Genomic DNA, 72,089 nt, shown 5'->3' with positions numbered 1-72,089 from the left:
GGTTACCTACTTGCAAAGTGCAAAGCTTATAGAACTGGACATTGGATTGAATATACACTATACCTGGACATATTGTCGTCGTAGCTCCTTGACCCTCTCACTGTTCCTCTCAAAGGGAACAGTGTAGAGCTGCTTCATCCGCACTCTGTGTTTGGACAATGTCCGCGTAATGGTTGTGAGGCTGATTCTATCGATATTGTCAAATATCTCATGGTCCGCCACAATTCTAGTTTGAATTTCACGCAGTTTTATTGCATTATTTGCAGTAACCATTTCTACAATGGCAAGCTCCTGATCATTACTGAGGAGCTTTCCTCTTCCCCCAGAGGGTGGAAGACGTTGGATTCTTTAGAAAGACAAAAAATTCAACATATGCATTACTGTATGACCATATTGACATGTCAAGTGAGAATAGAAACAATCCATGTAAAATGCAATACTTACCTGTTGGTTTGTTGAAAGATGCGTATAATGGAGGCAACCGTTGACCGCCTCAAATTGGGCTGCACTCTTTCACCAGCCTCTCTTAGTGAAAGACCATGGTTGATTACATGGTCAACGATAGTGGCACGAATTTCATCACTGACTACTGTTCTTGTAGCCCTTGGAATGCCACCACCACGCATTCTTACACCTCTACCTTGCCCTCTCCTTGGGCCTGCTCTTCTCCCTGGGCCCCTTGCTCCTACTCTTCCTCGACCAGACATTACAGTGTTTGTCTTTTTTTTGTTTCCAAAAACATCACTCCTCAAGGTCTTGCCTTATAAACCCCACTGACTCTAAGCCAGAATGGAAGAAGCTGTGGTTGGCCCAATTTACCCAACATAAATCAGCTGTGTGTCAATTATTCAATTGTTTGTTTATTATCAGCTGAGATATAGTTTTGATATTGATATTGTTTTTGTACTGATATCATTGCAGAGGCAGAGGTTTTTATACTGTATCTAAGGTTTGGAATATTGTTTTTGCTATTGTGGGATGTTGTGTGTTAACATTCGTAGATACTACAGAAACAGTCCATAATTTTGTTGGGAGGTATAGCTTGTCTGTTAAGAAAATGTAAGCATTGTGGAAATGTGTTCACTGACTGCATATTGGGTGAACACGACATGAAATGTGTGAATGGTATGGCCACAACAGACCAATGCTGTGCTAATTGTGTTTAGAGTTTTGCAAATGTGACAACTGTTTGGACAAACGCTTGTTAGCGACTGAAAAAAACTGTAAATCTTTTACACCACTGGCTCCATTCAAACCTTCCTAGAAACAACACCTGTGTGTTAACACTAACTTCATTTTAAAACTCACATTTCCTGTGTTATAACATGTTCTTGATACAGCATATTTTGATTTCATTTTGCTCCTCTTAATGTAACGTTACATTCTAATTATACTTTACCAGACTTAACCAAAATATATATGCTTTCCTTACTTTGCTCCTGCTTTAAAGGAAAAAACCTTGGTCACTTCAACAAGTGTTTGTTATTCTATAACTGCATGTTATATGAAAAGTCTAGCAATCTCCTATGCGACTCATAAATATTACTTTTGTTTTAGTTATTTTCCTCTATAAACTTTATTTCTTTAGTGGCCTATTTTGTTAATGGCAAGAGTTATATCGAAAAGTTTCTCCCCTTTAGCATTTGGCATTTTCCCAACAATATAATCTAGTACCATAATCTAAACCCAGTCAATAAAACAGAAATTTTCTTTTTAAAGCAATCATCAGCAACCCAAAATCCGCAGAGCATCCCCTTTCTCTCCCCAACAGAGTCAATTGTTTGTCCCTCTTTATTCATGCTAACCCTCATTCACTTATTCACACGCATTCACTCAAAAGAAAAACAATTGTCTATAATTTTTGGTCTGGATTGACACGCGGCAATCCTTTTAGACAGGAACTTCAGGTTCCCACAGACGGCCTTCTCCTCAGCAAGTTGTAATCTGGAAAAGGTCACCTTATATTTGCTCTCCCGAAAATTTTTTCAGCACTGTTAATTCAATCTTGCTGGCCTGCTTACAAAAAATGAGAAAAAAGAGAGCTGATTATTATTAGCTCATCAAAACACGACACATAATCACCTGACAGGTTTTCCCTAAGTGCACTGTTACAATTTTAAAGGGCCCAATTCTAGACATGTCCAAGTTTACTAAAACTCCCTCTATTAAAATAAGAAAACAACACAAACCTAACTGACACAATCAACCCATCACTCAAACAACAAACCCAAAGATCTTAAACACAAAAAAAATTCTTATTAATCTATCGATATGTTATGGAGATTAGAACTTCAGGGCCACAAAAGTTTTGCCCTACTCTTGGTTTAATTAATACTTACATAGTCTGAAATCAGACTTAAACTCACTCCCTCTGTTCATTTTCTGACATAATTTCACGTGCTAAATACACAGAAAATTTTGTTAAAAGCCACACAATTTGCACACAATAATGTTCCCCTTTAAGCACTTTAACATACTTAGATTTAGCATAACATATAAACCCATTATAACAATGTGTCATCACTAAATTATAAATTTCTTGTCCAACTCTGCACCTCTGAAAAGGCCTGACCACCTAATTTAAATATCCTGTTACTTTACCATTATATATTTCACCAAGTAATCCTCCTCAGTCTCTGCTATGTTTCCTCCATTGAAAGCCTCTGACACCCAGCCACACAGGAAGCTTCTTTCTCACCACTCATTTCAGCTAATTTATATACTGAGTCATATCTCAAGAAGTTACCATGACAAGAGAAAAACATATTTAAATCTTACCACATTATTAAATTCTTTTCTTTTCTTCCTAGAGTAATCACTTGTTTTGCTCAATCGACACAAGAGCACTTCCAATTCACTATTTTAAAACTACTTTAAGCTTTTAATCACTTTTTCATTTTCACAAATGTCACTCTCTTGTCATGAAACTTTCCTGAGTCATTCCTCAACTTCAGGGTTTAAGTGTGTTCACACTATTTTAACACTAATAAACAGACTCACATGCTCAACATGCTGTCTAATCTTCATGAGCTCTCTCGTAGTTGTAAGGTTAATGCATTTTCTGTTTGTGTGTGTGATTTTGTATATGTTTCTTTTTGCAGTGTTTCAGACTCCTTCACAATTTTCCCACTTAAGCAGTCAGTTTTTTCTTTCCCAAGTTTGCTAACCCAAATTTTGCTTTCCCACCTTAAATAACAGCATTCCTTGCCTTCAGCCAGGAGTTAGAGCTCACTTGTCAGGTTTAGTGATGCATGGCGCTGTAAACAACCAGGCCTGAATGTTTACAGTGATGTTAACCTATAACTTTCTTCTGACCGCCGCATGTGAAAATTGATCCAGGTCTGCTTTGGACCTAAAAATGACAAACTTAGACACTCATTATTATCATCAGTGCTTAAATGACCCACTTCTCTCTCTCTCTCTCTCTCTCTGGCCAAAAATACCAGTTTATTTCATGTATTCACCTTGATAAATGTAAGCGTGTTCTTCCTTGCGTTCATGTTATGTGGTCATGTTAATGGAGTGTAAGCTGCTTCTACATTGCATATGTATTTTATAATCAGGTTTAACTCTGCCTCTTTGCACTGAGCTGTGGATTCAAACTATCTCAATTCTGCTTCTCCCCCAAAATAATTTCACATGTACCCATTTGTATATGTGTGTTTTCTACCTTTTTAACCTCATTGTTGTGATGTGGTGAAAATTTCTAAACCTTAATAAGTTCAGCCTTTGATCCAATTTTCCCATATGCATTCACTATATAATGTCCAGGTTTACCTATTACTGTTCTCACGGTTTCCTGTGGGGCCTCGCAGATCAACACAGGCCCAAATCAGGGGTTTCTTCTCTCCATTTCTTCTCTCTTGATCTTTTCAGTCTTTTCTTTTAAGGATTACTCCAAGCATGGCAAATATGAAACTCAGTGTTCAGTGCTTTCACACAGTTATTTATCCCACTGTTCTTATCAGCCTGTAATTCACCGTGCATGTTGCATCACGTGCTTTCTTACATGCTGCTGCTGGCGTCGTCAGTGTTATAGTTCAGTTGCACTGACTTTTTCGCCTGCTGCTTGCGGCATGGGGAGGCGGCGGGGGATTCTCTGGCTGGCTGGAGCAGCATCTAATAATGATCAACTCGCAAAATAAAACAAAATAAAAACAAACCGACAAACATGAAAACACTAGACATTATAATACAGACTTATAATTTGCATCAATGTTTTTTCGAAATTCTGTACACGAAAAGTGAGCACGAGAGCCCTCGGTGCGCCTGCTTGCTGCTGAAGTCAAAGTAAACTTTATTGTCATCTCCGCTACATACAGTCCAGTATATAGAGAGACGAGGCGACGAGGCTCCAGTTACAGCAGTGCAAGTAAACAAACAATATATATAAGAAGAGTAAGAAAATAAATATACACTTTAGGACTTGGTGTAAAGGGATCAATAACAATTTAAAATTTATAGTTTGATGATTTAAAGTCTAACACACAACCCATCGAAAGAGGGGGGGGGGGGGGGGGGGGGCTGGCTGCTTCCAAATAGAGCACATTTCATTTATAATGATGTAAATCTAAGTCCATTATGTATTCATGATTTGAACCTTGGGTTGTGTGAAATCCCAGAAATAAACCCTAGACAAAGTGAATCTGTGAACTAAGGTGTAGGTCTATTAGGTCATGTTGTGGTGATCCTCATGTTGAGGGATGGGTGTTCATAATGGAGTGCAAAATTAAAACCAATGGAAGATGGAAGATGGACAAGAAAAGTTCAAAGCCATCAGGTGCTCAGTTTAGAAAAAAGAGAAAAGAAGAGGAAGCGAAACGAGCAAAAGATGCAGGTAAGCAGATGTGTCATTAGATAATGGCAGGTCATCCTGAAACAATCAGGATCAGAATACTTTATTAATCCCTAAGGAAATTATGTGGGTTACAGTTGCTCTAAGAAGAAATGGTAAAAATAGTAACAGTAACAGACTAAACGCCAAACAATACATTATATTACAGATTTTAATATTAATTAGTCATTGTTAATTGTTGATTTGTCCTGTTCTCATTGTATGATGAATTATGATGGCTGTTTGGTGGCAATTTGCATACTATGCATACTCTCTCTCTCTTCACATGTGTGTGTGTGTGTGTGTGTGTGTGTGTGTGTGTGTGTGTGTGTGTGTGTGTGTGTGTGTGTGTGTGTACAACAGTTTTATGTTAATGTACAACCCTTAAAATATTTTGTGTGTGTGTGTGTGTGTGGGGGGGGGGGGGGCCGCCAGAGGGAGTGTTCGCCCAGGGCGCCTAACAGGCTAGGATCGCCACTGCATCAGCCAGTTTCCTTTTATGGGCATGCAAAGTTCCTGTCCCACACACAGCTTCCTGTCACACACACACAGCTGATTAGTCTGTAGAAACAGGAAAGTTTCTCTCGTTCCTGTTTCTGCAGGCTAATCAAACTCTTTTTTTTAATATTTACAGTCTATAAACCCTCTATAATTCTGCTAAGTGTTGCTCTAAAAACAATGCACCCTTATTTCACGCACACACACTTAAATATACTAAGCTCTTTGCATTTGCAAGCATTCACATCACAATCTTCAACGTGCTCAGCAGAGCTCTTTCAGACATCAGGACAATTAACAGTTTTCCACACATATCACCATTCTTTCAACTCAGTTTCGTAGCATCATCCACACAATACTTTCATTAGCATTTTACACACTTCCCTTCAATGAACTTCGTTGTCTCCCACACACTTTTCTCTCAAAACAATGTGCACCTTTAATCATTCATCCCAATAACAATTTCACACTTCATTTATACATTCACACATTTATATATATATAACAAAAGACTGCCACTGAGTGCCAAGATAAATCTATTAGATAATTTCTATATTGGTTAGAATTAAGATTATTTTTATTTTTCCATTTCATGAGGACTGTTTTCTTGGCAATGCCTAGGACAGTGAAAACCATATGGGCGATATTCTTTTCTGTAGTGACATAATCTAAGCTGCCCAACAAGCACACTAAAGGGGAAGTTGGAATGTTACATTTCAGACACTTTGATAACTTTAACACATCTCACGCCAAAACTTCTGAACTGGTGGACAGAACCAAAGCGCGTGGATATAATTGTCCGGTATATTGGTTTGACAGTGTGAGCAGCTGTTGGAAGACGTAAAGCCCATCTTGAACATTCGATGACCAGTATAGATATGAGATGAGATGATGAGATAGCCTTTATTTGTCAGTTGCAGGTCTTTGCCCACAACCGAGATGACAGACCTTGCCGACCCTACATACAATACACAAACATCACAATGGGGTGACAGGTCAGGCTAGGTAGCGAGGAAAAAAAACATCGAAATGTGTAACACAAAAGGATAATACAGGAATGCACAGATATCAACACACCATAGCACAATAAACACAGACAGCACCATGGGAAAGAGTTCCAGTGTGTACATCTGATCTGGGATCGCTGCAATCTTTCGACTGTGCCTCCAACTGACCCGATGTCCACATCAGAGGGGAGGTAAGCGTTGGATGTAGCGTTGGATCCGGGGTAGGGAGGGTGATGCGTCAGTATCAGTATATGTATGTGTGTGCGTGTCCTTCACCCTGCCAGGCTAAGTAAACAGTCTTCCAGCCAACCCAGGTGGCCTTGCATGGAATGGGAAGGAACAGACTAAGCACAGTCGTTATCAGGGTGTTTTGTTCAGCTCCGGCCTTGCAGCTGGCGCCAAAGGGGTATCCGCATAAGTGATGGTATTTTTTACTTTAGTGCGAACAGCTCATATGAATTTCAAAGCAGTTCTACAGTCCAACACTGGTCTCTCAATCTACCGTTGGAGAGCCATACTTGCTGTGATGCTGTCATTTCTTGTGCTCAAGGAGCCAATTTCTGAGAACTCACGGCTGTGTGCCTCCCCGAGATGTCATCCAATTTGCGCCCAGAGATGTTATTCCGGGCTAGCCCTTCCGAGATGTATCCAGTCTGCAGTCAGAGATCTTATTCTGAGTATTCACAGCAGCCGTAGCCTCTCCAAGATCTTATCCGTGCTGACTCAATGAGCCCATTTTGAGAAACTCACACCTCTCCCATCGTTCCAATCCCAGCGGGCAGCTGGTTCTGCTTTCTTGATTCTTTGATAAGTCAGGGCCAAGCCAGCTCCGACCAGCCAGAACCCTGTTACCATGGTTCCGAATAGGTAGATATCTTCAGCACTCAGGCTCACCCAAGCCCAAACTTCTTGTTGAGAAAGGGGTGTCAATTGCATTTAGGGACCACTTCAACATTTAGGTGATCACCTAAAACCACTGGGGGAAAGGAAAATGAGCATCAAACACTGCCAGGACATTACCAGGTAAATTAGTCTCTGCAAATTTTTAATGACAATGTAAATAAAGTATGACAAAACCACAGACAAGTAAAATATATTGAAATTTTAAGTTAAAATTTTGGTAGTTGTACTGATCTTTGGAAGAATCTGTGTTATTCTTCTGGGATTGCAGAGCTGCTGTATGTTACCAAAACTATAAAAACACAAGCTGACAAGTTTAGTTAAATGAAAGACTGACAAGTTAGAAGATCAAAGAAAATCAATTTTCGAAAATATTATGGACTTCCACCCGATCAATATATATTTGATCCACCTACACTCAGAAAAATAAAGGTGCCAACTGGAACCAAAAGTGGTTCTTTAGACTGATGCCATAGAAGAACCTTTTTTGGTGCCACAAAGAACCTTTCAAGCAATGGTTCTTTGAAGAACCATTTCTTTCAGTGGTTCATTGAAGAACCTCTAAAGGTGTCCCAAAGAACCATCAAGAAATGGTTCTCACTACCATCTTGTAAACCTTCCCTTTCAGTCTTGCTGCTATCCTTCTCTCACAAATCACCCCTGACACTTATCTACGCCCACTCCACCATACCTGCACTCACTTCTGTGTTTAAGTTTACTTTTGTCTCAGTGAGTCTGTATTTGGGTCCTTCCCTGCTTGCTGGACAGCTGATTTTTTAGCTTGAATGTGTTTGGAATATTTGTCTATTATTGCTGTAGTATTATTTAGTCAGGAAAACATTGTTTATAATTATTAAAAGTAAATTATTTGCCTCTTGTTGTTGAAGATGACCTGACTGACCTCTGCCCTTATTGTGGGAAACATGATAGTGACGCTCACTGGGTAAATGCTTATGTTTTATGTGTCCTTCTCAGGTTCTGCTTAAAAAAGATCGTTTTAAAAAACCCAAAACATTTTTAAAAATTGACCATGTCAACGCTGAACAGGACTTACTCTAGTTGTAAAGCATGATAGCCTGCTTTATGATCTGAGCATTTTGCAACCTTTTACATCTTTTTATAACCATTTTACCATAATACCTGTGTTTCCTTGTTTGTCTCAGTCAGAGTGGCTGTGACAAAAACCCATTTGTTTGTGAAAGATGCCAGTCAAGGAGTTAGGGTCTCTGGGTTTTGTGTTTCGTATCCCAAATCATTCATTTATTTATTCATTCGTTTATGTTTTTGATAAACAACTTTTGAATTCAGCTTTGATTGCTGTTTGTTTGTTTGACTATTCCAGTGTTTTGTCTTTCTTCACATGTTTGAATTGTAATAAACTGAGGCAAGGAATTAGGCAAGGAAGCTGGAAATGAAAACTGATCTTTATAATAGTTCTCCATGGACTTGATCTGATCCTAGTGTCGTCTCTGCTATTCCAATCGCTGCTCCCTGGTGTGAGCTCTCTGCTCTCTCAGACGATTCTACTGTATCTCCAAACCCTCGTCGAATAGCTGACGAAACATCCTGTCCTCTTTGGAGAGTGATCCAGTCAGGTCCATAAATATTGGGACATCAACACAATTCTAACATTTTTGGCTCTTTACTTCACTACAATGGATTCCAAATGAAACGAAAGAGATGTGCTTCAACTGCAGACTGTCGGCTTTTATTTGAGGGTATTTACATCCAAATCAGGTGAGCGGTGTAGGAATTACAACAGTTTGCAAATGTGCTTCCCACTTCTTAAGGAATCAAAAGTAATGGGACAGAAAACGAACCATAAATCAAACTTTCATTTTTTAATACTTGGTTGCAAATACTTTGCAGTCAATCATAGCCTGAAGTCTGGAACACATAAACATCACCAGACGCTGGGTTTCATCCCTGCTGATGCTCTGCCAGGTCTCTACTGCAACAGTCTTCAGTTCCTGCTTGTTCTTGGGGCTTTTTCCCTACAGTTTTGTCTTCAGCAAGTGAAATGCATGCTCAATCGGATTCAGGTCAGGTGATTGACTTGGCCATTGCAAAACAGTCCACTTCTTTCCCTTCAAAAACTCTTTGGTTGCTTTTGCAGTATGCTTTGGGTTATTGTCCATCTGCACTGTGAAGCGCCGTCCAATGAGCTTTGAAGCATTTGTCTGAATATGAGCAGATAATATTGCCTGAAACACTTCATCGTGCTGCTTTTGTTAGCAGTCACATCATCAATAAATACAAGAGAACCAGTTCCACTGGCAGCCATACATGCCTATGCCATGACACTTCCATCACAATGCTTCACTGATGAGGTGGTATGCTTAGGAGCAGTTCCTTTCCTTCTCCATACTCTTCTCTTCCCATCACTCTGGTACAAGTTGATCTTGGTCTCATCTGTCCATAGGATGTTGTTACAGAACTGTGAAGGCTTTTTAGATGTCATTTGGCAAACTCTAATCTGGCCTTCCTCTTCCAAACAGTTGTTTTGGCCACACCTAATGTTTTTGCTATCTCTCTGATGGGTTTGTTTTGTTATCTCAGCCTAATGATGGCTTGCTTCACTGATAGTGACAGCTCTTTGGAGCTCATTTTGGCAGTTGACAGCAACTGGTTCAAAATGCAAATAGTACACTTGAAATGAACCCTGGACCTTTTATCTGCTCATTGTAATTGGGGTAATGAGAGAATAACACACACCTGGCCATGGAACAGCTGAGAAGCCAATTGTCCCATTACTTTTGGTCCCTTAAGAAGTGGGAAGCACATTTGCAAACTGTTGTAATTCCTACACCGTTCACCTGATTTGGATGTAAATACCCTCAAATAAAAGCCGACAGTCTGCAGTTAAAGCACATCTTGTTCGTTTAATTTTGAATCCATTGTGGTGGTGTATAGAGCCAAAAATGTTAGAATTGTGTCGATGTCCCAATATTTATGGACCTGACTGTGTGTGTGTGTGTGTGTGTGTGTGTGTGTGTGTGTGTGTGTGTATATATATATATATATATATATATATATATATATATATATATATATATAAAAATTCCATAAATACATATCTTTGCCTAATAACAAACACGTAAATATGATTGTTTGCGCGCTTGCGAATGGCAATCACCTTCTGGCAGCCAAAAACTCTCCTGACTTCATGCAACCACAAAAGGTATACCCAGTTAGCTAGCAGAGATCTCACATATTACAAAACTGCACGTTGCCCACGCTCGGACTAAAAGTAACTGAACCAGCCGCAATAAAGGCCACAAAAATGTGTAGTGTCCAATATCTGTTAAGACAGAAATTCGGACCTGTGATAGCCAATAGCAGCTGTAGCTATTGACAATCCAGTCTTCAAGTGATGACGTATGAACCATGCTTCTGGGTCCAAACTACTCTGTTTTTATCAAGGCTGTTGTGTTTTTAACATGTTTTAATGCTTTGTATCTTGTTCTATTTAGTCTGAACAAGCCCCTTAAAAAAAAAAAAGTCAGTGATCACCGTCAGCATCTATCAGTTTTTATTAAAGACTGGTTTTTAAACCCTTAGATGTAACTACAGCCCCATCATCAGGAACCAGGGCTGGACTGGGACAAAAAATCGGCCCGGGCATTTTGACTTAGAGACCGGCCCACCAGGTATTATAGGAAAAACCATAAAGCCTTTGAATAAAAACAAATGCTGTTGTCACAGTGATGCACACTGTCTTGTTGGTATATATGTAACAATCTAATAAACTTAAACCTACACCATCCTCCCTGTTCTGGTATTCTAAACAGTACCAAAAGTAGACTGCTTGGTTGAGTTAACCTCCTAAACTATCTAGAGCACATGGTGAAAACCTGAAATTAAGACAGAGGAGACTAGAGGTGAGAAATGATCATTACTGTTTACTGATGACAGATTTATATATATTTTCATAAACCATTCATTTGCCACATCAATAAACAGCATGGCAGGGCAAAATATTTTTTCTGACATGGCAACCTTTAAAAAGTGAAAGGAGACAGAAAGACAGGTGAGAAAGAATAAAACTTAATTGACTTTTTGATGGCATTTTACACACAGTACTGGTACAGTATCTAGAAAATGTGGGAAAATACTGGCATCATATACAGTACTTAGCTACTTCTGAAGAAATTATGTTGGGACCCTCAAAAAAATTACTATGTACAATAATGGATTTCTATACATTTTACATCAGATGAAAACGTTTGTTGTAAGATTCAGATAATTATTTATTCAAAGTTTTTATATGACATAAAAAAAGAAAAGTATTTCTTTGTTTCCCCCTTTCCCTGTTAATGCCCTACATGCCCCCTGACAAAACTGCACAGTTACCAGCTGTCAGCTACTTAGAAAAAGATCCTGGTGTTATTTGTCTCTCAGAAACAGTTCATAACTTTCCTTCAACTCATTCATGTCACCTAAAAGGTAAACCTGTTTCTCCATCACCTGTTCAGCTCTGATGATCCAGTAAGGACATCTCCTGGTTTCATCTTCATGTTTCCCTCTCACCACATATCCAAACCGACATCATGACCAGCAGCTTTTACAGCTGTGGCTCCAGCAAACATCAGCTGATACTAGAAATTAATATTAAATAAATTCTAACAACAGTTGATCAAGCTTAAATGTGCTGCTGTTGTTTAGCGCGACATCCGCCGGTTTCTTCTTTCTGGCGCAAACTGGGCGATAAACAAGAGAAAAAAGCAAATCAGCTGATCATTGATCAGTTTCATGATTGAAGTAGAAACAGGAGAGAGAAGGGGAGAGAATGAGAGAAGAAGAGGCAGCTGTGCAGCTCCAGCTTTATGTCTTTTTCATTGTAGCTGAAGTACGGGACAAACTGTGTTCCTTTTCACCTCAATACGAAACGCGCAATATTTTCTCTGAATACGAGACGATTCCGTTTTTTACGGGACGGTTGGAAACTCTAATAACTAACCTTATAAATAAAATAAGATAAAACAAGTTCAACATCAATAATATCATAGCACCCGCCCAGCTACAGTATATATAAACGCCGTCATGCTAGCTAGTACGCAGTACGAGTTATTGTAACTGACTGTAAAAAGTCAGCATAACGAAAACAAACTCCATCTAAACTTGGTTTATATCTGACCCAGATAGACTGCAGGTCAGAACGTCTTACCTGAAGTTCAGTTCACCGCCTCGGGTCTCTGCTCCTCCTGCCTTTCCGTCATCCACCTGCCAGCATGTTGCATCTGCTGGCCTCCACAACTTGCTAATGTTACTGAATCTGTGGAAGCTCCGCAATAGCCACCACCAAACAACTGAGTTATTTTTACACATCTCCCTTCATCTGGGCAATCCACGACCTTTCAGTGTTTATACCGGCAAATGCCCGGTATGCCCGATGGCCAGTCCAGCTATGTCAGGAACCGTCATGTTAACTTTTATCAAGTGGAAAAGTTAGCGTTCATCCTACAGCTTCACTGTTTATATTATGCTAACCATAGGTGTGTAGCTAGCCACTACATAGCCCAACTTCAGTAACCCTTCAAACGTCACTGCTGTCTAGGTTTCTGTCTCCATTTATGTTGGAAGTGATAGCAGAGTTGGATGTTTTAATTTTTCTGAAATCTCTCAGTCAGAACATGCTCTATCATGTTTCGGTGGAAACTAGCAAGCTAACTTCCTGCTAACTTCTAACTCCATTAAATTTAATAAATTCAGTTTTCATAGATGCCTGGATGGTAAACTTAATTGTTACACCAGGTAGAGCAGCAACGCTGATGATTTAATTAAAGAATTTAGACAGTTTGTAACTCTCAGTGATGCCGCAGTGTTCGTTTGACTTTGGGACCTAAAGCGGAGTTTGGACCCGGAAATGACTAATGACGTTAGACTTAAAAGACCGAATGGCAGCACGAACATGATGCATCAGAGCCACTAACGTCAACAATCGCCATTTTAAGCCCAGCTACAGATATGTGTCGTAAATTTAGTGTCACATGGAGTTTTCGTCAAGGTAAAAAGAGGTGTCAATCATGCAAATCAGCCAATAAAAGCAGACGTTACAGCGCCTCAGAATTTAAAGCAACAGAGTCCATTTAAACTGTCTATGGCACACAGGAGAATGAGCCTGCTGGATGACAGTCTGTGGGTAATTCTTCAAAAATATATTTAAAAAAAAGCATCTTTAGGCATGTAAATGAAATTAAATAATTACTGCGGGTTCAATACCTAAAAAATGCAACTCAGACATGGTGACCAAAGTGTGCCAAAATTGAGCAAGCTGCACAACACCTGAATATTTATTTATTAAAGGTGCAGTAACTTTTCACTATGTTGCTTTAGAAGCATAAATCTTTGCACGGATGATGTTTATACATTCATTACTGATTTTCTGGATTAAAATGTGAACAAAGCATAGTTTTATAGGGCTTATATTAGTGATGGGAATGCTGGCTCTTTTTAGAGAACCGGCTCTTTCGGCTCCCAACCAGCTCTTAAGGTTGTTTTGTTGCTTTAATTAATTTATCAACAACAATATAACATTATGCACAAAATGAATTACTAATGTAAAAAAATGTGTTTTTATTTATATATGTTTGTTATATAAATATGCTTTTATTTATTCACTCCACATTAAATTAAAGAAATTATAAAATACAAAAACCAACTATTTACAATTCTACTTTTAACTATTTAAATTTTCAGCTTTTTCCTTTTAAACAAATTTAAAGTGAAACAACAGAAAACACTAGAGGTGGGTTTTAATAATCAATTCATCGATTAAAATCGATTCTGGCTTGGATAACGTGATATTGATTCATTAAAATCCTGAATCGATATTTTTTATCTAAATGTATTTTGCCCAAAATTCCAGAATCTCAGGCGAAACGTCACAAAATTTAGGCAACCACCAAACATTTAAAACAGTAAATGAGAGCAGGTACACGGCTTCTGCACAAAGACGTAAACACACAGCGCGGACCCGCGGATCAGAATCAGTGAGATGTCGCCTTTCTCACCCGACAGCACGGACACGGCTGAAAACCGACAGCTCGCTGATTCCGATGTTTCGGCGGGTCCGTGCTTTGTGTTTACGCCCTTTTTGCGCTGATTCTAAAGCTGTTAGTTTTATCTCTCTCCAAACAATACTGACTGAACCAGCAGCAAAAGAAGATCCAAACTACGCTTCACATAAACATTGTCATGGACTCCCTCTTACTTTTTCTTTTTTGCTTCCACCACACTTCATGCACAGCTCTCTCTCTCTCTCTTTCTCAGTGTACTTCAAGAACAGTTTCCTGTCTATCCCCAAAATCTGTTTTCTACATTATTCGCTTGCTTGTTACGCACAAGTCTACCATTATTTACAGCGGTGTCGGCCGATTTTTTTTTTTTTCCTTTTAGTTACTTCCGAAAAGAAAGCCTAATTTCTGCTGTTCAATAGGTTTCTGAACAAATTTAAACTTTTTAAAATTATACAAAATGCAAAACGCTTAGCTGTGTCTCTAATAAAACCGCTGTAACTTCAGAGGTAAGTTACAGCGGTAAGGCCAGGAAAATCACCATGTTTTTCTGTGTTTTATCTTCAGCTACTTTGACACAAAGCCATCTGCTGTGATGCTCACACCTTTGATAAAGTCTGGAAAGTGTCAGCTTCTTTTTTATAGATACAAAAATATGTAAATGTACTGATCTGAATTATAATATTTCTGACTGTCTGAGGCAAAATTTCCCAGATTCAAATCGAATTGAATTTAATTGACTCGAATTAAATCGAATCGTAGATCGAATCGATTCAGGACCTTGTGAATCGGAATCGAATCGATTCTAGAAATCGACAATACCCAGCCCTAGAAAACACTGCAAACCACAACACAATAAAAAATTAATATGCAAAACAAAAAGAAGATGCATGTTCTCTGTGATATGGGCCTGGGATGATATTTTGGGAGAGCGTTTTTTCCTGCTTTGAATTGCATACATAGGATTCAGTGCATGAATAAACTTTCTGAATCCTTTAACATCCACAACTGAAAATAATTGGAAATCAAGTGCAATCATTTTGCCAGGTCTTTATAAATTGAGTTGTCACAGAGGGGCCACAGACGTCTGCAAAAACTCTCTAATATAGCTCTGGGTTGGTTTAGGTCAGGGGTGGGCAACTCCAGGCCTCGAGGGCCGTGTCCCTGCAGGTTTTAGATCTCACGTTGGGTCAACACACCTGAATCACATGATTAGTTCATTAGCAGACCTCTGGAGAACTGCAGGACATGTTGAGGAGCTAATTTGGCCATTTAAATCAGCTGTGTTGGTTCAAGGACACATCTAAACCTGCAGGGACACCGGCCCTCGAGGCCTGGAGTTGCCCACCCCTGTTCTAATGAGAACACACATATGATTTTTCTCTTAGTATTAGGTATGAACAAGTCAACAACACAAAGCAAAGGCAATAACCAGCATGAAAAGACGTTAAAGTAGAATCACTGTGGCAACTGCTTTGGAGTAGAATTAACATGAACTGGTTGAAACAGAGGCTTAAGCCTGTTTGCTCATCTGTTCGTTACCAGTAGAAGTTCAGGGTCTATCTGCCATGTTTGGGTCTGCGTTCACTCAGCTTTAAAACTACTCTGGATTCTGTCTGTGTAGATGCTTGCAAAGCCAAAGTTCTGTTAGGAGCTGAATGCAGTTGTTTCTTTTCTGGATGCAGTTTGCACCTTACCAACAATACAGTGGCTTGCAAAAGTATTCAGCCCCCTTGAACTTTCCCACATTTTGTCACATTACAGCCACAAACATGAATCAATTTTATTGGAATTTCAGGTGAAAGACCAACACAAAGTGGTGCACACGTGAGAAGTGGAACGAAAATCATACATGATTCCAAACATTTTTTACAAATAAATAACTGCAAAGTGGGGTGTGTGTAATTATTCAGCCCCCTTTGGTCTGAGTGCACTCAGTTGCCCATAGACGTTGCCTGATGAGTGCTAATGACTAAATCGAGTGCACCTGTGTGTAATCTAATGTCAGTACAAATACAGCTGTCCTGTGACGGCCTCAGAGGTTGTCTAAGAGAATATTGGGAGCAACAACACCATGAAGTCCAAAGAACACACCAGACAGGTCAGGGATAAAGTTATTGAGAAATTCAAAGCAGGCTTAGGCTACAAAAAGATTTCCCAAGCCTTGAACATCCCAATGAGCACTGTTCAAGCCATCATTCAGAAATGGAAGGAGTATGGCACAACTGTAAACCTACCAAGACAAGGCCGTCCACCTAAACTCACAGGCTGAACAAGGAGCGCGCTGATCAGAAATGCAGCCAAGAGGCCCATGGTGACTCTGGACGAGCTGCAGAGATCTACAGCTCAGGTGGGGGAATCTGTCCATAGGACAACTATTAGTCGAGCACTGCACAAAGTTGGCCTTTATGGAAGAGTGGCAAGAAGAAAGCCATTGTTAACAGAAAACCAGAAGAAGTCCCGTTTGCAGTTTGCCATAAACCATGTGGGGACACAGCAAACATGTGGAAGAAGCTGCTCTGGTCAGATGAGACCAAAATGGAACTTTTTGGCGCTATGTGTGGCGGAAAACTAACACTGCACATCACTCTGAACACACCATCCCCACTGTCAAATATGGTGGTGGCAGCATCATGCTCTGGGGGTGCTTCTCTTCAGCAGGGACACGCTCAAAAAAATGAATGAGGGGGATTGTTCAGTGTATATTAATTATTTATTTTCATTTTACTTAAAATATGTTTTTGTTAAGTTAACATGTGTTTTTCTAATCAAGTCTACGTAATTGTGTCTATTATTCAACGTACATAATACTAATGTGTTACTTGATGGCATAACATTTAAGTTAAGTCAATTAGGATCGATATACTTTGTATATCCACAAGGTGGCAGTAATGCAAAAACAGTTGTAATAAAACCGCGAAGAACAACAAGGTTTCATGGCTTGGGCCTGCTCATGCGCAAGACTTCAAATTTAACTTGAAAACGTTGTTTTGGCGCCAAGCTGCTGTTTCTTTGAGAGGTTAGACCACTTCTTTCTTTGACTATGTTGTGTAGTATCTATATGTCCAGCATGGTTATATTTTGCGTTTGTCTTACAAGCCATGTTATATCGTTTGCGTGCGCTTGTTCTACATTAGTTTTACTGGGTCCTGGACATGCTTATTTTGTGGAGTGTGTAAGAAACATTTTTATTGTTTTTTGTTTTATTAAGGGATTAGCTACAGGGGTTCATGGGGTTATTTTTTCAAGGGGTTATTTTTTTCATTTGCTTTCTTGGGATTCCTTTACTGTAATCCAAGAGTCATAAATATCGACTAGGATAGCAAGGATAGCATAAAGTGACATTTAAAATCCAAAAAGCCAAGAGCGAAAGCCACTGTGACACCATTGTTATGCTCTATCAGTAATCGGTATTATGTAAAAATGGTCTGTAAATACAGCATGTTTCCTAGCGGAGTTATACATATCAACATAGTTATAAATTAGTTTGTTAAATCACACACTTAATTTTTTAAATAAAATTATTCACAACATATGAGTGGACAGACAATGGAGGTCGACAGACCTGGTGATAATTGCTTCTATAGAAAGTTAGCACATGGCAGTGTCAATCTCTTGCTTTTCTTCTGAGTAGTATTTTATTTAGCTGTAATTCAATCAATAATTTGCTTCTTGAAATTAAGTAATGAATTTCTTGTTTTACTTTATAAATTTCAGATCCGGGCCTTTACCTGCTCCCTCCTATACTGATGTGGTGTATGTGGTATTGCTGAGCTTGTATGTGGTATGTGAACTGTTATACTTTTAAAAACAAAACTGTTTTAAAAGTTAAGTTTTCTTTAGTCACCCATCCCATGCCCCTGTTATTTCTTCTCCAGATCTGAACCATTGTAAAGGTTGCAGTTCAAGGGCCTGAGGCATGAAATTCTTTTCAGATCAGCTGTGATCAATATTTTTTGGAACTTGATAAATAACAATAAAAGCTGTAATGGCTCCTTTAGCATTTTGTGTAAATATTTGTGTTAAAATTATAGCTTTAATGAGGTCTTTCTACATTAGTTTTAGTTATAAAGTATGTATATGTGTACATATAGTATGTATATTTACAGTACAGTATGTTGTGTTTGTTGACATGTTTTCAGGTGGAAGCAGAATATGTGAGGATTACTACTGCTCCACTTGTTCCAAGGCTTTTTACACAACTTGACCAATACACCAATGACCAGCTCATAAAAGTCTTCAAGAAAAAAGGAGGCGTTGCAGGGAAGAAAATTAGACAAACTTTGGCCCCAGCCACACAGGTGCGTTATTCTGTTGGTAGCCAAATATTATGGCTAATAAGATAATTTTCAAATTTAAACAGCTAGTGTATGGTAGCTGCACAGTGCACTTACATTTATATTAAGCAAGACAAGGTTTTGTACTCAAAACGTTGGAAAACTTAAATTACCTAAACATATGTAAAATGTGATCCCTCAATTTCGGGTTAAACCATAAGTGAATGGTTTTTATGTTAAAGATCAGTTTTTGAATGCAAAAAAGATGATGTATTAGTTTGTCTTTACCTCCATTATGGACATATATAATGTGGTGGAAACCCTGCCCAACAGGTTAACTATTCATGTCCATGTGATGATTAGTTGGTCTTGTGTACATGTCTATCTGTGCAGTGGATATGTCATTCATTTTGCGTATAATGTGAGTTTGTGTCATCCTAAAGTATATCTGTTTTCTCTTCCTGTATCTCTGCCACTCTCTACAGAAGGAAACTATTGAAAAGGGGAGGGAGTGTGTCCTCAGGGCACTACCTTTTTACCTGAATGAAGACCCAAGCATCCTCTTCAAAGAATAATTGGTTGGTAATTTTAGTTTAGTTTTTTATCTGTATTAAACCAAATTTTGAATAACTAATGTTGTTGCATGTTGTAGTGTTGTTGTTGTTGTTGTAATTTGCATGGAACCTGTTTAAATGTTTTGGGAAATCTTCTTGTATACCCAAACTATTTATATTTATTGTTGAATCTGTAGTCTAAAATAGTGGCTCACTGGGGTACATGTTCCTAATATTGTGTTTACTTCATTAAACTGGACGCCATTTTTCTATGTTTTTGTGTCTAAGCTACAGCTGTTCAGAGGGAGCTGGAACAAATTACCCTTGCTATCTTCACCATCGAAAGAGTTGATGCCAGCACTCCTCCAGCCGATGTGGGTATAACCGTCTCGGGTGTTCTGCATGACCTGGAAGACCTGGCCTCTGCATGTGCACTCTTAATGGGTGGGATATATGCACTGAATCTCAGTTAACCTCAAGACTGAAAGCTTTCTTTGAAGTACTTCAGAACCTCTTCCTTCATCTGTATGTCAGCAGACTCTTGACCAAGGTACAGATGCTCAAGAATAAACTGAATGAATAAGCCAACCCTTAATTTGGATGATGAATGTTCTGTCAGATGGACAGAAGTTTTTCGGAGGCTGAATGGGAATAAAATGGTAATTTGCTGAAAATGACAGATAAAGGGAAAATTACATGAGAGAAATTTAGAAAATTTTGAAAAGATTGTAAACTACTACAATTTGAGAGATTTTACGTGTGTGTGTGTGTGTGTGTGTGTGTGTGTGTATTTGAGAGATGATACTGCACCAGAAATGTTGAGGGGTGGTGTGTATATTAGCGTTCAAGGCATATTGTTATGAGGTGGAAATATGTTCATATTCTGTTTGTGTTACATTGTGTGCATTGTAAAGGTAATTGCAATACATACTAAGAATAAGGGTAAGTTAGGAATACAGGATGAATGTATATTTTGCGGACTTTTATAGACGAACATTTGTTTCCATGTTAAAATGTTTACAACTCAAGCTTTTTGCCCAAACACTGGTAAAATAAACGTTGACAGTGGCAAGTGTTAAATGGTTACTTCTGTGCTGTTGCAGAAAAACTGAACTCTGACAAGCTTTTTTTTTTATTGTTAGACCATAATGTTGGCATGTTTTATTAAAGTTTTATTTGGGATGGTGATATAATTTTCTTTGATTGCTAATATCAGTGGATTATTATTATTATTACTACATTAATTTTTTTTAATTGTGGCTGTTGAGGTGGACACTTCACTTTGCATTGTTAAAGGAAAGCACTTCATTGGCGTTGTGTTACTGGACTGACCCTAAGCAATCATTGCAAATAGCAACTTTGCTATCCATTTTAGACACTAAAAGAAAAAAACACTCCACAGACCTTACTAGCATCACATGTGCATAATTCAAGTGTCATCTTATCAACATGTTATGTGGGCTTCAATGTTTTTTTTTTTCTTCTATTTCTGGCAGATACAGACATTTAATTTAAAGTTGTGATGTTGCATCTGTCTACATACTGTTAGTTACTAACCCTAATGAGCTGTCGTGTTTTGTTTCGGACCGGTTTTACACAAATGCTCACTGAATGTGTTGGCAATAAAAGAAATTTAAAAAAATAAGTTGGATGTACTTAATTCATTTGTGTGGAACCTGTTGACAAAATAGATTTATGTAAAGCACAAGGTGGCTGAAAATATAATATTTGAATTAATCTAACTTAAATTTAACATTTTACTGCCACAAATAAGAAATGTGTTGAAGTAACTAAACTATCTAACCTGTAAATATATCTATGTTCATACAACATAACTTGATTTAGGTAGTCTTAAATATCTCTTGTTAATCTTAAGTATTTTAAAATTAGATGAACTAAAGATTTTTTCTTTAAACTAACACAATGCAATTTCGTGGAACCTGTTGACAAAATAATTTTAATTAAAGTCAATGTTTAGCTGGTCAGAGTTGATGGGAAGGTGGATGGAGCCAAATACAGGGCAACCTTGGAAGAAAACCTCTTGGAGTCTGCAAAAGACTTGAGACTGGGGCGGAGGTTCAGCTTCCAGCAGGACAACGACCCTGAACATAAAGCCAGGGCAACACTGGAATGGTTTAAAACAAAACATATCCATGTGTTAGAATGGCCCAGTCAAAGTCCAGATCTAAATCCAATCGAGAATATGTGGCAAGATCTGAAAACTGCTGTTCACAAACGCTGTCCATCTAATCTGACTGAGCTGGAGCTGTTTTGCAAAGAAGAATGGGCAAAGATTTCAGTCTGTAGATGTGCAAAGCAGGTAGAGACAGACCCTAAAAGACTGGCAGCTGGAACTGCAGCAAAAGGTGGTTCTACAAAGTTTTGACTCAGGGGGCTGAATAATTACGCACACCCCACTTTGCAGTTATTTATTTGTAAATGTTTGGAATCATGTATGATTTTCGTTCCACTTCTCACGTGTGCACCACTTTGTGTTGGTCTTTCATGTGGAAGTCCAATAAAACTGATTCATGTTTGTGGCTGTAATGTGACAAAATGTGAAAAAGTTCAAGGGGGCTGAATACTTTTGCAAGCCACTGTATAGACTGCCACTATTTTTCCTCCTCTGGCACACAAACCGAAAAGTAAAAATGGAACCAATAAGTGGAATCGACAGGCAAGCAGACAAACATTTCCAAGGAATTAAACTACTGCAAGAACTAGTTCTTGATTCCCATCCCTACTCCCTCCCTGGGTGGAGAATAAAATGATGCTGAATTAAATTTAATAGATTGCACCTATTTCCCATTTCCTTCAATCAATCAATCAACCTGTGAGGTGGGATGGATTATCTCCGCAAAAGAGAAGTTCTCACTAACACAGATTTAGACAGATTTGTGAACAATATTTGATAGTAATGGGTCCTTTGTGTATGTAGAAAATAGGAGCAAAAACAAAAGCGTTGCGTTTTATTTTTGTTCAGTGTATAAAGAATTGAGGGGTGTTGCAACACTTTTGCAATCAACTGTATTAGTTACAGTTTACAGTGATGTCAAGATGCTGTCTGTGCTGTCAGTTGACTGTGTGAAAAGTTAAAATGAAATGATTTTAGGGCAAAGGGGTAAAGTGACAAAGGGGGGAGTTGAGGGAGACTTGGAAAAGGGTGTACAGAGTGGGGGAAAACAGTGCCAAAGTTTCAAACATTTGGTGATGACTGAATATGGAACAATTACAGCAGATATTTGGGTTGAGTGGTGGAGGGGTGATCTTATTAAGGCTTTCAGGAGAAGCGTGTCATTTCATCGACAGTGACAGTGACACCAAATGTCATTTTAATTGACACTGTGCCATAGGAGAGAAGGGAAGGACAGAGAGAGAGAGAGAGAAAGGGAGACAGAGCGAGAGTCCTTCTTCCCTCAGGGCGATCTTAATTGGTAAAGTTAGGAATATAAGCTATGAAATATTAAATGTATAAAGTAGAATATTCACTGTATTCTGAAAGCACTTTAACTCAACAGGAGCCTTTGCACGGCAGAGCACCTAATAGGAAAAGTTGGTAAATATTTCTTTTTCAGTCACATCTCAGCTGTAAAAAGTGCCACTTCTCTGCATTAAATAATCATAAAGCATAAATGCTGTGCTTGCTTTTATGCACGTGCAGTGGGGAGCTCCTTAGAGAAATAAAAATGAAGCCAAGTTATGAAATTGTATGGTACCGCCTCTGAAGGGAAATAAGTGTTAATTTTTTGAAATTAGTATGCCTATACCTTATTTGGAAGTCTTACTTGTGTCTTATTTCAATCCATCTGTTCATGCATGCACAACGTGCACACCACAAAGCAGGATGCACATGCACATTCACAGCAACACTAACATGTAGTTTGCACGGCTCTTCACTCATAAAGGCCACTGTGAGTGAAGTCACAAGGTTCACAAAGGTAAACTTCAGGGCGACCAACACAAACATCTGCAAAAACAAAACATGGGCATTTACAAAACAGCTGGTTAATGTTTAAAGCTGTCAAGAGCTCAGAGCCAGCCAAAATGTGCATTGTTTTTGGGTGTTTTGTTTCTGTTCTTTAAAAAAATTTGAATACATTAACACAGTGACTTTCTACCAGTTCACTGGAAAGTTACACAATAGTGATGATACGCATAATAAAATAAAATTTAAAGAGAAACATGAAGGGAAAAATATATAAAGGGAAAACACAAAGAAAACATTGTCTGAAAAGAGTCACTTTCAGTACAACACGCAAGACATATTACAGCTTACAGACAGGACCATTAACCATTATCCTTTTTGATATCCAGTTTGTAGCCTGATAAGAGTAGCTTCCTGCTTTGTGTCTAGCAAAAAATAAGCTCAGGTAATTGGGATATCAGAGTATGTACTATAAGTGCTGCTTTTTGTTGCCATTTTCTTGTGCTATTGAATACTAAAAACAAACTGGATTGCCTCAGGGACATCTGTGTACAGCGTGGACCTGGGGTCTTCCCTGGTGTGATAGACTCTTGTGCTCAGAGCTTGTTCCTTGTTCCATGATTAGTGCCTCTGTTACGTTTTTCAGTCCAGGTTTGTCCAGCCTCTGGAAGGATTTCTGGATGTCAGTCACTTCTTCTAACTGACAGTGATACATACAGTGCAGGGGCCTGTCCTTACATAATGATCATTCTGCTTGCTCCACTTTTTTGGGGGTTTCTGCTGCCAGAGGTATTCACTATGCATGTGGTAAGTTGTAGCCATCTTCCAGTTGTAGTGATAGATGTTTGCTGTTTCATCCTGGACAGCAGTTCTGACACTCACTAGTCCTTTATCAGAATCAGAAAGACTTTATTTATCCCCAAGGAGCAATTAAGATACAACAGACCAGCATAATGTTGAAGATAAGGACAGGCAATGAGATAATAAATACACAGAATATACAGAAGAATACAAATATACTGACTGGATGGCGAAAAACAACGAAAAGAGCATTAAAGTTAGAAAAAGAACGCAAAACTGCTCAGCTGACTGGCCGGTCGACCGCGCTAGCAGCGGCTAGTCCTCTGTCTCCTTTCATCTGCTTAGTGTGTGGTCTCATGGTAATGGATTTGGGGTAAAACCCTCCAAGTAACTTCCTTGTCTTGATCTCAGTGGCTTCCATCTCCTCCTTTGGCCAGCTTAGTATCCCAGCAGGGTACCTGATCACAGGCTGGGGGTAGGTGTTGCCTGGATCTTGTTCTTCCCATTCAGCTGACTCCTCAGGACTTGCCTTACTTTCTGCAGGTATTTAGTGGTTGGGCCTTCATAGCAGCCTCTTCATACTTTTCCATTTGCTTGTTGAAATCCGAGGTACTTGTAGCTGTTCTCGATGTCTGCAATTTTGCCTTCTGGTATTCTCTCAGGTATCCCTGGACCCACTGAGGCCAATTACCGAGATGATGTCAAGTAGCCTCTAAATGGTCTACTAGAAGATGTGAATGCAGCATTACGGACAATCCGTAACTTGACCACCACTGGAAAAGATCCTGTGGGACTTGCATATACAGAGAAGCTAATTGGTGATGGCTAACCAACCGGGCATGGTAGTGATGGACAAGTACAGGAAGACAGCAATAATGATAGATGTAGCTATAACGAATGATAGCAATACCAGAAAAAAGGAAGATGAGAAGCTGGAGAAATGCCAAGGGCTGAGAAAGCTGCTCAAGAAGATGTGGTGAAGGCAACAGTGGTCCCATCGGCATTCAGGGCACTTGGAGCAGCGACCTCCCCAAGCTGGGCGAGTCGCTCCAGCAGATCCCAGGAACAACGTTTGAGATTTCGGTCCAGAACAACACAGTCCTAGGAACACCAAAAAGACTGCACAAGACCCTTAAGGTCCCAGGCCTCTGGTGGAGGCTCTGATCTTGAAGGATAAAGACTGGCCACAATGCAAGAGGGTATTTGTTTTCTTATTTATACAGCTATTACTATTTTTATGATTATTATTAATATTTAAAAATTTGCATTTGTGGCATGCAGGATTTCTATCCTGCACCATTGCATGTTGCAGCAGCCTCAACACCCATACTTCCTATGGCTTTGTAATCTTGCAGAAGGAACCTAAAAAAGTAAAACCAAAGCTTAAAAAAATGACTACATGAAAAAAAAAAAATTACTAACAGGAGCTAAACAACAGGGACACTGCAAGGTCAAAATTCTGTGGTATGTTGTATTAATACGTAAGTCTTTGTGTGAGGTATCTGGAGGTTTGGCTTCTCCTTCCTGGTAGGCAAAAGGTGCAGCTGCTGCAACATGCACTGGTCTTTTTTCACCGTCACAACAGGAGCAGAAAAAGTCACCGATTGCCAGCCTCGATGCTCCACAAATATATGTTTTATGCAGAACATTTAGAATAAGTCTGTCATGTAGACTTCTGATAGTGCTTAATGAGCAGTTGGACAAAACTGTATTTTTGTAATTAGTACTACAGTGGTTTGTATACCACAGTGAAATAAATGTAGTTAAATATTTGTATATTTTATACTCTTTCACATATTTTAAACTTTTGAACAATGGAATTCTAATGGGCATTACATTTTATTACATTATATTGATGAAAGAGAATATTTTAAAAAATGACAATTTCAAGTTTCCTTTCAGTTTCCTTTCATCATGCTTATAGTAATTGCATGATAAGTGTTGTGTAAGGCTTTCAAAAAAACATGAGAGAGCCTAAAAAGACGTGAAGGAAGGTGAACCGATGTTCTGGCAAGGGACAAATGCGAACTGACACAATAAATACACATACAGGTGATTAGGAGAGTGGGAGGACACAGCTGGAACCAATTAGACACAACGAGACAGGAATACAGGAAGACAGGAAGCACAATAAACACATAAACAGAGACCCGGGGCCTGTTCTTCGTACGTCGCTTACTACATCCAAGATCAAATGACACATCCAAGACCAAACTATCGCGCTAACCGTGAGCTCGCTAATCCGGTTCCCCGAACACACCTGCTGTTGACGATTAGTACAGCTGGATGAAGTAATGTGCGATCACTGGGTGTCGTAAAAGGGGATACGCATCGATAGCAGAAACAGTGATCGGCAACCCTCTGATTGGTCGGTGAAAATGTCAAAGGAGCGCGCCCAGTATTTCACCGCAGCAGAGCAAGAACTCTTGATTGAGGGATTTCAGGAGTTCCAGAGTGTAATTAAAACGCAAGGGAACACTGCGAAGGCTGCAAAAGCAAGGAGAGAGGGCTGGCAGAAAGTTGCTGACAAATTAAACGCGTAAGTAATGCAACATATTACATGACACCATACCATATCATATTGTAACATATCAAATCATATCACATGATATCCTTGTACACATTAGAGCCACAACCGGACCCACCAGAACATGGGAACAAGTAAAAGTGAAATACAAGAACATACTACAGAATGGTAATATCCAACACTTATATTGCTGTCAGTCTCTTGAAAAGACACCCTGAAACAATCCCTGTGTTTGTGTATAACAGCAACCAAGAAAAGGGCAGAGCAACAAAAGACAGGTGGTGGTCCTGCACCCCCTCGTCACACCCCAGCAGAGGAGCTGGCCCTAAGGTTGAATGCCACCAGACCCATTGTTGAGGGCATCCCTGGGGGCAGCTCTTCCGTAGACCAGCAGAAGCCGGGGTGCAGTAGCAGCAGCACCTACATAACTGGTGAATGGGCTCATGATTCCATTTGCACAATGTAAAATATGTGGTTGTTGCCTTAATGAAAATGCTATTCGTACTGTGACATTCATTCATTGGCACTGTGGGTTTTCTCTGTGTGTAGTGTTACATGACACTCCATCACTTTTACCTGTTCCCATGGAAGGGGTGACTGGAGCATGCACAGTAAGTTGGGAGATATACATATATCTGTCCCCACCCAATTGTACAGACCAATAGGCTGTACCACATCCCTTTGTAACACCATTGTGTTACCATTGCACAGGACAGTGACGCAACCCTGTCAGATGGCTGTGGTTTGGAGGAAGACCCTGTGAGTACATGCATGCATTGGCCTGAATTGCCATCTACTTGTGTACTGCCATGTGTGTCTGACTGCAGTATGATTTGCAGGCCAAGAGGCCGGCAGAGAGGCCTGCTCATACAGAGGTGGGCAGTGTTGTGACTAATTATACTGCCTATGTGACATGTATTCCTCGTTAAATGTTGTCACTACAATTGACACAGGGTGACATTCGTCTGCTCTACAAGAGCAGTCTCCAGCAAAAAATGGAGTATACTGAGCTGAAGAAACAAAAGCTCCTAGGTGAGATCGAACTACAAGCTCTAATGAGGCATAAACTACAACTGGAAATCGAGTTGCTTCAAAAGGAACTCCAGAGTAAGTAAGAATACACGTTCATACGGAGCACTGTTGCTGACCTTGCGTGACACAGTATATATGCTCTGTTTTTCCAGGCAACTCTGATGACTGGCCTGTGTGTGATGGGACAGACAACGATGCTCAAATAAACGTCAATAGAAAATATGTCATGTCATTTTTTTATTATTCGAAATTGTGTTGCACAATCCTGTCCTGTGCAGCTCTGCCACTAGGTTGGTCCAAGTGCACTGGCTGGAGGTCATCATCAGGCTGCACCTCCACCACGGGGGTCCTCTCTTCTCTGATGGTGGCAATGTTGTGCAGTACGGCACATGCAACAATAATGTCACATGCCCTGTCAGGTGCAACCCTCAGGCGTTTCAGACACTGAAATCGTTCCTTCAGTTGCCCAAAGGTCATTTCAATGCGTGCCCTTGTCCTGGCTAGAGCTGCATTGTAGCGGGTTTGTGGCCCAGGGTTGGGGTCAGGGAACGGTGAAGTACTGCCTGCATGCATAACCTCTGTCTCCGAGGAGAATCCCATAGTAGGCCCCTGTGTAGTGGGGAAATGCTGTTATGTTAGGCCCGAAAGGAGTATGTTGTATCAAAATAAGCCTCTTTTACTTACCACGCTCAAATGATGTGCATTACCCTGACTCTCTGAAGATCCTTGAGTCATGCACTGATCCGGGCCATTTAGCTTCCACATTTGTGATATGGCACATGGAGTCACACACCATCTGAGGGATTCTATTATATGTGAACACACTCCTCCCATTATATATTGCCATCTGGAATGTTAGTATTACTCACCTGCACATTTATACTGTGGCCCCCCTTTCGATTGACAAAGTCCCCTTCATTGGGGCCTGGGGGGGCCTTGATCGCAATGTGTGTGCAGTCTATGGTACCAATCACATTCGGGAAGCCTGCGGACGATCGAGCTACAGTTACCGACATAGGTCATGATTGCATCACATTCACTATCCAATTTACTGTACCTGCAATGGCAAAAAAGCCCTGTTTGACGACCTGTGGTCTTAAGTGGCTTGGAAAAACCACAAACACACCCAGGAAATGCTTGAGTGCCAGGTACACTTTGCGAATGGCCCGGCAGACGGCACTTTTGCCAACGTTCTCTGCGTCTCCACAAGCGTACAGAAACGTGCCACTCGCAAAGTAACGCAAGGCAATGCACACAGTTTGTGCAGTTGTTAATGCCCGACTACGGTGAGTGGTACTCTTAACATGGGGATCCAGCAAGTTGGTTAGGTAGATGATACCCTCACGGGAAAATCGGTATCTCTCTATGAGCACACTGTCGCGCTGTGCTAAAGGATCCTGTCTATCCCGCAATATACGTTGGATTCTGAACACTCTCCTTATCACTCTTGCACCTTCCGCAATGGGTGGCTCGCGTACAAACGGACAGGACATGGCTGCGACAAACTTCCCACTTCCACCTTCGCTTTTATAGCCGTGGTCTGTCATCTTGATTACACGACGTAATTTGCTATTCCTACTCTGGAATGTGTGTTGCATCTGGCGTGATCACCTACATGACATAGCGTGATTACTAGTACATTTCCCTTTTTTTAGGGACTGACCTGTATGTATCTGTGTGGAATCAATAAAAGGATCAAGTGCTGCATTATCTTTAGTTACATTGATGTTATTTATTTATGGTGAAACAGTGGCGGAATGTCGCTGTTGCTTTCGTATGATGACGCGGACATACCTGCGTGGCCGCGATCTAATCCTGTTTACATAAAGTAAACCTGCTCCCGAGCAGGTTTACGCTTACGGCTCTGTTGCTATGACAGCAAGTCCCGGATGAGCTTCGGGGAACCGAACGATCCAGGATCACGCGAAATCGTCAACAATCTAATCCAGCTAACTTACTTAGCGAGGTACGAAGAACAGGCCCCCAGACTCAAAACACAAACTTGATGCTGTAAGCAAACAACAACAGGGCCCAGTAATGACAGACAGAGATGGAGAGTGAAGGAAACCAAACACTAAAACAAAGAAAAGACGAGGACAAAGACCAGTGGGGTACGCTAAAGGAAACTAAACTAGTCACCCTACAGTACCCTAGAGATATATAATATAACAGAAAACTCATGAGCACAGGGAAACTAAAGTTTGAAGTAAACCAATAGAGTATAGGAAACATAAATTACTCCTCAAGATCAAAACAATAATGCTTAACAACGTTCAAAAAACACAAAACACTGGGCCATGACATGTGCATCATGTGTCATTGCACTTGCTACTTATTATTAATATTAAATGTTTTTAATGGACATTTTGACATTTTAACACTGTGGCGGAGGTGTTGTCTCTGGCCTGCTGCAGAGGAGGGGTGACACAGTGAGTTCGCGGTGTGCAGAGCACCAAAACAACAGAATTTGCTGCCATAGACAATCAACCTGACAACACTGTGTGTGCATGGGCTCCTTGCTACAAACACATTTCTGTTTATTCACATATAAACACATTTATGTGTGTTTTGACTTTTACTTAGTGCGTCATCAATTCATTCATTCGCAATGTAAATCTCTAATAAAGTGAACAGTACAGCAGTTTTCTCTAATTCTTTTATAGAGTTGTGGGTCCAAATGAAAAAGGGAAAAACCATTCTGAACAGGTGGAGAGCAGTGTGTAACCTAACCAAGCACAGCACCCAAACAGCCCTGGCCAGGGGGGGGGAAAATTAAGACAAAAAACCAAAAAAAACCCCGAAGGTATAAAAACAATAAATAATAAGCTGTCGTTCCCAAACGAACAAAGTCCATTAAAAAAACACTAAAATTCTGTTAAATACACACCTGTGTAGGCTTGGACTGGTAACTGCAAGGTGTGAGTTTTATTCCCCAACTTAGGTTATGAGTTTTTTAAGTTAACATGTACCAATTGTCATCAGTTACTATGAATTTATCTAACAAATATAAACATATTTGTCTTTTAGACTTTTAGACAAACTTTTAGCATTAAGCCTTGTGATGTATTTTTCAAAAAGTGGTGGCATATTTTTAACTTTGTGTTTGGTTGTTTCGCAACTGATAGTAAAAGCAAAGCAAATCTGGTGTAGCAAAACGAAAATGAAAATACAACAGAGGATAACAATGGACTGAATCTCAAACCCTTAAAACACAATTTGCTTTCTTTTTATGCCTAATATCAAATATACTTCCTGAATCTACATTTATAGCCATAAATGACAGAAATTGCCATTGCTTTAAAGCGCTTTGAGTGCTCAGAAGAGTAGAAAAGCGCTATATAAGAACCAGTCCATTTACCATCCATTACTTTAACATAGTGCAGTCTTAAATTTGTCATACATCCAGTGGATACACTTGTATAAAAATGCTGAAAACTGAATTTCATAATGTCACTGACATTCAATACCATCAAATGAGGAACGACTGATTCACAATAGCAGAGAAAATAACACTTATAGAACCTAATTTTCAATCAATTAAGTGTTACTGGGTAGCCCTGAATCTACTAAGTCACTGGTGATTGAACCCTTAACATGATTCACATACAAATTAATTTAATTTACATGTGCTAATAACAAAGCACACTTCTGACACTGCTAAAAAAAGTAAAGGTCCACTGAAGTGAATGGAGTTGATGCAACTGTTCTAGTCAATGGTTCCGCTTATAGTGACACTTCTGGAGTCAATCAGCATTAAGAATAAAACAGACAAGAGAACAGGTCAATAAGAATGAAAAAAGGACAATAAGATGATGGATGTGCTGGCACACTGAAGGTACGTAGCACCTACGTAGAGCCAGGGAACTCGGCCGAAAGTCAACAGCAGGGAGCAGAAAGTGATGGACAAATTTGCCTTTAAGAACTACTCATTAGACTTTTAACTTGATAAATACCCAACATGGAAACCTGAACTCCTATGTGTTAAATATGGCCCAAGGAATCAGTGGCACTTGCCAACAACAGATTATAAGCCAACACAGTTAATGCAGCCTTCCATTTGTGGAAGAGGGGAGCAGTCTGGCTTTGTGACACTGTTGATCTTTGTAAAGTGTGTACAAAAACAATCAGACCCATAACACTTAGTGGCCACTAAGCAGTGTGAACTTTTTGTACTAGAACTACATTCTGCAATACCATGCAGCAATATATAGTTACTTGTTTCTGCATGTGTAACAAACAATCCTTTGCTCTTCCTATGCACTGTGTACAGATTTTGTTTTCTAACTTGCAGGCCCAGTGATGTTTGAAGGAGAAAGCACTGACATAATCTAGTGCATTCTGTGGTTTTTCATTCCAAAGCCATTTTCCCCTCAATAGTTCAAAAGGCCCAGTTTAAGAGTGAACATGAGTGCAGCTGGATTAAAGTCACCACCTCTCATGCCGCAAACAGAAGATGAACACCCTCAACCCAGTCTGCATCAAACTTAAGGTAGTGTCCTCAGATCATGCTTTTGACAGTTTGATAAAACCTCTTTGAGTACAACTTGGCTTTTGGGGTGGAATACACTGGAATAACAGTGAAATGTGTCGAGCTGTTTAATCACTTGCACATAACTGGGCTATGACGTCTGGATATGTTCTCGCAGACCAAAGACTGAGGACCTTTTCATCACAGATTTTACCACCACAGGAAGAGTAAGATTTCCCATAGGAATTGCCTCAGGAAACCTAGTTAACGTACACATCACAATTAATAAAAAATTGTGATGAGCTTTTCTGCGGGGCTTTATTGGACCAACACAATGCAATAAAGCATGATCAGATGGCACACCGACAGCCGGAATGGGATATATTGGATAAGATCGAATTGTCTGATTTGGTTTACCTGATTTTTCGTAAAAATTACATTACAATACAGTATCACTTTACATTGTTCTTTTAACCAGATCAGTAACATTGGTGAGGAATGTGGTGAAAAAGAATGTGGCTTACTCAGATATACACACACCTTCTGTGCAACTTCTTCCTCAGGCACAAGATCAAACAGAAGGGAGTGAGGGAGGTAGGGAAGCAAAAAAAAGAAAAAAAGAATCACAACTCTTCTCAGATCTGAGATACTCTCATAACAAATGCACATCATTAACACTTTTGTTCTACCCAACGAGCACTTTGATGGATGGAGGACCAAAATAATTGCATCCTTTAACTCTATAAAGATAAACTTCAATAATAAAATAAAGTCCACACATCTAGCAGCCAACCCAATGTTTTAGCCACACAATCAAACAGGACAAAATATTTATCCTTATCCTCATCACATAATGGTGATATTAGATAAATGGATAAACCCAGTGACTGTAGTATAATCCCCCAAATTCCAAAATTTATATTGCTGGTGTTGGTCTGCATAGTGTTATGTAAAGAAGACTCAACATTTATCCATTGAGAGCCCATAGTGCTTGCAGTTGTGTTCGGTTTCCAACTTTGACTGACTGGGGTCTTTCTGACAGGAAGTCCAACAGCCAGTTAGAAAAGGAAGATCGCAGTCCTCTTATGACAGAGTAATGGCTAACCAATCAGACATAGTAGGGGTGGACAAGCAGAAGAAGTCTGCTGTAGTGATAGATGTAGCTATGCTGAATGATAGCAATATCAGTAAATTGGAACACAAGAGACCTGAGAAGTACCAAGGGCTGCGAGAAGACTCAAGACATCACCCTCCACATCAAAAAGATGTGGAGGGTGATGAGGTTAAGGATCGAGGTTAAGGATCAAAAAGCTCTTCAGAGGGTGATACGTACGGCAGAATGCTGCTGCAGGACTGCTCTCCCCTCCTTCAGGACATCTACACCAGGAGATGCTGGACTAGAGCAGCTCAGATATTAAAGAACCCGTCATATCCCGGCAACAATCTGTTGGAACTTCTGCAATCAGGCAGAATCAGATTTTCTATTTTATTTAGTATTAATACATTTAATGTACACAATTCACTTACTTGCTGCATATAATGCTGCATATAATGCTACTTACTGCATATAATGTTCTCTCCCATTTTGCACAGTCGAGGAGCATGTCAGGATACATTTCACTGTGTGTTGTACTCATATAACTATGCATGTGACAAATAAAGACTCTTGAATCTTGAAGGAGAGGAAAAAAGAGGGTGAGAGAGCATGTCCTGGAGGTGCTCCAGGGCTTCCTCCTAGTGGGACATGCCCGGAGCACCTCACTCAGGAGGCATCTTAATCAGATGCCTCCTGAGTGAGATATCAAAAAGCCTCAACTGTGTCCTTTCGATGTGGAGGAGCAGCGGCTCTACTCTGAGTCCCTCCTGGATGGCTGAACTTCTCACCCTATCCTATCTCTAAGGAAGAGCACTCTTTGGAAAAAGCTTATTTCTGTTTCTTGTATCTGTCTCCCACTCCCTTCTCCCATCACTTGTGAATAAGATCCTGAGATATTTAAACTCCTCCACTTGGAGCAGGAACTCGTCTCTGACCCGGAGTGGGCAGTCCACCCTTTTCTGGCTGAGGACCATAGCCTCAGATTTGGAGATGGTGATTCTCATTCTCACCGTTTCACACTCAAGTGCGAACGATTCCAGTGCAAGCTGCAGGCCATCACCCAATGAAGCCAACAGAACCACATCGTCTGCGAAAAGCAAAGATAAGATTCTGAGACCACCCAGGTGACAGTCTGCCACTTGGCTACACCTAGACATTCAGTTCATAAAAATTATGAACAGAATTGGTGACAAAGGGCACTCCTGGTGGAGTCCATCACCCACCGGGAATGAGTCTGAATTATTGCATGCTATGTGGACCAAGCTCTTGCAACGGTTGTGTTAGGATTGAATGGCCCGTAGCAATGGGCCAGAAACCCCATACTCATGAAGCACCTCCCACAGGACACCGCGAGGGCCAAAGAGCCAAATGCCTTCCCCAAGTCCACAAAGTACCTCCAGACTGGTTGGCCTAAGTCCCATACAGGTAACAAGTATTGTTGAGAGGATAAAAAGCTGGTCTACTGTTCCACAACCAGGACGAAAACTGCATTGTTCCTCCTATAACAATGGTTCGACTAATGGATGGACTCTCCTTTCCAGCATGTTGGCATAGACTTTCCTACGGAGGCTGAGGGGTGTGATCCCCTTATAGTTGGAACACAGCTTCCTGTCCCCAGGTATGTCACAGCCCTACAATATCCAGAGCCTTCAGGAACTCAGGTTGGACCTCATCCACCTCACCCCCAGAGATAGGCGAGTCGTCCCTTTTGTCCCCAGACTCTGCTTCCTCCAAGGAAGATGTGCCATTGGGATTAAGGAGGTCCTCGAAGTATTCCTACCATCGCCTGACAATGTTCTCATTCGAAGTCAGTTGTGCCCCACTTGCCCTATACACACTGCAGGTAGAGCACTGCATTCCCCTCCTGAGTCGCCTGACAGTTTTCCAGAATCTCTTTGAGGCAGTTAATCATATTATTGTGCTGTAGTATGTCAGGCTTGTTCCAAATGGGTATACATTTGAATGGAATTAATGAAGACTCTCATTTTTAGAAACGCTCACCATGCTATCAGAGTGGAGCCGATATTGATGCTGTTAAAGCATACATTTCATTTCATGTTTGATCTAATGAATGCTAGGTCCAAAATCTCTATATTATCAGAATCAGAATCAGAATCGTGTTTATTGGCCAAGTATATGTGCAGACACATACAGGGAATTTGGTTCCGGTAGATGGTGGGCTCTCAAGCACAGCAATGTAAATCTCTCACACACACACACACACACACACACACACACACACACACACACACACACACACACACGTCTCTATATATATACATTACACATGCATACACATACATACACAAAGCTGTGTAAATCAACTATAAATAACGAATCTAAACTTATATACATAAAATACAGAAATGAATGAGGTGGAATGAATACTACAAAATGTACATAAGGTGCAGCTGCAGTCTGGCAGTGGGAGCAGTGTGACAGGTCAACTGTTAAGAAGGGAGATGGCGAGGGGAAAGAAACTGTTCCTGTGTCGGGTGGTCCTGGTCTGCAGGCTTCTGTACCGTCTGCCAGAGGGCAGCAGATCAAAAAGTCTGTGTGCAGGGTGTGAGGGGTCTGTGATGATTTTCCCTGCCCGTTTCCTGGTTCTTGAGAGGTACAGATCCTGGATGGAGGGCAGGGGGGCGCCAATGATCCTTTGTGCTGCCCGTACAGTCCGCTGCAGTCTGTTCCTGTCCTGTTTAGTGGCTGCACCATACCAGACTGTGATGGAGGAGCACAGGACAGACTCAATGACCGCAGTGTAGAACTGGATCAGCAGCTCCTGTGGAAGACTGTACTTCCCCAGTTGTCTCAGGAAGTACATTCTCTGCTGGGTCTTTTTGAGGATGGCGTTTATGTTGGTCTCCCACTTCAGGTCCTGGGAGATGGTTGTACCCAGGAACTTGAAGGTCTTCACAGTTGACACAGGGCTGTCTGATATGGTGAGGGGGAGCAGAGTTGAGGGATGTCTCCTGAAGTCCACTGTCATCTCTACAGTTTTAAGAGTGTTCAGCTCCAGATTGTGCTGACTGCACCAGAGTACCAGCCGCTCAACTTCTTGCCGGTATGCAGACTCATCACCATCTTGAATGAGGCCAATGACAGTGGTGTCATCTGCAAACTTTAGGAGTTTGACAGCCGAGTTCTTGGAGGTGCAGTCGTTAGTGTAGAGGGAGAACAGTAGTGGTGAGAGGACACATCCTTGAGGGGCACCAATACTGAGGGACCGAGTTTCAGAGGTGATCTCCCCCAGCCTCACTTGTTGCTTTCTGTCTGTCAGGAAGCTGGTGATCCACTGACAGGTAGCTGGTGACACGCTGAGCTGGGAGAGTTTGGAGGAAAGAAGTTCAGGCACAATGGTGTTAAAAGCCGAACTAAAGTCCACAAACAGGACCCTGGCATAAGTTCCCGGGCGGTCAAGGTGTTGCAGGATGTAATGCAGCCCCATGTTCACTGCATCATCCACCGACCTGTTTGCCCGGTAGGCAAACTGCAGAGGGTCCAGCTGGTGGCCTGTAATGTCTTTCAGATGGGTTAACACCAGTCGTTCGAAGGATTTCATGACCACAGACGTCAAGGCGACAGGTCTGTAGTCATTCAGTCCTGTGATGGTGGGTTTCTTGGGAACAGGGATGATGGTGGAGCATTTGAAGCAGGAGGGAACTTCACGCAGCTCCAGGGATCTGTTGAAGATGCGAGTAAAGATGGGAGCCAGCTCTTCAGCACAGATTTTGAGGCAGGAGGGTGAGACACCGTCTGGTCCGGGGGCTTTCCTGGGCTTCTGTTTCTGGAATAGTCGGCCCACATCCTGAGTGTGATTCTTATTACATAGTACCTGTTCTGCCTCCAGCCAGGGCTCCTCTAGGTTATGTTTAACCATTCTGAGATGAATTGTAGCCTGTTGGCTAAGAAGTAGTGTTGAAAGTTAGGCAGATATAGTCCTAAATTATCCTTGGCCCTTTGTAGCATTTTCAAACTAATACGCTGGGTTTATCTTTCCAAAGGAATTTAGAAATAGACGATTCCAGAGAGCTAAACCAGTCCGATGATGGTTTACTCAGGATCATTGGGACCAAATAATTGATTCTTGGCAAGAGCATTATTTTTATGTGACCCTTCCCATCAATGATATGGGTACAGATTTCCATCTAGCCAGATCGTCTTCTACTTTCTTTAAAAGTGGATTGTGGTTTAGTTTAGTTAATACCTCAGTTTAGTTAGTTAATTAATGCCTAAATATTTAATATTTCCAGATTGTAGTGGGGCAGAAGAAGAATTATGGAAGGAGCAATTAATCAGAAGAACTGCAGATTTTAACCAGTTTATTGAATAATCATTGACTGAGTAGGTCAGTGAATGGCTTGACTACGGAGGAGAAATTTTTACAAAAGTTTCTGTAGTAGCCCACCATCCCTAGAAACCTACGCAACTCACGCCTGGTGGTAGGTTTGGGAAACTCTCTAATCACTGCCACTTTGGCATCAATGGGCCGGACCTGTCCACGTCCCACCTCCCTGCCTAAGTACGTCACTGTAGCTTTGGCAAACTCACCTAGCTATGTTGAGAGTTAGAGTAGCTTGAGCTAAATGGTAAAATACCTGGCGTAGAGTTTCCACATGATCTTGCCATGTTTCAGTATAAATTACTAGATCATCTAGCTAGGCACTGCAGTTGGACAGGCCACGGAGGACTTTATTTACCAGCCTCTGGAAGGTGGCAGGAGCGTTACACATGCCGAATGCCATGACTGTGTATTGTAGAAAATCATCAGGTGTAACAAAGGCAGAGATGTTAGACGCACGTTCAGTTAAAGGGACCTGCCAGTAACCTTTAAGAAGATCTAATTTAGTGACATACTGAGCAGTCCCATTACTGTCCACACAATCCTCAATTCTTGGGAGAGGATGTGAGTCAGCCACAGTCACAGAGTTCACCTTCCGGAAGTCTGTAATGAACCGGGGCGAGCCATCTGGCTTAGACTCCACTATACAGGGTGAGCTCCAGGGGCTTTGACTGGGCTTTGCTAAGCCATGTTGCAGCAAATAGTCAGCCTCCTGTCTCATGAGCAAGTGTTTATGGGGGCTGGCTCGATAAGGATGCTGCTTAATAAATTTAGCTCCCTGGACATCAATATCATGCTCTAACACTGTAGTGCACACCCACGAATAAACAGGTGCATTCATTAATCAAGACAGTTATGTCTTCTTGCTGCTCTAAAGACAGATGCTCGAGCAAACTCGGCAACGCTTTCAGCATTTCTGAGTTAGACAGACGTGGTCTAGAACAGGTGGGATAACTTAGCTTTAACCCATCAACCTCGTCCACCCTTCCTTTCTCTAGGTGGCTTGAGGCTACAATAGGAGCACAGAACCCAGCAGGCTCTGGTGTTGACCGAGGATGGTATAATTTCAACATGTTTATGTGGCAGACGCATGTTTTGCGTCTGCGGTCGAGATGCAAATTACATAATCGGTCTCCCCTCTCTTTTCACAGACTTTAAAGGGGCCGCTATACCTAGCAGACAATGCTGAGTCCGGAACAGGCAAGAGCACAAGAACCTGGTCACCTACCTGAAAGGTTCTTTTAACAGAAGCCTTATCATAATGGCGTTTCATCTTTCCCTGTGAAACGGCAAGGTGCTGTTTAGCCAGAGCGTTGGCTTTGTTCAAACGCTCACGGAAGTGCTTTACATACCTGCTTACATTTACTTTGGACACTCCGTGTGGGCTCAAAAATGCCTCTTTCAGAGCTTTGAGGGGTCTGCGTGGCCTATGGCCAAATACCAGCTCAGAAGGACTAAAACCAAGTGACTCTTGACAGCCCGTTCTCACTCCTGAGGCGTAACATGTCGACGTTTTGTCACGTCCCGCGGTGTTCCTGAGGAACGCGAAAGGAGACCTTCGGCGTTCTTATGGTACGCGGCGGGTTATGGCTGGAATCCAGTGCAATGACGCTCCCACGGTAATAGACGTTCCAGCCCTGTATTCCAGCCCTAAACCTAACCTTATCCCTAGCCCTAACCATAACCGTATTCCTGATCTTAACCAGGACTATAATGATGTTAAATAGCGTGTTTCTTTTTGAAGAAAAAGAGCGAACATGTGTAGATGGAGTCCAGACGGTTCTCATATTTCCTCCTTTTTCTGAGGTCGTCATTTAGGAACGTGGTGGGTAGCCGAAAACGTAATATGTTGACGATTTGTCACCTAGCGTAAAATGTTACGCTTTGGGAGTGAGAACGTGTTGCTCTTGAACAGCGTCACAGGCAGCAAATAACACAAATGGAACTCCCTCATCCCAGCTCTTTTCAGGCTTTAGGCAGTATTTGCGTAGCATTGGTCTGATGCCACCGCTCTAATGCACCTTGCGATTCAGGATGATAAGCAGAGGACACGATATGTTTGACACCTAGAGTGCTAGCCACTTGTTTGAATAACCTAGACTGAAAGTTTGAGCCCTGGTCAGTCTGTTTGACCTTTGGCAGGCCAAACACTGAAAAGAATGTTGTCAACGCCTTAACAACTGATTTTGCTGTAACCTTATGTAATGGGACAGCCTCGGGGAAACGGATAGCTGCACACATGATCGTGAGAAGGTATTGCTTTCCTGATTTTGTTCTAGGTAGTGGACCCACACAATCTACTATGACATGGTCAAATGGCTGATCCACTACAGGAATGGGACACAACGGAGCTGGGGGTATGACCTGATTAGGTTTACCTGCAATCTGACATACATGGCAACTGTGGCAAAATTTAGAAACATCACGCTTTACACCAGGCCAAAAGAAATGCTTTAATAGTATCTGGTATGTTTTTGTGATGCCCAAGTGTCCTGACCACTGGCTTTCATGGGCAAGAGCCAGGATTTCCTGCCGGTACACAGAGGGCACAACAATCTGCTTGACTTTACTCCATGGAGAGACCACTGACGCAATAGAACATCATGTTCTACAGAATAGGCTTGTTGCTCTTTCTTGACTTGCTCAGTACCGTACGTTTGAAACAGCTCTGCAGTGTTTCATCAGCTAATTGAGCTGCTGACAGGTGGTCTCTAGTCAAGGGCAGCGAAGAGACCTTAGGAAATGGATCAGGCTCCTCAGGTTTCACTGAGTCTGGGAGTGACAGAACATTGTTTCTTTTAATGGGTACATCATTCTCCTCGGAAAATGAGGACATCAACACAGAATCAGAGAGGGCAACATCAATATCTTTACAAGCTTGTGCTCGAGTAATCGCACAGGCCGGATACAGCCCAGGGTGCATGGAAACATCAGAGGTTTTCTGATTCAGGGGGTTGTCTAAAACCTCCAGACGAGGGAGCACTAACCCTCCTGCAATATCATTGCCCAACAACATGGCCACACCCTCTATTGGCAAGGCCGGGCAAACGGCAACAGGGAAAAATCCTGTAACAAGTTTTGATTTTATAAAAACTCTGTGAACAGGTCTGGGAGAGTAACCCATTTCTATCCCCCGTAGAACAGAATTAAAACCACATTTAATTTCAGCAGAAAAAGGTAAAAAAAATAAATAAATTGTGTCAGATGTTTATGTCTGTGAAGGTTCTCAGTCATCCAGGTCATCGTAGTCAAAGGAGCTTGCAAAGAAAAGCGTCTGGACTTCTTTGAGTTACTTGAAGATGTTTCACCTCATCCGAGAAGCTTCTTCAGTTCTAAGGTCAAATGGTGGAGAGTCCCAGATATAAACCTAGTGGGAGTAACCCCCCACAGGGGGACAAAAGGACCCCCTGATGATCCTCTAATCACACAAGCCAAGGTGTGAAACTGGGTGTGGGTCCCAATCAGCCAGAGTTTTGGGTGAGTTAACATCAACATTGCAAGTGACCAATCAGAATGTTGTGACGTCATACTTTTGCGACTTCGGGAAAAACCGGCGTAAAACAAAAAACTGTACTTAACGTCAATACGTTAACAAGCTAACTGCGCTAACGCACTAGTTCCCACCAATTGAGCATTGCGTGGCACATCCGACATACTGTTTTACTTTTGTCCATGACGCGCTTACCAACAGGGTCATGCTTCACATGAAAACAAGATAGTTCCAAACGCCAGATCTGAATGAGGGTGGGGGAGGTTCAATTTCGGGTAGCATTGAGGCAGTTGCCATGTTGCAACGAGCTTAGCTTCTGTCTTGCTAGCTTGCACTGCGCTCAGTGGATCTGCACTCGACAGTGCAGCCTAGGCGGAGTAGTCGAATGCAGATCCACTGAGTGCTCAACACAGAAAGCATCGTCAGAAGAAAAGTTAATAAAATAAATAAATGTCTGTGAAGGTTCTTAGTCATCCAGGTCATCGTAGTCAAAGGAGCTTGCAAAGAAAGGAACTTAAAAAATGAATAAATAATTTTGTATTGTTCAATACATATGCGTACCAAACCGAAAGCACTGTATCGAACGGTTCAATATCGATACGAGTATTGTTGCACCCCTAGTATGTACCTCTGCATAAGTGACTTCCTGGGGGTCATGAAAGTCCATCTCCCTTCCAGAGCAAAGTTATTCAATACAAATGTTGAGACCCCCACCCAGGTATCCCTTGGGGAATTTCCACTCAACATTAACTTTTTGTCTTACTTTCACAGTTCAAGTGGTGGAGGGTCTCCTAAAAATCTACTCCTAAGTTTATGACACACTCAGTGTCTCTACAATAATTCTACATCCTATCTAACACATTTCTAAACTCTCAAATAAGCTAAACATTTCTTCAACTGCTTTCTTCCATTTCCACAATATCACTAATGTTATAAACATTCTGTCAAAGTAACTCTGAAAAACTAATTCATGCATTTACTTCTAGGCTGGACTACTGTAATTTATTATTATTAGGATGTCCTAAAAACTCCTCCAAAAGCCTTCAGTTAATCTAAAATGCTGCAGCAAGAGAACTGACAGGGACTAGAAAAAGAGGGCATATTTCTCCTGAATTTCTCCTCCAGAATTGAATTTAAAGTCTTGCCCCCTATGAAAGCCCGCTTCCGCCACTAAAAAACCAAAAAACAAAACATGTATCTATAACTCGAATTTTCGAGTTATTTTCTTGAAATTTCAACTCATTAACTCTAAATTTGGAGAAACATAACTCGAAATTTAGAGAAAGGCAACTCGAAATTTTGAATTACTTTTCTCAAAATTTAGAGTTAATAACTCGAAATTTCGAGTTAGCTCTGCCAATCAGTAATCTACATAAATGAGGTCACTTTCTTGTTACCCGGAAGCATATGGCGCAGAGTAACGGGCACTCAAAACCGGATCGCAAAAAATTGGCTCTTTCGCAAGTACGTTGGCTGATAGTAACGGCATGCGATTCAGCTTAATAACATGAGGAATTCACCATTTTTGAAGCCACGCTGAAAATACTCAGCAATCTGTGCATTCATGACTGGATGTAATACTGGTAGCTTAGCTGTAGCATTTGTAGCTGAGGGCTTTAGCTTCCAGGTAACAAGGAAATGACATCATTCACGTAGATTACTGATTGGCAGTGCTAACTTGAAATTTCGAGTTACTTTTCTCAAAATTTTGAGTTTATAAGTCGGAATTTCGAGTTAGTAAGTGGAAATTTCGAGAAAATAAGTCAAAACTTTGAGTTTTCCTTTTTTTTTGTGGCGTAAATGGGCTTTCATATGCTCCTCACATACAAGGTCTTGAATAATTTGGCCCTATCTTATCTTACTGTATCACCCCATTAGAGCACTTCGTTTTCAGATTTGGGCTTACTTGTGGTTCCTAGAGTACTTAAAAGTAGAATGGGAGGCAGATCCTTCAGCTTTCAGGCCAGTCTTCTGTGGAACCAGCTCCCAGGTTGACACCTTCTCCATTTTTAAGAATAGGCTTAAATCTTTCCCTTTTGATAAAGTATATTGATAGATTTGTAGCTTAAACCTATTCGCTGGAACGTTCAAGACAATTCAACTACACAGCAAAAAGCATTGAACAAGATGTGACCCTGTGAAGACTCCCCAAAGCTGGTGCCAGGAGTCTAACAGTCCATCTAAACAAAAGGCTCTTATACTTAACCAGATATAGAGTACACTGTAAACCCCAACAGTCCACCTGACTTATAAAGTTTGTGGATACAACAATTAAAATGCGTCACAAAGTTGAAACAACTTAAAACTTTTCTGTTCTCTTAACGATTCAAACAGTTATAATTGTACATGGCTTAGAAGTTAAGAGTAAATACTGCTTTTTTAATTATGATTTTTGAGTAAATGTTTTTTTTTTCGAGCTCCGCATTTGTGCGTCATGACATCATGACGTTTTCTCTCTAACCTGAACGACGTTGACAGAAAATTCTGTTCAATATGGCTGCCCTTCTCGAGCGACCGGAGAGCACATTTGGAGAAACTTGTAAGTAAAACGGAACCTTCGTTATGTTTATTTTTTCCGTAAAAAAGCAAGTATATTAATATGTTGCAGCCATTAACTTGTTTTTGAATGCGCCGTTGTGTTAAACAGCACAGACCCAGGTAGTGAATTGTTGTTCGCTGTTGTTCGCGCTCTTTTTCAAACCGATGATATCGTCAGTTTTACCGTTTTAACCGTTTAAAACAGTTTTAATAAGAATTGCACATAAAGAAAGTGTCTTAGTGATATTTTAACGACCCATTGCCAACGCAAGAAAGTTGGCGTTTTTACAACAGCAGCCTCATTGTTTGGCCGGGTTTTTTTCTTCTTCTCATTAGCATCATTCAAAAGTGACTTAGCTAGCAGTGGCAACTTCTATCTTAAGCAGCAGCCTGTAAAAGTAGTTTGTAAGTAGAAGTTCTGTGTAATATTACAAGTATCTCACTGATGTATTATGTACTATTGCATAACAATGTGTCTTTGCAAAGATTTATCCCGCAGTTTGGCTTGATTTTTTAAAATAACTGCAGTGTAAATTCATATGTATTCTGTGCTTTTGGTTTTTTTTTTCTTTTTTTTTTTTCCAACTTAACAGAATTTATATATGGTGAGACAATGTTGATTATATGGTAAAAACTTAAAACTAAAAGAGGGTTACTGTTTACCATGACTAAATGGAATGATGGTCTGTGACTTTGTAACATCTGAAATTCTTACCTATGTTTTGGACTGTTGGATGATCGGCCATAGAATTCAAGACTGCACTCAAAGTAAACAGCAGTAATTGTAAGGTTTTTTTTACCATGCTAAGTGTTTATTTTGTCATGAAATGTACAGTGTACTTTTGAAATTTTTGAAAGCTGTAATGATGGCTGAGTATATAATTATCACTGACCATAATAAGGTTAATGGTATGATGTACAGTGTTTTTATATATGAGACGATTCATTTTTTAAAAATCATCTCCATTCCTTGTTTTATTCATAGGATGATGGCAGTATCCCAAAAGTTCCTGCTGAGAGTTCACCTCACCACAGATGTTGTTGTGAAGGTTTCTCTAACTAAGTGGCCTGAGTCGGTGGAAGAACTAATCACCATACTCCGTGAGAAGCTCAACCCAAGGCTGGACTTTGAGTTTACCTTACAATACGAAGACCCCGACTTTGATGGGCAACTTACCTGCCTACTGGATATTCAAGAGTTGCTGGAGAAGGGCACACTAAAAGTAGTGAGATCTGAAAGTGATGTCAGTTCTTGTGCAAGTTCTGATACAGATATCCTTCCTCATGTGCCTTTAGCTCAGCGTCTGAAGTGTTGGCCTGACACTTTCCCAGTACCTACCTTTTCTTACGAAGTTGAACATCTCCTTGAGGAGGGAAATAGAGCCTTTGAGATGTCTGGAAAACATCTGAAGTTGACTCGAGCCCAAAAGCACAACATCTTGGAGACCATGGCTTCAGTGATGCACACCTTCAAAGCCTATCCGAGTGATGGAGATGTCGGTTTGGCAGCAGAAGCTCTTGTTACCACTCATCCATGTCTTAAAGAGCCTGGAAGTAGGAATGGAAGTTATGGTTGGAAGACCAGTTTAAAATTCAAGATGGGAAATTATCGCACCATGCTAGCCAGATCTGGATGTGTGGAGGTGTCTGTCAACGCTGGCAGGAGGAGTGTTAACAACCCTGAAGGAGAGCATCCCCACTCAAACATAAAAAGAGCCAGAAGAGCTGAGGTGAACTACCTCCCAAACTTTCCAAGAGGAGAAGATCAGGTCAGTTTGGAGGATATGAGAGTCCAGATAAAAAATGAGGTTGAGAAGACTGAGCCCAACAAAGTAATGATTGAAAAACTGATGCAGACTACCTTTGCACTTCGTCGCCATGAAATTGTTCAAGACAACCCAATGGTAAAGAACTTCTTAGAGAAATGGCCTGCTCTGCGATTTGACTCTCAGGTATCTGTGCTTTGATTTTTTTTTTCTTCTTCAGTTTAACATGAAACAATGCAAGTTCAGCAGATCTCTTCAGATTCAGATAATAAATAAATAACACATAAATAAATAATAGATAACAAACAAAAATATATTTCAGCTTTGTGATACACTTGTGCTTGTGGTTCGGGTCCAATTTAAAGAAAAAAAAATTCATAGGACATCTATAAAGCAAGGTTAGACAGAAGTTGGGCAATTCCTCTTTAATGATAAGATGTAAATTTGGTCAGTAATTTGGCTTGATGTTGGATGTTTTTGTCCTGTTTTATTTTAGATTTGTGCGGAGTTCCACCGAGTCACAAACATTAACCTGCGGAACCAGTTCTACGCTGAACTTGACAGACACACACCACGACTTATGGCTCTATACAGACAGAAGGCTGCACGGACTGGCAAGATATCAGAGGCTCTGCGAACCATCCTGAATCATTATGATCTTCAGGTGAATATTGATAATGATAAAATTAACACAAATTAAAAGTTTCACTGATAAAAACTCAATTTTTCCTTGCTTTGAACATCTGTGTTTTATACAGATTACAGCTCTGATCTGGTATGTTACTTTAAAATACTGTGTAGGATTTTTGTCAAATGAGTAAGATACAGACTCTTTGTCATAAGAGACAGAAAGGTTGTGTCTTAGAAGAAATGTCTCCAAAATTATGTAGAGTCACATGTCATGCAGTTTCATAAACATGTATTCTCCCCAAAAGGATGACACCTGAAAACTTTGTGTTCAATGAACTTTTATTTTCCCTTTTTAGGAGGCGCCTGATATCAACGTGAAACGCACTGCAGTGCTTCGTGCCCTTCCTGTATACCTGCGGGAGGAGGACCCAGAATTCTTTAAGACATGTAATGTAAGTGTATTTTTGCATCACTTAAATTCTGCCAGTGAGATAAAACACCATGGATTTTTTTAAATACAATTTAATACCCTAGGAGCTACCAAATTGTACAAGCAAAATACCCTCTCTTTAGAAAACCCTCACACACACACACAGGGTCAGGAGCAGGGCACAGGCGTATCACAGCACTTCGGCTACGCTGCAGGTGGCCCCAAAAACAAGGCTGAAGTCAAGATTTAGTTTCTTTTTGAGATAAAGTCATAAAATAAAAATTGACTTCTTTTTTTTTTTTTTTTAGAAAAATAACAAACATACTAATTATGTAATGCAAGAAGCTAACGCGTTAATGTACATTTTTCAAAAAAGTAGAGTACCCTAACCCGTTACAAAGTAACCCACTACACTGCTGAATTTTTTGCTAGATTACAGGTCTTGCTTGTCACATTCTCTCAAACCAACCTTACTTATTGATACTGTGTCTATTCCAGGCGGACACATTGGATGAGTCGACCCTCATTGACACTCCAGTTGCCCTTCTCACAGTGGTTACCGACGGCGCTTCCCAGACCAGTCCAGTCCATTTTACTTCCTCAAGCATGGCCATTGTGGTGGAAGGCGACTTGGTGATGCGTGATATTCCCAGATTTGCAGATGCATTTGCCTTATTGTTTGGCTTGATCTATGCTCTGCATTTAGACTACCCCAGGAAGCTCGTTCACACATTTACCTTTGTCCAAAAAATCTTCATGGGGCTTGTTGACGGCAAACCTCTGAAACCCTGCCTACATGCTCTTAAAAATGATTTGTTGCTGAGAGAGTAGTTCTGGAAGGAATATAAGGCAATGTTTGTTAGGACATGCACTCTGTTACTGAGCACTTCGTTTTAAGCACTTTATTTAAAGCACTTTAAGTTTACTACAGACTTTGGGTGGATTTAACTCCATCAGTTTACCTAACTTTGCTCTGGTTATTTGGAAGATAATCATCTTTATTTGTACCCATTTTATAAAATTGTTTTTCATTTCTTTTTCAAACAAAAGTGATTAGTATTTGACTTTTTATTTTGAATTTATGTATTTTGAGAAAGATGCAATTAGGACTGATGTTGTCCTTTGTGATTTTATAAAAAGATACATGTTCTACATTGAATTTATAATGCTCACTTTATGGTGCCAATGTCCATGTTAGTGGTTTTATAAAAACACTAAGTGATGTTTTTACATTTCCATAAAAAATGTTAAATAAACAAAATGTAAAGTAAATGAATTTCTCTAATTTTTTTTACTAGTCTACACTCAAACATTTAATAATAAATATCTTTTAATTAATAATCATATAATTTGCGTTTAGTTTGTAATATAATTGCATTGTGTTGGATCAAAATAGTAAACTACAAAAAACACAAAAATATTAAAATTAAAGTATATAGTTTTTAAGTAAAGCTCAATTAATAAAATAAAAATATAATTTAAAATTTTTAAGTTAACAATAAATACAAATTTTGAGTACCCCATACTTAGAAAAGATGAGTTTGTGTACTTAAAACTTTTGAGGTAATCAGTTTCCACAAATGTTTTAAGTTCAGTCAACTGATTCGGGTTTACAGTGTAGGTGTCCTCCTATACCATAAATCAGTAAGAGCAGATATAACCTCTCTCCTGACCTTAAGTTGTGTGTGCATGCCAGAACACCCTGGAATGCACACAAAGTCTTTGCAGACTATTAAGGATCAAACCTGTACCAACATGACATTGATTATAAAACTCTAAGCATATATGAGTAGATATTTCTAAGCATAAATGACAATCAACAATACAAATTCAACATATATAGTTAGGGCTGGATCAGGTGACCCTGAATCTTCCCTTAGTTACACTGCAATAAATATAGCTTCCTATGTAATTCTTTTTGTGCACTATAGTGCAAATTAATTTTTTTGCTTGTCTCTCTCATACTATACATACCACTGCTAAGTCCTGATGTCCCCTTAAAATGATGTCACATGTGTGAGGGTGTGGCTTTTCCTTTCTTTCTTCCATAAAATGCATAATAAGAAGCAGGGCCAGGAGTAATGGAAAAAGGCCCAGGGTCAGCTGAACCATGCCATCATCCTATCTGGACCAAAACCAACATGTAGGGATCTGGAATTTTTGATTTTGAATAAAAAATGTATAGGTAACATGCAGAAATGTATTAGAGTAAATTGAATTATCTTCTAAAGATAGTTCACTTAGAACTTTTACGCTATCTTAGATATCTGGAAAAATATTTAATATGTTAATTCTGGTGAATTGTGTTTGGATATCTGGATATCCCAAAAAATGAAAAGAAAAAGCATCCCTTGTGAAAGTCTGACCAATTCTAAAGAGAGTCCTCAAAAGGTTGCCCCAACCTACATAGGCCAACAATGATTTGTTTTGATGAACACATTGTTTTATTTACTGGCTGTTGTCCAGTTTGCCAGTTTCTGCCTGGGAAGCCAAATCAAACAGGATTAAAGGTGTTCATTCGTGGAAGTCCAGGTGGAAAGAACAGCTTCACTGAAGTCCAACAGATGGGAATAAGTGGAAATGCAGTCTGAGCGACACTTCCCAGAGGATCACTGGTTTACTTTGATATGTATTTTACCGTCATTCTTCTGGATGCTCTTCAAGAAGAGGTCTGCTTGGTACTAGGGACGGGTATCATTTAGGTTTTATTAGATACCCAACCAAACCAAACCAGTACTTTTGAAACAGTACCGGTGCCTAAACGGTGCTCAAACCGGTGCTTAAAGAATGGAGAACACAAACTTTGTCCAAAAACCTCTCATGTTTAGCTGTTTTTTTGTAAAAAGATAACAATGTTAGCCTTTTCTGCAGCTATAGGGGATATATGGTATCACTCTTGGCTGGACGCAGTGCTTAAACAATGGAAAAAACACAAACTTTGTCCAAAAACCTCTCATTGTTTAGCTGTTTTCCACTTTTTCTTTGGTCATTTTAGCCTTTTTGGCCAGGGGTGAAGGGAGCATCTGCCATCAAACAAGATGACAGCCGCATGTAACTACGATGGTGTTTGCTAGTTTACCTTACATGCATTAATGTAATAATGTGGTTAGTCTACTCAACGTAAATTACACACGAATAACATTAAGCTACTCACGCAGAAAAGAACGGTTGCTGCTGTCATCATCACCCGTCATCATTTCTGCTACACTGGCAGGGCTAGGGGCCAGGACTCTACTCTTCGGGTTCTTGGGGGAAGTGCTAACTTGGTGCATTTCTCGGCTTTTAAAAAAACGCTATGTGTCACCAGGTTCGTCGTCAGATTCAAGGTGTTACCTCCTTTGCACAGTATCCCAGTATCACCTTAAAGCACTTGTTGCAGGCTGCTGAGTTTGCATCTTTTGCTGTGAAGTACAGCCAGACTTTTGACTGCTTCGCCTTGGGCATCTGTAGCTCTGCTCTAAAAGAACGTACGTACCCTTGCAAAGGTAAAATGATTGGCTAGAATCCAAAGTGTATGACATCTCAGGAAAAAAAAAAGCACCGAAATGTGCACTGCTTTTTGGTCTGGTTACTACCGTTTATGTCAGAACCGGTGCCATTATGGCACCGGATACCAGTACCCATCCGTACTTGGTATTGGAACAATTTAAAAGATTTAAATCCCAAAAGAGTGCCACCTCAACGCTGACGTCATCCTGAGAACAAAAGGGCCATCAGAAATGATTGTATAGAGACCTGATGAAATAGCAGTTGCCAAATGGATTGACAACAAGCCTCTTGTCATGACACTGCTCATGGAATTTAGCCCCAAGATATCTATGCCAGATGGTCAAAAGAAGAATAGAGGCAAATCCAAGTCCCAAGACCTGCAATGGTTGCAGAATATAATATCAACATAGGAGGGGTTGACCTATGTGATCACATACTTAGCTTCTTCTCAGAATATCTTGCCGGACCAAGAAGTGGACTGTTCGCACCATACTACAATCGCATTGATTTGGCCTTTATCAATTCCCTGCTTCAGTACTGACAAGACTACGAGGTCTTGAAACGAGCTGAGAAGATCCCCTCCAAGTACCTGGAGTTCAAGCTCGTCTTGTCCGAGGAACTGATGAACAAGGGGCAAACATGTGAAACAGGTCTGACTGATTCAGGTGATGAAGAGTTCTCTCCAGAAATAAAGAAAAGGAAGCTTCAACCAGACAAGAGATTAAGAAAATATGGTTCAGTCCACTTGACTGAAATGGTTAACAATCCAGGGACCTCCATGTGTAGAAGGCCTGGGCGCAACAGTAAAACATATGTGAGATATGCGAAATGCCAAATGTTTCTTGTGTCTCCAAGAAAACACAGTGCTTCCTCAGGTATCATAAATGATTGGATTTTTGTGAAATAGGAAGCCCAGTGTAATCAGTTGTTCCTAGAGCAGTGGCCTACAGCTAGCGAAATGTCAGTGACTTCTAAGTTGATCTACTTTTTTATGATGCGTTTATGTAATTATGTTAAACATGCTTTGATATCTGTAGCTCAGGTGGTACAGCAGGTTACCGAATAATTGAAAGGTTGGTGGTTTGATTCCTGTCTTTTCCAGTCTGCATGCCAAATATTCCTGGGCAATATACTAACCCCAAGTTCCTCTCCCATGCATCCTTCCGAGTATGAATGTGTGTGAATGGTAGATAGAAGCACTTACATAGAACATAGAAAAAAGTCCATGTGTGAATGAGGCAAGTTGTGTAAAGTGCTTTGAGTGCTCAGAGTAGAAAGGCACTATACATAAGAACCAGTATATTTACCATATCCGGCTTACAAAGATTTTAATTTTCATAATCAGCTCTTGAATTTGGTTTGTTTCACATTTGCAGTCAATGAACTCCTAATGTCCACTGAAGTGCACGTGTTAAAAAATTAAAATAAGTTAAAAACAAAATCATTTTTGCAGTATGCTTTTTTAACACTTAATTTATTTATTTGAAAAAAAGAAAAATCTAAACACTTGATGGTTTTGCCGTAATGCACTGTTTTTCTTCTTCCGTCACCTTTTTCACTCACAGTGTTTATACATCACTCTGCATTTAATTATCTCTGGCTCTCTTTCACAGCATGTCTTTGTCCTGTCTTCCTCCACTCACCCCAGCCGCCCCTCCCTGAGCGTGGTTGATCTGATATCCTCGTGTTGGTGTTGTTCCCAGATCATCATACTAAATGTTGTTCCAGGATCAACATTGCAAGTGACCAATCAGAATGTTGTGACGTCATACTTTTGCGACTTCGGGAAAAACCGGCGTGAAACAAAAAACTGTACTTAAGCTGCGTGAAACCGCCTCTGTCCGCCGATCAACGGACTCTGACCCTAACCCTAACCCTAACCGTAACCCTTTAATAAACAGTAAGCAGAATTGATATTGTCCTTGCAACATTGGAATTTCATAAATGCACGAATGGCTTGGCGCGCAAAGGAATAACGTCACAACAATGTGATTGGTCACTTGCAATGTTGAACCTGGAACAACATTTTCATGATGGTCTGGGAACAACACCAACACGAGGATATCAGATCATCCCCCTGAGCGTAGTTCTGCCAGAGGTTTCTTCCTCTGAAAAGGGAATTTGCTCACAGGTCATCATATGATTGTTGAGGTTTTCTCTGTATTCTTTGCAGTATTGTAGGGCTTTTACGTTACAATATAAAGTGCCTTGAGAAAATTGTTATTGTCATTTGGCGCTAGAGAGATAAAACAGAGATAATAGAAAACTGAAGGGCTTGGACAAAGCTCAAATAAAGCCAGTCTGTTTTTCTGACTGTTTACCAAAACTTGGAAGAACATTGATTTTCTTCTGTGGTAACAATGGCAACAATGTCAGCTGCAAATTAGAGATAGAAGTGATTTATTTGGTACAACAATTAGTTTAAGCCAGTTAGGGGTTGTCACCAATTAGTTTATCTTGCTTTGACAAGAAATAAGTGCACTCATTAAAGCTGTTTCGAGAAGCTGTCTGCTAATAATTACTTAGGCCACTATGCCAGCATTACTACTTATGTATATGGGTGATTTGACTTTTAGTGGTACATGGACTGGATTATTCTTATTCTGGTGTGATTTTAGCTTTTCAGGAATATGGTTGAATCTTACCCAATACTGTCTTCTTGTTGAACAGCGTTTCCTTCTTGCTGAATAGTTTCCCTCCTTTTAGGGAGATATGCATCATTATGATGTGTGGTTATTGTATTTTATCAACTCTCCCATTCTCTTACTCACACTCATATTTCTTGTTTCTTGCTAGAAGGTTTATGATGATTGGCAGAGGTGTGGACTCGAGTCACATGACTTGGACTCGAGTCAGACTCGAGTCATTAATTTTATGACTTTAGACTTGACTTGAAAAAATGTTCTAAGACTTGTGACTTGACTTGGACTTTTACACCAATGACCTGGGACTTGAATTGGACTTGAACCGGTTTACTTGAAAAGACTTGATATTTCACCCCAAATATAAAATTTAACATGCATATTATATAGAAATTGAAAATGTGACGTCATTCAGGGGTAAAACTGCAAAGGATTCTGGGAACTCGTGGCAAGAGGTACTAGCGCACGCAGGCTTTCAATTGAAATCAGTCACATAGCGATAAAAAGTAATACAAAAATGTCAAGAAGCTGTTGTATTATTAACTGCAATAGCCGGTCGCATGACAGCCACGGGAAGCCGACGGGTAAAGAGATCGGTTGTTATCGGATTACGTCGTTGAAGAGAAATTGTTCGAGCCAGTAACAAAGAGGCGACTGGATTGCAGCCATTCAAAGACCAAATATAACGTCCCAGAACACTCCAGCTCACAGGTTAGTCTGCTCCAAGCATTTACACGAAGGTCAGTCTGCTGTTGTAGTTAATACGTCATTTTCATAACATAATTGGTGATATAGGTTACAAGCAAGTCTGGCGCTGAACAGAAATTGTCGCGCTATGCTCCTTTGTTTATTGTGCATAAATAGTGAATTGTCCTGACACAATATTGCGTTTCGCTTCTGTTATTGTGGTACATTGACAAAAACATATACTTTTATTCACAGGATAAAACAGTTGTTTTGTATCACTAATTGCCCAGTACGATTACAGATTACAGTATTATTGTCATTGCTACATTTCTGTAATGCGAACCAGAAATTATTTCCACTACTAATTAATTACCATTGAGCTCAAAGGTTATATTAATAAACGGTTAACGAATGTGTATTTATGACGACGATTTGTGAGACTGATAAACTTATGATAGGTACGATGGTCTTTACTTTCCACACGGTGCATTTCAAGGTCCTGCACCCATCCGTCGGTAAACTGTACCTGGGCTTGTTGCAGTGACCTGAAGTTGCTAAACTTTCATGAGTGTATGCACTCACTCCAAGAACCGTATGATTATAAATATGCATATAAATATGCTACGATGAGATCGCTGACTTCATCTAACTAGCAAATGTTGTCCAGGCTACGTTGGTGATACAGTTTTTTTTAATATGTATGATATTTTTGTCATGCGATTTTAAAGCCGGTCCTACAACCGCATCCAAGAATAACATGCAGCTTATCTCAGAACCGTCGGTGAAAATTATTCTAGGAGCTAGGTTTAATTGAGCTGCATTTTATAGAGGTGCAATTTCACAATTTGTGTATATTTTCTACGTTCACTATTTCGTCATGTGTTGAGAAAAACACAGATTTAAAAATTACATGGTCTAATATTTACATTTAGCATAACTGCAACATTATTTTTTCGTTTTTTTTTTTAAAGACTCGAAAGGACTTGAAATTCAAAATTTCAGACTTGTGACTTTACTTGGACTTTTACACCAGTGACTTGAGACTCAACTCTGACTTGCCTGACATTACTTGAGACTTGACTTGTGACTTGAGGATAAAGACTTGAGACTTACTTGAGACTTGCAAAACAAGGACTTGGTCCCACCTCTGATGATTGGTGAATCCTATTATGCAAAAGTGTAGGTCTTTGTTCATTGTCTACAATGTACAGTGCAATGCTTGATTATAAAGATAACAACACAGCTGAGTAACTGATGATTGGAGGGGATGGAGACCACAGCGTATGCAGAGTGTTTATATATGGCAATTATTTGGTTTAAGACAGAACACTGGAGAGGACACACACACACACACACTTGAAAATGACTAAAGGAAAACATACATACACACAGAGTGGATTAGGCTGATAGATCAAAACAATACAGTGCTGTTATTCAGAATGGGATGGTTTCCAGTCCAGAGTGATGGATGTGATGCAGTTTGATTGATTCCATGCTTATTGTAAATTCAATCAATACAGTTCTGTTTGCTTGTGGGAAATGCTGTCAGTGTCCCTTGATGGTCTAAATGCTTTTGCAGAAGCCATTCCACTATGACAAGAATAATATTCTGGTTAAATGGTCATATGGCAATATTACTGACTAATGGTGCATGCCTGGAATTTTCAAAAAAAATGTAAACTGACCAAGTCACACAGCAGATTTGAAATTTGAATGGGGTTGGATGTGTTTACTAGAGCTGGAAAAACAGATGGCCACTGTGGCAAATTCTGTTCTTCCTCTACAATAACTTATGAGTTACTTTTTTGTTATTTTGCCAACAGTTGATGAATTTCATTAATGTGTGACCTGATCATAAGGAACATTTTGTGTTACGTCTTCGCATATGACCTTTCCAATCTGTAAAGCACCAGTATAAAGTTCTACATTGATGATAGAAATGGACTAGAGAAAACAGTAGTTGGAGCCCATGGCATAACCAACCATGTGCAATCTATGTACTGCAACTTGCAATCTTTTTGCTTCTGAACTGAAGAAGTCTGTGACATCTTGCTGTCAGCTGCTGTATTAAAAGCAACTTTGGTGAGTCAAGACCAGTGTTGGGACTAACGCGTTATTAAGTAACGCGTTACAGTAACTACGTTATTATTGTGGTAACGAGCACGGTAACTAGTTATTATGCCAAAATCAGGAACGCGTTAGTCGTTACTGGGATTTAGATAGGCTCGTTATTCGTTACTTCGTGTGGTGGCTATCGCGGAGCTTCCACAAATTCAGTAACATTAGCAAGTGGTGGAGGCCAGCAGGTGGATGAAGGAAAGGGGACGCAGAAGGAAAAGAGACCCGAGGCGACCGCCGGTCCAAGTGTGAACTGAACTTCAGGTAAGAAGTTATGACCTGCAGTCTCTCTGGGTCAGATATGAACCAAGTTTAGGTGGAGTTTGTTTTCGTTATTCTGACTTTTCTGTACTGCGTGCTAGCTAGCATGACGGAGTTTCTATACAGCTGGGTGGTGCTATAAAGTTAATGATGTTGCACTTTATTTTGTTCATAAGTTATTAGAGTTGCCAACCATCCCGTCTGGTATTCAGAGAAAATATTACGCGTTTCTTATTGAGGTGAAAAGGAACAGTTTGTCCCGTAATTCAGCTACAATGAAAAAGACACAAAGCGGCTGCCCCTCTGTTGGTCTTCCATGGTCTCTTGTGTTCTGGGGGCCTCTGGATGTCTGGAGTTTTGATCTCCTCCATACCCGCTTCACACCCTGGAGGACGGGGCTGTGGCCCCCCCACACTCCCTAGCAGATCATTACATGGAGAAACCTTTGGAATGCAAGCATGCTGATCCACACAGGTATGCACACATGGGTATTCACAGACGCGGACTAAAGCTTTCTTGGCTGCTGCCTCAAAGCACACTGTGCGCTGTCTATCTTGCGTGCTGCACAATATCGTTTATTATTTAGTAAATACTGATATCTATGACTAGCTAGTTTATTGTGATGGTGCTTTGTTTTCTCTATTATTATGTTGCTCTTTGTTGTTTGCTGTCTCCTCTGTTTGTTTTTGTTTGTTTGTTTTTTTTTTTTTTTCTCCATACAGGTGACCCAGGAGTTTTTTTTTTTTCTCTCTCTTCCCCCCCCTTCTCACCGTCTCTTCTCCCCTTTGGTTTTCTTTCTTTCTCTCCCCCTCTCTCTCTCATTCATTCCCCCTGTCCTATTTATTAAAAAAAAAAAAAAAAAAAAATGACAAAGGATGAACTGAAGCTCTGCCATCACGTAATGTCGCATACTGCTGTTTCTGATGTCATTTAGAAAAAAAAAAAAAAAAAGAAAAAAAAGGAAAAGAGACCCGAGGCGACCGCCGGTCCAAGTGTGAACTGAACTTCAGGTAAGAAGTTATGACCTGCAGTCTCTCTGGGTCAGATATGAACCAAGTTTAGGTGGAGTTTGTTTTCGTTATTCTGACTTTTCTGTACTGCGTGCTAGCTAGCATGACGGAGTTTCTATACAGCTGGGTGGTGCTATAAAGTTAATGATGTTGCACTTTATTTTGTTCATAAGTTATTAGAGTTGCCAACCATCCCGTCTGGTATTCAGAGAAAATATTACGCGTTTCTTATTGAGGTGAAAAGGAACAGTTTGTCCCGTAATTCAGCTACAATGAAAAAGACACAAAGCTGGAGTTATTCTGTGTCTTTGCTGCACAGCTGCCTCTTCTTCTTTCATTCTCCCCCCTCCCTCTCCCGTTTCTACTTCAGTCATGAAACTGATCAATGATCAGCTGATCGGCTCTCTTGTTTGTTTATCGCTCACTTTGCGCCAGAAAGAGGAAACCGGCGGATGTCGCGCTAAACAACAGCAGCACGTTTAAGCTTGATCAGCTGTTGTTAGAATTTATTTAATATTAATTTCTAGTATCAGCTGATGTTTGCTGGAGCCACAGCTGCAAAAAAGCTGCTGGTCATGATGTCGGTTTGGTTATCTGGTGAGAGGGAAACATGAAGATGAAACCAGGAGATGTCCTTACTGAATCATCAGAGCTGAACAGATGATGGAGAAACAAGTTTACCTTTTAGGTGACATGAATGAGTTGAAGGGAAGTTATGAACTGTTTCTGAGAGATAAATAACACCAGGATCCTTTTTTAGGTAGCTGACAGCTGGTAACTGTGCAGGTGCGGATCTAGCAAAGTGTTGCCAGGGGGCCAGGTAGGGCATTAACAGGGAAAGGGGGGCACAAAGAAATACTTTTCTTTCTTATTCTCATTTAAAATGTCTAGCTTTTAAAAAATAATTATCTGAATCTTACAACAAACGATTGATAGATTAATGCATATATACCATCAAAACAGTGTACATCACTGTCACAAAAGTGTTTATTTTCATTCAAAGGCTTTATGATTTTCCCTATAATGGTGGGCCGGTCTCTAGTCAAAATGTCCGGGCCAATTTTCTGTCCCAGTCCAGCCATGTATGCAGCTCATCTGCAGTCTGGTGTTACCTACATCTTCCTATTCAGAAGGCAGAATTTCCGAGTTCTGAGTACAATCGAAAGCACCACGACTGCAGTTTTTGTGTTGGATGTAAAAGGTGCACATGACGCTGTGACGTAGGCTAGAATCATGGCAGCAGTCAATGACGGTCCAGGCGTGGGATTTCTCTCGTGGAAATATGCACATTATCTTTTCCTTTCTATTGGTAGGTGGCACAGTGCACTTGTGGCAAGTAAGCAAGCTAGAAGACTGGCAAAGTTATGGAAGAAACACATTAACAAGAGAATTCTGAGTAAAACCAAAGTTACTTTCCCTAGTAACTAGTTACTTTGAAAGTAACGAGTAACTTGAAGTAACTGAGTTACTTTTGAGAGAAGTAACTGGTAATGTAACTAAGTTACTATTTTAAAGTAACTTACCCAACACTGGTCAAGACGGAGTGAGCCTGCTCTTAATTTTTCACTGAAAGCAGTCAAGTTTGGAATTATATGCAATCTGTCTGTGATAATATAGTGATTAACTGTCAATGCAAGGCTGGCAAATCTGTTGCAAATCAGAGAGCAAAGATTTGCAAATTTCTTTCTAATTTCTATCTACGTACATAGAAATTTGCATTGCCATTCTACTTTTTTACTTGAAACGTGACTGGGCCATAAAAAAACAACAACCCTGAATTTTAAATTTCACATTGTGTTATTTATGATTTAAAATTAGCCCCTGCTGGTTACAGAGGGTTTTGTAATTGCTTCTAATTTTTCTGTTGGTGAACTAATTTTTGTACTTTTTTACATTTTATCTACACCTAAATCTACATTTTGTTACTAGCTGTGTTACTCATTGTTTAGCCTAAAATGCCCAGAAAGTATTGAGCTGTTAGTTTGTTCTTCACAGCCCAGAAACTTTTTATTTATTTATTTATTTATTTGCCTTTTCTGTCCAGGCACTGTAGCAATCAGAATTATTAAGATAAGATAAGATAAGATAAGATAAGATAAGATAGAACTTTATTAATCCCTCGGGTGGGTTCCTCTGGGAAATTCGACTTCCAAAAAGCACAGCAACGACCGAAGTTACAGTTACAGAATTGTTATATATATATATATATACACACACACACACACACACACACACACACACACATATAAATACAGAGACAAATATAAATAAAATATACAAAGGGGATAAATAGAATAAATACGAATAAAAAATAAAAATACAAGTGAATTGCACATTTCAAGTATTGAGTCTATTGCACTGTTGACTATTTACAAAAAGTATTGCACAAGGTATCTTACAGTGAGGTGAAGAGGCACTACAGCTTAGTTGTTCCCCCCTCCTTTGTCCTCCTGTTTCCCCTCCCTCTCCCCTCCAGAGAGGAGTTAAACAGTTTGATGGCGTGTGGGACAAAGGAGGGACTTATTGTGTGTGGGACTTATTGTGTGTGGGACTTATTGTCAAAAGGCCAGGACAATTGCCCAACAGATTTATTTTCCCAAGTGGAACGCTACAGCTTTTGCTATACAGGTCCACTTGATTGTCATAGTGTATTCGATTTTTATTTATTTATTTAATTTTAAGTTATTACAATCAGAACAGACAGGACTAGGGTACGGAAAAGAGAAAAAAGAAAACAAGTTGGGAAAAGAGTTAACTGAAGGAGAGGGAAACAAAATGTGAGGAGAAGAGGGATAGGAGGGAGAAAAGACACAGAAAATCTGCTTGACCACCTGCTGAAGAAAAACAAGCACAAAGCAAACAACACAGCAGGGAAACCACAGCAACAACCACCATAAGCATCAGTAAAAGAGAATAATAAACATTGAATGTTACTGAGCAGCATACAGTACTAATAATGCATGATATGTTTAGAGGCAGCAGCCAACCAAAGAGAGACGTTCCCAGAGAAGTGGAGACTAAGACCTGACCTGACACATAGACACAGACAAAAAGGCACACAAATACTCACCATTCACAGAAATGAACGTATTACACTCACTCATCGTCCCCCATCCATACTCCCAGGTCCAGTCACCAGCACCCCCAGAGGGGCAATCCACCCCCAGACCCAGGAGAAGGTTTTCTTTACTCTGGGATGGAAACAAGCAGACCGCCCCTGGGTCCTGCAGCAGCAGGGAGGCCCAGCCCAGACATCGACCAGACGACCATCTTCTTCATCCGGCTCCCTGCCCCAGTTGGCGAAAACCAATATAAGAAAAGTGCATTTGCTGCTCAGTGCTCACAACTATATTGAACTTTACTACACTCTGACTATACAGGGAGTGCAGAATTATTAGGCAAGTTGTATTTTTGAGGAATAATTTTATTATTGAACAACAACCATGTTCTCAATGAACCCAAAAAACTCATTAATATCAAAGCTGAATGTTTTTGGAAGTAGTTTTTAGTTTGTTTTTAGTTTTAGCTATTTTAGGGGGATATATGTGTGTGCAGGTGACTATTACTGTGCATAATTATTAGGCAACTTAACAAAAAACAAATATATACCCATTTCAATTATTTATTTTTACCAGTGACACCAATATAACATCTCCACATTCACAAATATACATTTCTGACATTCAAAAACGAAACAAAAACAAATCAGCGACCAATATAGCCACCTTTCTTTGCAAGGACACTCAAAAGCCTGCCATCCATGGATTCTGTCAGTGTTTTGATCTGTTCACCATCAACATTGCGTGCAGCAGCAACCACAGCCTCCCAGACACTGTTCAGAGAGGTGTACTGTTTTCCCTCCTTGTAAATCTCACATTTGATGATGGACCACAGGTTCTCAATGGGGTTCAGATCAGGGGAACAAGGAGGCCATGTCATTAGTTTTTCTTCTTTTATATCCTTTCTTGCCAGCCACGCTGTGGAGTACTTGGACGCGTGTGATGGAGCATTGTCCTGCATGAAAATCATGTTTTTCTTGAAGGATGCAGACTTCTTCCTGTACCACTGCTTGAAGAAGGTGTCTTCCAGAAACTGGCAGTAGGACTGGGAGTTGAGCTTGACTCCATCCTCAACCCGAAAAGGCCCCACAAGCTCATCTTTGATGATACCATCCCAAACCAGTACTCCACCTCCATCTTGCTGGCGTCTGAGTCGGACTGGAGCTCTCTGCCCTTTACCAGTCCAGCCACATGCCCATCCATCTGGCCCATCAAGACTCACTCTCATTTCATCAGTCCATAAAACCTTAGAAAAACCAGTCTTGAGATATTTCTTGGCCCAGTCTTGACGTTTCAGCTTGTGAGTCTTGTTCAGTGGTGGTCGTCTTTCAGCCTTTCTTACCTTGGCCATGTATCTGAGTATTGCACACCTTGTGCTTTTGGGCACTCCAGTGATGTTGCAGCTCTGAAATATGGCCAAACTGGTGGCAAGTGGCATCCATAGCTGGACTGGCCATCGGGCATACCGGGCATTTGCCCGGTGGGCCGCTGGCGATTTTTTGTTTTTATGGGCCGATGGGTTTTTTTTTTTTTTTTTAGGGTATATATAATGAAAGGTGTTGGATTGGCTAATTGGTCATGATCGACTCTGGGCTTGACCAATTACAGCCGAGCAGGCCGGATGCACCCTCCCTCTTGTTTAGCAATCACGTGATTTTCGCACATTGCATGCCGGGAACTCGTGGCAAAACAATCCAAGTACCGCATCAAATGCAAGCATTTGCAGCACCGCAAAACGTTCATTCTCCGGTTCCAATACCTTCTTGTTTTTTCTTTGCCGCACAACAAAGGAATGTACAAAACAAAAGGAGAAGAATGGAAGAATGACGGTCAGTACAAAGACAGACTCGACGAAAAGACAAAGAAAAGATACGAGGAAAAAATCAAAGGAGTGAAAGGGTCAGACCCTTACGAGCACACAGAGTGGACAAAAGACGTTAGCGTGCTGCCCAACTTTCACCACGCTCATATTTATAATCATACGGTTCTTGGAGTGAGTGCATACACTCATGAAGTTTAGTAACTTCAGGTCACTGCAACAAGCCCAGGTACAGTTTACCGACGGATGGGTACAGGACCTTGAAACGCACCGTGTAGAACGAAAGACCATCGTAGGTATCATAAGTTTACCAGTCTCACAAATCGTCGTCATAAATACACATTCGTTAACCGTTTATTAATATAACCTTTGAGCTCAACGGTAATTAATTAGTAGTGGAAATAATTTCTGGTAGCATTACAGAAATGTAGCAGTGACAATAATATTGTATGCTGTAATCGTAATGGGCAATTAGTGATACAAAATACCTGTTTTATCCTGTGAATAAACTTATATGTTTTTCTCAATGTACCATGGTAATAACAGAAGAGAAACGCAATATTGTGTCAGGACAATTCACTATTTATGCACAATAAACAAAGAAGCATAGCGCGACAATTTCTGTTCAGCGCCAGACTTGCTTGTAACCTATATCACAATTATGTTTCGACTGTTGATTTCGACTGTGTAATTATTGTTGGGGATTTTAACATCCATGTGGACAACCCTCAAGACAAAGGGACTAAAGACCTGAGTAACACTCTGGGCAACTTTGGGCTGACTCAGCATGTAACAGAGGCCACACATAATAGAGGACACACTCTCGACCTACTGATCTCCAAGAGCCTGAGCATTTCAAACATTACTGTGTCTGATGTGGGCTTATCTGATCATTACTGTGTTTTCTTTGAAAGTAAAATCTCAGCCCACACAAATATATCAACAGCAGTGATCACAAAACGGTGTATAACTGAACACAGTAGTGCAATTTTTAACCAGGTCTTCCCATTAACACCTGACCTGTCCAGAGGGTCAGTCAATGAGCTTGTCAATAGCTTTAATGCTAACATGTTAAATGTAATGGACACTATTGCTCACATTAAGGTGAAGGTTATCTCTGGAAGGAAAAAGTCTCCATGGAGAAACTCCACACTGGTGAAAAATGAAAAAAGAGAGTGTAGGAAAGCTGAGCGCAGATGGAGAAAAACAAACCTCCAGGTTCATTATGACATTTATAAAGAGAAACTTCACAATTATAATTTACAACTGAGGAGTGCAAGGAGGTCCTACTTCTCTGACATCATCACTAAAAACAGCCATAATGCTCGGGTCTTATTTTCTACAGTTGACAGGCTAACAAACCCTCCTGTGTCAGTGGCAGCTGAACTTCATTCGACCATGGCCTGCAATGACTTTGCCAAATTCTTCACAGACAAAATCCAAAAGATTAGACAAGCAGTTGGTACATCAACAGCAGATCCAGGATATGTACTGTGTCCACCGAAAAACTGTTTAAACACCATCAAACAGTTCCACCGGATTAACAGCAAAGACCTGGAGGACATCTTAGGTCAACTGAACTCCTCCTCTTGCTGTTTAGATGTCCTGCCAACAAGTTTTTTCAAAAAGGTCTCAAAGACTTTAGAGTCAGACCTGTTACAGATTGTCAACTTTTCCTTAATGTCAGGTGTGTTTCCAGAACCACTAAAAACTGCTGTAATCAAACCTATACTGAAAAAGGACAATCTTGACAAGACACAAATGAAAAACTACAGGCCGATCTCAAATCTCCCATTTTTAAGTAAGATCATTGAAAAAGCAGTTTCTCAACAGCTCAGTTACTTCTTAAAACAGAATAATTGCTACGATGCCTTCCAGTCAGGTTTTAGACAGAACCACAGCACTGAAACCGCTCTGACAAAAGTGTTTAATGACATATGTCTGAACACAGACAGTGGAAAAATGTCAGTCCTAGTTTTACTGGATCTCAGTGCAGCATTTGATACAGTTGACCACAACATATTACTCAAACAACTGGAGAACTGGGCAGGTCTTTCAGGAACTGTACTAAACTGGTTCAAAACATACTTAGAAAACAGGAAATACTTTGTATCAATAGGTAACTTCACATCTGAGCAGACAAGTATCACATGTGGAGTTGCCCAAGGTTTCATCTTGGGACCCCCTCTGTTTAACATTTACATGCTCCCACTGGCACAGATTATAAAGAACAACAAAATAAACTACCACAGCTATACAGATGACACACAAATATATATCACAATGTCACCAGGAGACCGAGGCCCTGTACAGGCTGTTGGTAAATGCATTGAGGAAATTAATGACTGGTTGTGCCACAATTTTCTCCAACTAAACAAAAACAAAACTGAAGTAATAGTCTTTGGCGCCAAAGAAAAACGATTACAGGTCACCAGAGAACTTCAATCTATACAGCTAAAAACCACAAACCAGGCGAGAAATTTGGGTGTAGTGATGGATGCAGACCTAAACTTAGAAAAACACATTAAGACAATAACAAAGTCAGCTTACTATCACCTCAAGAATATTTCAAGGATAAAAGATCTGGGCCCGTATCCCTAAAGATTCTGAGAATCCTCTCAGAGAGCTCCTAACTTAACCTAAAAATTCCTTGCCAGGAGTTTTAGCTTAGAAGTGATTCCAGAACATTTTCAGTGAACTCTGAGCAAGGAATGGATGGGAAATCCTATCTTAGTGAAGAGGTGTGGTTGACCCCGTTGCTAGGTATGAGTCATCATTTCAAAAGCCGTGATTGGTTGATCCTACAAGTTTGATGGAAATGAGCTTTTGGTGATAATGAGCAAAGGATGTACCCTCAAATCAAGAAACATAATTATACACTCTAATCTTATGCTGACTGTAATTGTAAATAATATTTCACATTCAAGAAAATATCTGGAAAATGAATAGTAAGCTGTAGGGGTTATAGCCTAACATTAGAATCTAAAATATGTGAAAACTTAAACTCATTACACCATGTTCAAATAATGATTCGTGTCTTATTTGCTCATATTAATATCCTAGCTGGCATATTTTGTACTTTCACTCCCATATGGATCCCGTTGAAAACAAGATGGCCTATCTCAAGAGGCTGTCCTTAATGAAGTAGAAATCACAACGTTGCAAGTCCAGTGTGGTCTTAACGAGGGTAACACGGCTCAGCTTTTAGCAATGTCTGTGATTGCTGGCTGGTATATTTATAAAGGCTTGTTAACAAATATCCTACAAACACAGAAAATGGAGGGAAAAAAAGGACTCGCAAGCCGAACTGGACTGAGGAGCAAGGTTTGTTGCTGGCCCAGTTGGTGAACGAACATAAAGGTATGTTACGAGGAAAATTTGGCCCAACTGTCACTAGCCAAGGCAAGAGGCGCGCCTGGGACACAATATCAGGATAGCCCAGCGGATCAAACACCATTCCCATCCGCAGCACCTGCTCCGTCAGCATCCCTGCAGGAGAGCAGATTGCAACTCACAATTGATGTGTTTGAACAACAAAAAAAAAGTCCTTTCCCTTCAGGAGGAGTACTACCGCCTTAAAATTGAACACCTAAAAAATAAACCATTTACAGATTGTGTTCTGTGTCTTGCATTTAACAATTGCAGGTGATGTGCAGTAAAACTGTGGTAGTTCTTAATACCATCACAAGTTCTCAAAAGACATGGGGCTACAGCTTGCCTGAAATGTAAATTTGTGACGTTTGCCCTGTAAGGCAGTCCACTCTGGGCTAGGTTCCCCTGTGGAATGTAAATATCTTCTTCACCACCATCCTCATCGTTGTCTTCATCCTCATCGCCATCCTCCAGAGGTTCTGCAATCTGTCTAACCTTGCAAATATTGTGTAATATTGCACAGGCTATGATGACTTTGCTGACTTTTTCAGGCCTCAGCTGCACCTCTCTGTGGAGAACATGAAAGCGCCTCTTAAGCTGGCCTATGCCACGCTCCACCACCGCTCTTGTTGTCTTGTGGGCCCTACAATAGAATACAGAGACCTTTAATTATTTGATGGAAATATTGCACTACTTGGATGCTCTAACATATTGCTTACATTTCATTTCCATGATTTTTGTATTGTTTGGCTTACCTGTTATAGTTTAGTTGGGGCCCTTGGTGTGGCTGGAGGTAAGGTGTAAGGAGCCATGGTTTGCATGGGTAGCCACTGTCCCCTAACAAGTGGCAATTAGCTGGCACATAGCGTCTCTCAAAAAGCTGTCTGATGCCACTCTCGGAGAGCATTCTCGCATCATGTGTGGAGCCTGGCCGTTTAGCCACAATGTCCAAAATCTTACAGGCCGCATTGAAGACTATTTGCACATTGATGCTGTGGAAATGCCTCCTGTTAACAAAGACAGCCTCGTCCTCTGATGGCGCAGTTATTCTCACGTTTTCCATCAATTACACCCACAACGCCAGGGAATCCTGCAATGTCCATAAATGCCCTTTTATGTGTGTGTAAAGTGCGGGCATCCAGCGGGAATGAAACAAATTGTGTCACAATATTAGGTTGTGACAAAGCTGTCAGTGTTTGGGTGATGACTCTGCTGACAGAGGATTGGGACAGACCCAAGTCATCACTGCTGCATTGTTGCATTTTCCCGGTTGCCAAATACCTCAGGGTTGTGATTACTTTCGTCTCTGGTGTAATAGCGTTGTGGCGTCGAGTTGGTGAAGTAATTGCATTTCTAAGGAGATCCACCACAAACATGATTCCTGCACGATCCAATCTGTAGCGTCTCAATAATTCCCTGTCATCCAGTGTTTGCAGGACATCTCTCCTGCCTCTTCTGTTGGCCATTTTGTGCAGCTGCTTAGGGGAACTCCTAAGCCACTAAAAGTCCTCTTCCCTGCTCTTAGCAGATCTCGCCTTAGGAGCCCTTTTAAGTGCTAGGAATCTTGAGGAATAGCTTTTATATTAACTGGGATAGTCGTGTCACTTTTAGTAGGGGTGCAACGATATTCGTATCGATATTGAACCGTTCGATACAGTGCTTTCGGTTCGGTACGCATATGTATCGAACAATACAACATTTGTAATTTATTTTATCAATTTTCCTTCTGACGATGCTGTCTGTGTTGAGCGCTCAGTGAATCTGTGTTCGACTACTCCGCCTAGGCTGCACTGTCCAGCGCAGATCCACTGAGCGCTCAACACAGACAGCATAGTCAGAAGGAAGAGCGCAGGGCAAGCTAGCGAGACAGAAGTTAAGCTCTCCTTTTAACATGGACCTCCCCCACCCTCATTCAGCTCTGGCGTTTGGAATTATTTTGGTTTTCATGTGACGTATGACCCTGAAGGTAAGCGAGTCATGGACTAAAGTAAAACAGTATGTTGGATGTGCCATGCAATGCTCAATTACATTGGTGTGAACTAGTGTGTTAGCGCAGTTAGCTCGTTAACGTGTTGGCCGTCTAGCCCCATGCACGGAGCGATCGGCGGTAGCTCGTTAACGGAGATTTGCCGTGTTGTGGCGCTAAGGTCATTTCAACGAGATTAACCTGAAAGCACTAGTGGGAACACAACGAATATGACTGCACATTTACGCCGACATCATCCTAGTGCAAAGACAAAAACAACAAGCATGCTACTAACTTTAGCCGAGTCATTTAGACAGCTGTTAGCACGTGATTCTCCTTATGCTGCTGAGAATATAGCCCAGAAGAAGCGGATAGTATAGCTTTTATTTTGGAAAGAGCCATTTCTCTGTAATAAACTCTCTTTTCCAAAGATGAGTGATTCCTCAATCAGATACAGGGCTTGCAATATCGCTAGCCCGACGTCCCGGAGCTAGCGATTTTTTTCAGTCGGGCTACCAAAATTCTATCTCTTCCCTGCCCGTCGGGCTATTGTAGGAAAAATATATGTCAATGCTTTTGCATTCTTTCAGAAATGTAGCTGGGTAATTATGTCATTGGCATCGGTGAGCCACTGTCAATATGTGACATATTGAAGTCGCGTTTGAATTTGCGCTTGTTTTTTTGCTTTCACTTTGCAATCACTGTGTATAGAGAGCGAGAGCACTGATCTGTGAGTGATGATAATTTGTGCACCAATTCCTCTGACATCGTCTTATTAATTGTTAGCTTACTATGCAAACATGACAAGTGAAATCTCCCGCAGCAAGCTTAAACATGTGAGAGGTTGATCGCGCAGAGAATCGCTGAAATTATGTGAGTGCGTGTGTAAAAGCATTTCAGTTCTGCTGAGCCAAATAAGACAGGTCAGGGTGAAGAAGTGACAGCCAAAGAAAAGCTTACCACAAAACGGAGAAGTTATGACAAATCAGACTATAAGGCAAAAAGAAAGTGCAGCTTTATGGTTTCATGGACAAAATAATTTCTGTGGCTGCAATATGACGAGCTAAATAACCAGGGCTGCACATAAGTAGTCCGCAGGTGTGCATTCGCTGTCAAAATAAAAAACACGCACAAGGGTTAGGGTTAAATTTAAAAACTGTACTTTTGAGTTAAAATATATATTTATAATTTTAATAAATGACAAATTAAAAATGCTTGAACATTTTTTTGTATCGAAAAAATATCGAACCGTGACACCAAAGTATCGAACCGAACCGAACCGTGAATTTTGTGTATCGTTGCACCCCTAACTTTTAGGTGAAATTCTAAGAAAACGTCATGACTCTGAGAATTTTCTTAGAATTTGGCCACTAGGAGCCACTTTTTGCACAAAGATTCTTTAGGGATACGGGCCCTGATGTCTCAACAGGACCTGGAAAAACTAGTCCATGCATTCATTTTTAGTAGGCTTGATTACTGTAACAGCATCTTTACAGGTCTACCTAAAAAATCAGTCAGACAACTACAGATCATTCAGAACTCTGCTGCTCGAGTCCTCACTAAGACCAAAAAAGTGGACCACATCAGTCCAGCTCTGAGGTCTTTACACTGGCTGCCTGTCCGTCAGAGGATAGACTTTAAAGTCCTGATGCTGGTCTATAAAGCTCTGAATGGTTTAGGACCAAAATACATCAGTGACCTCCTGACCCAGTATGAACCTTCCAGATCCCTCAGGTCATCTGGATCCGGTCTTTTATCAGTTCCCAGAGTCAGAACCAGACACGGAGAAGCTGCATTCAGCTTTTATGCTCCTTATATCTGGAAAAAACTCCCAGAAAGCCTCAGATCAGCTGAAACAGTCAGTTTATTTAAATCCTGGTTGAAGACTGACCTATTCTCAGCTGCATTTGAATAAAGCACCAAATCCACACTTTTAAGCTTAAATTTCAAAACTTACACTAACTACTGATCTTATCTATTTCTGATTTTATCTGTTTTGATTTTGTATACTGTTTTGTTTGTTTGTTAAGCTTAAATTTCAAAACTTACATTAACTACTGATTTTATCTACTGTTCTGATTTTATCTGTTTTGATTTTATATACTGTTTTGTTTGTTTGTTTGTTTGTATGTTTGTTTGTTTGTTTGTTTGTTTGTTTGTTTGTTTGTTTGTTTGTTTGTTTGTTTGTTTGTTTGTTTGTTTGTTTGTTAAGTGGGTTTAGAGCTCTGGGTAGCTCCCCAGCTGGGTCTAGACTGGGTCTAGAGAGTATTTTAAATTCAGGGAATTTAAAATAGAAAGTAGCTTGTCCACAGAAGGACTGGTAGCTCCCCTTACGATAAGGGTTCAGATCACGCGAACAGGTGTGAAATGTGTGTGTTTAGTTAGTTTGTTTGCTTGTTTTAATCAATTTTAAATCATGCTTTTTATTTGTTTTTGTTTCTAATGTCTCTGTAAAGCACTTTGAATCACCTTGTTGTTGAATTGTGCTATACAAATAAATTTGCCTTGCCTTGCCTTGCCTATGTTAAGAAAAATTACGTATTAACTACTACAAAACTCTGACCTTTGTGGGAATGCTTGGAGCAGACTAACCTGTGAGCTGGAGTGTTCTGGGACGTTATATTTGGTATATCCAGACCATCCGTCGGCTCTTACTTCGGAAACATGGCTTAAAAAATTTCTCTTCAACGACGTAATCCGATTTAAAAAAAAAAGATCTCTTTACCCGTCGGCTTCCCGTGGCTGTCATGCGACCGGCTATTGAAGTTAATAATACAACAGCTTCTTGCCATTTTTTGGGTTTATTTTTATCGCTGTGTAACTGAGTTCAATTGAAAGCCTGCGTGCGCTAGTACCTCTTGCCACAAGTTCCCAGAATCCTTTGCGATTTTACACCTGAATGACGTCACATTTTCAATCTTTATCCTGGTGGGCCGGTCTCTAGTCAAAATGCCCGGGCCGATTTTTTGTCCCAGTCCAGCCTTGGTGGCATCTTGGCAGCTGCACGCTTGACTTTTCTCAGTTCATGGGCAGTTATTTTGCACCTTGGTTTTTCCACACGCTTCTTGCGACCCTGTTGACTATTTTGAATGAAACGCTTGATTGTTCGATGATCACGCTTCAGAAGCTTTGTAATTTTGAGACTGCTGCATCCCTCTGCAAGATATCTCACTATTTTTGACTTTTCTGAGCCTGTCAAGTCCTTCTTTTGACCCATTTTGCCAAAGGAAAGGACGTTGCCTAATAATTATGCACACCTGATATAGGGTGTTGATGTCATTAGACCACACCCCTTCTCATTACAGAGATGCACATCACCTAATATGCTTAATTGGTAGTAGGCTTTCGAGCCTATACAGCTTGGAGTAAGACAACATGCATGAAGATGGTGATGTGGACAAAATACTCATTTGCCTAATAATTCTGCACTCCCTGTATAGTCCCAATCTACTCAAGATTCTTGTTCATAGCCAGGAAAGTTAGCTTTTCTACATGTTATGCAGAAAGGCTTGCTATCTTTTGAGAGCAGATGTTCCCTGCTGCGAAGAAGACTGATGGGGTGGAGGTTGCAGGAATGCACAGAAAAGATCTAGCTAGCTTTGATAGTGTGAGGAAATGTCCCTCATTTTTGCTCAACCATTTAAGAGGATCATCCTTTTTAGAGACTGTGGCCTTTTTAAAGTACTTCACTTCTCACAACTTGGACATCTCGGTCCTCCTTAGATGCTTCTTCCATTTTCACCCTGACTGTGTCAAACTCAAGGAGGGTGTCCAGAGCAGTCTTTTCAATTATACCTGAACCATTGGCCGTCTGCAGTTTTGCATGCTCATGTGTCCCAGCATTTGCTTTTTTGACAGCAAGCACTTCAACACTCTGATGCCATCTTCAGGAGCTAAAACCTTCTGCTTTCTGAATCTGGGGTCCAAGGCAGCTACGAGAATAATAGGGTTTTCTTTCTCTGCTGAGAAAGTGCAAATACTCCCCTATCTCTGTGTTATCCCTTTTTCTGCGCTGCCAATGAAAGATTTTCCTGAGTTCGTCTCAAATTGGCTTTGGTGTACAGCCTGTGTCAGCCCTTTGACCACCTGTGGAAGACCGGAAATGGTTGTGTACTGCTGTCCACTAAGATAAACAGTAGCAGGCTCAAAAGGCACCAACCCTTGCTTCAGTTCTTCAAGGAGCGCCCACTGCTCTGGCTTCAAGTCAAAGTAGTGCTTCCCCCTCAGAGTTACCTCAGGATCTGATCAGTGAGAGGCCAGTGCTGTTTGAGGAGGAGAATGTACTATTGTCATCTTACTGACATTCATTTGCTCCTGTTTCATTTTTAGCCTTGCACTAACCAGCTTGCTAAAATGCTCCACTAGCTGCCTAGCAGCACCTAGTCTTCTGCTGATGGTGGTTTCTTTGAGAGCAGTATTGACTATGACTAGCTAGAGTGAGTGTCCAGCGACCCAGATAGAGGCCAATCCATGTTTTTCTTCAAGCATCTTCTAATCTTCACTCAGGAAATAGCAAGACACACCAAGGTAGGCCTCTGTTGCACGACTGGTCCAGACATCAGCAGTCAGGGTGAAGAAACCTTTGACACCCTGATGGTCTGCTTTACCTAAAGATGTGAGATGATTTGGAACAATAGTAAGCATTAGGGAGACAATTACAGTATATTTTTTCATTATTAATAATGTTTGTCAGTTTATGCATCAAGATTTAAATTTACCAGTTCAATAATTCAATTACACCAAATACAGTTAAGTAGCTTAAACAATAAACATTCAACATATCAGTAAAACAATCTTTACATGCTTTAACCAAGATTATTTTATTAATATTATTTCATCATGAAATGTATTAAATTGTAATACAAATTGCTATTTTGTGTTTGCGGTGTGAGAGACGGAAGAGACAGACATAGAGAGACAAACCTTCTCAAAGGTTGCATCATATTTCTTTTACATCATTTTGGTGAAGTGGGATCAGCCTGGTAGGTATTTATCATGCTAATCTGGGTTGAACTGCTTGATCATCTCTTTGAATCCCTGATCAATAACTATGAACAGGGGCCTCATGTCCGTCACCAACATGTTCAAGATTGATTCAGTCAGGACATCTGCTTGCGGAGGTGCACATGTTGTTGGCTTGGTGACAAAGTTGTCAATGAAGAAGAACGTCTTTTTTTTAGCAGTATTGTAACATAACATTTACTGCTATCAATATGCGTAAGTAGCTCACTGTTTACACTAATGTTAGAAGCTAACTAGCCAATTAGCTTACCGAAACGACTGTACCACTTCGTTGTCCTTAAATTAGCCACGACATGCTTCCTGTTCAGATGCTCGTGCATCACGGTCGTACTGCCATGGAAGGCAAGTTCCATTTTGCAGATTTTACATCGGAAATTCTTCTCTTTCATTTTCTCAAAATGCTCCCAGACTTCCAAGCTCCATTGCCAGGTAGCCATGCCATCGGAGACTGCTTCTTCTTATTTGGTGTCTAACGACAGCTAACATCCTGCCATCTTCTGTTTCAGTCAGTTA

The 72,089-nt window shown here is 40.5% G+C and overlaps 1 protein-coding gene and 1 long non-coding RNA gene across 2 annotated transcripts; both read left to right on the top strand.

Moving 5' to 3' along the window:
* The first annotated feature begins 16,932 nt into the window (after positions 1-16,932).
* LOC143419123 (uncharacterized) lies at positions 16,933-19,795 on the top strand. The gene is made up of 4 exons (XR_013099104.1): positions 16,933-18,039; positions 18,398-18,556; positions 19,018-19,110; positions 19,375-19,795. It is a non-coding gene; the product is annotated as an uncharacterized LOC143419123 (long non-coding RNA).
* A 24,499-nt stretch (positions 19,796-44,294) lies between these two features.
* LOC143419025 (uncharacterized) lies at positions 44,295-46,962 on the top strand. The gene is made up of 4 exons (XM_076885065.1): positions 44,295-45,257; positions 45,568-45,735; positions 46,058-46,153; positions 46,630-46,962. Exons 1-4 carry the CDS (start codon positions 44,295-44,297, stop codon positions 46,960-46,962), a joined length of 1,560 nt encoding a protein of 519 aa, XP_076741180.1.
* Positions 46,963-72,089: the final 25,127 nt, after the last annotated feature.

The sequence above is a fragment of the Maylandia zebra genome, linkage group LG6 (assembly GCF_041146795.1).
Source record: "Maylandia zebra isolate NMK-2024a linkage group LG6, Mzebra_GT3a, whole genome shotgun sequence".
Lineage (NCBI taxonomy): Eukaryota > Metazoa > Chordata > Actinopteri > Cichliformes > Cichlidae > Maylandia > Maylandia zebra.
This window is presented reverse-complemented; position numbering and strand designations above follow the sequence as displayed.

Bases quoted from the DNA above. Each gene is read 5' to 3' on its own strand.
- LOC143419025 (XM_076885065.1), top strand. From the start codon at position 44,295: ATGGCAGTATCCCAAAAGTTCCTGCTGAGAGTTCACCTCACCACAGAT. The intron at 45,258-45,567 runs GTATCTGTGCTT...GTTTTATTTTAG, and splicing joins CTCTGCGATTTGACTCTCAG to ATTTGTGCGGAGTTCCACCG. The intron at 46,154-46,629 runs GTAAGTGTATTT...TGTCTATTCCAG, and splicing joins AATTCTTTAAGACATGTAAT to GCGGACACATTGGATGAGTC.